This window comes from Plutella xylostella, chromosome 22 (genome assembly GCF_932276165.1).
Source record: "Plutella xylostella chromosome 22, ilPluXylo3.1, whole genome shotgun sequence".
Taxonomy (NCBI): domain Eukaryota; kingdom Metazoa; phylum Arthropoda; class Insecta; order Lepidoptera; family Plutellidae; genus Plutella; species Plutella xylostella.
In genome coordinates this window covers 814,135-886,223 of record NC_064002.1, presented here as the reverse complement: position 1 = coordinate 886,223, position 72,089 = coordinate 814,135, and the positions used below count along the sequence as shown (strand labels likewise).

The following is a 72,089-nucleotide window of genomic DNA, read 5'->3' as shown; positions in this document are numbered from 1 at the left end:
ATCAGAGAAACCCCAAGCATAGCTCTCTCCATAGCACGCTGAGCGACTTTAAATCGGTGGACCAGTCCTACCGCCAGTATCCGTATCCGTATAAAGAAATTAAATAATATCGTTATGAAGGTTTTGATGTTAGAATTTCTTAGTTCAGGCGAGTATACATAATATATAGATTTTCTTCTAGGTTAGGTACGCTCCCCGTAGCTAATAACAATGCTGGATATAGGTACAAACGTAGCCGTCACCGCTTGCTCTATAAAGCCCATAATTAGGTCTTGCGCTAGTGTGGGGTGAAGGTGATATCTCGTTCGTGCCATGTCTTGTCTTACACATCATAACAAGGGCGATGGGTTAAGAAGTCGCCTATTAAGTGCCTATTGCAAACGGGGAATCTACGCACGCTCATAATGAGAGGTTTTCTCAGTTAATTAAAGTAAACTAGGTCTTTTTTGTAGTTCCGTAGGACACGGATGCTAAAACGGGACTATATTTCTGTAGGAATGTATAAGCAGGTTTGAGCTCATCGCAAAACGGTATAATGAATTTCTTTTTACAAATATAGATTTTCCATGAAATGTTTTCAAATAAAGTCCTGGCATTAAAGAGTGCGATTTTGCAAAGACTTTTTATTATTATCAATTATTTACTTACATTTACATACATTAAAAAAAAAACCGTTTGGCAATGGCTTTTAAACGGATTTGTCCTTTAATAAATAAAATACAACCGACGACGAATGGCGTAGTGGTTAGTGACCCTGACTACTGAGCCGATGGTCCCGGGTTCGATTCCCGGCTGGGGCAGATATTTGTTTAAACACAGATATTCGTTCTCGGGTCTTGGATGTGCCCGTAAAATGGCAATAGGCCCGCCCCCTATTACATTGGGACTAACATAAAACTCTGGCGAAAAGTGGGTGCAGCAATGCACCTCTGCCTACCCCGCAAGGGAGTACATTAGTACAAGGCGTGAGTGCGTGTTTTTTTTTTTTTTAAATAAAATACAGCGATTAAGTACGGTCTGTAACAATTAGTTCAGATCCACTTCCGTTTTCAGGACTTTATAGTTTTATTAATTAAGCGCCATCTATTTGTGGTCATGAACTAAAGCGAAATCAAGCTAACATGCAGGCTGGGAAAGGAAAATGGGAAAATGTTATGTAGAGAAGGAACTTATATCGTTGGTTTGTTTATGACGTTATAAGCAGGTGGCGCTTAAAACACAAAAGTGAACGGAAAGTAATATATTTTATGCTAATGCTTGTATCCCATTCCACGAGTAAAGACATCTGATACAAATCAAAACTACCCTTAATCGAATGTTACAAAAGTTCTATCAGATGTCTTTCCCCGTGGAGTGGGATATAGTGCCGGTTTCACAAGATAATTTTCTTTTAGCTAAGTATCGTAGTAGGTATATTTAGTATCCTATTTTCATTATCTTAGTTTCCTGGTAGGATCCAATCATACCACAGAGTGTCCCAAAACCGAGGCTTCCAGCACAAAATTGTCAATTCAAAAACTGATTATCCCCTGAACCAATCAGCGACGACTTTCATATTATGCTAATAAGCCAAGGAGGCCAGCGCAACCTGACCCATACAATGACGATACAGCAACTTAAAGCACTTAGAATAGAGGTTGTATTCCATTGTTGCTGGATATAAGATGGGTCTAGACGTGGCTAGTAGTAGCCGAGATGAATATATGCAGAGATGGTGATATAAAGTGCAGCTAGTTAATTATATCAGAATCACTAGAGCGGATTTCTTGGTACTGAACATTATTAGCTATTTAGTCTTTATGCCTTGTGCGTGCCCGTAATATGATGTTGTCTGAAGTGAAATGGATTTATTTATCCCCTTAGGAAATTGCAAAGAAAACTGTGAACGTGACTGTAGCTCGCGGCATCGAGCGCAATATACGGAGCTGTGGATTATGGGTTCGCTGTTTCAAATAGCAGGTCGATTTTTATAACTTATAAGTACTTACTTGCCTTTCCCGCGAACTTCGCTTCGCCCTAAAAGGATTTCCCGTGGAAATCCCGGGATATGAAGAAGCCTTTATGTTACATCCAGCTTATTAAGTACTAACCAAATCTCGTAAAAGTTGCTCCATCCGTATTCCATTAAAGTGTAACATATCTATGGATGGATCCATAATTATAAGCTTTCATGATTTTATAATGTTACGTTTGGCATAGATGATTCAACATCTAAGTAGGTTTCCTCTTCTTCTTCTAATGCCGTCTCCTAGCGAAGGTTGGCAATCATTGCTGATTTTTGTATTGCAGGTACCACATAAATATATTATTGTATCAAATAAGAAGTCCTCTCTTATACTATCTATCTTATTGTGATGGTGATAAACACAAAAGCTAGACAGAGATTTTGACCGTGGTGGAAGGATCTGTCAGTCAGATTACCATCAGCATCAGTCGCTGACTGCCCAGGAAGCGCCAAGAGTAAATAAGGAACAAAGGTGATTCTTTCTTTCAGTCCTTGCAGAAGTCTTGTTATGATGTTTCAAAATCCCTACAGTACCTACTGCATTTAAAATCCATATCACTAATGATACGGACTTTAGAAGTTTTGCGAACCTATTTACCAAAACTGGGTATCGAGTCTGCCACATTTACTTTATTTATCTCCACTCTAAAGCACAACAAAATGGGCCATACATTTTATAGGTGGAAAACCCCTCTAGCTAGGATAGGCTACCTAAGTATTTAGTTTGAAATACTTTTAGGAAATAGAGGTTTTGGGTTTAAACATAGGGATAACTACAGACGACCAAACGATTTTATCTATCTACAAACGTACACTCGCTTCTATTACAGGTACACTGTTTTGGCGATTTCAGGTAAGTTTAATTATTATTTATAATTTATTCGATTGAATTTTAACGGTACAGTAGGGAACAGTGGGGCAGGGGGCAGTTTAGTCTACTGTTTAAAATAAGAATAATATATTTACATTAGTAGTTAATGAGAACTATAGATAAAACTTTTAAAACTTCAGTAGGCAAGTAATATAATGTAAGTAACAGTACTTAAATTACTGTCTGTTTTGAACATTTGCCGCAACGGAGGTCGGAAGTTATAGTACAAAACTGTAAACATATTATAATGAAAAACACATGCCTCCAATTATCACGTTGACTACATGCATAAAAGTGAATTCATAAAACATTCAAAAACATTAATCAATGCAGTGCTCAACCTATTAGGGAGTATATCGAATCAACACACTACTATACGTTAACTGCAAGTTGAGGGTTGTTGTTTGGTGGCGCTAGTGGGGCACGGTTTCAGGACAAACCTAATGTCTACTCAATCTGACCTCCTACGGTGGATGAAAGGTACCTCCTCGATAGACGTATCAGTTGTACAGACTGGGGTAAGGAAATCTAATCCCTCTAGCTAGCATTCACTCTTGAGAGGGTCAGGTTTCATTGCTCCAGACTGAAGCTTTAATAAGTCCGACCCATCCTGACCAGTCAGTGAGTGATAACTAATCTGACTGGCTAATCCTTCCACCACAGTGACAAACCCTTGTCCAGTTTAAGTGTGTGTCACCTACACGTTAAGAAACAAAAGAATACAGTCAGAATCAGCTAATTTAATGTACTTGGTACCTTATCTTATAATCAAGTGATACATCTTTAATAATAAAAATAGTTCGTGACTTTGACCGCCAGCACCACTTGAAATATTTGAATAAGTTAGTGTTGCCATATTTAAAAGTAGCGTTGATTCTCGTCACGTCGTGGAGGGTCGGCGGTGTTGCCAGCGGCTGCACAAAATTTCCATTTTCCGTACGATTTACCCCAAATTAATGCCTCGATTCCGACGCCTCTACTCTACCAATTTATTCCGGATTTGCATCTAACAAACTTATAGCGTCCTCTAAGATAAGTTTTTTTCGCTACGCTACTTAGTACCCAAGATTGGACTAACTTTTCTTAATGTAATGTAAATATATTTTAAGAGTTCGAAAGTTTGGATAAGTTTGTGTTTTGTGTGCTTAAATGTGTTTTTAATTTTAATCTGAATTAAGTTTATTGTTACGTTTTTGTTGTGGAACAACAGTGTGGTTGTCGAATGAAAATTAATTTGGCAACATATAATAATATGTTTCACAAAAATGAAATTAACGGACTATGAACAAGCTTTATAATTAAGTCAACCTGCATTAAACGATACATAATTATTGCTCCGACATGTTTTCGGGAAATCACAGTCACGTGAATTTGACGTCAAAAATCGACATTTCATTCAGTTTAAAATGTTCACAACACATGGATATTTTTAAACCTTCCCGATGGAAAAGACACAGCTTATAAAAACAAGTAGAGATAAATTAAAATAGCCCGACCTTGGGAAGGACATAATATACGGCTGGTGGTGCATTATAAGGTGCACCTGTTCCGTTGGCCGCTGCATGGTGAGTCAGCTTCTGACGCTAATCTGTCTGGCCAATATTCTCAACAGCAGTGACAAACCAACCCCCTAACACTCGTCTTTGTCACCGATAAGTATGCGTCATGGTCCAAGGTCCATGCATTCTCTAATTTCCATGGGAAATATATTTAAAGCCTTAAGCTTGCGTGCGAGCTAGTTTGCCACAACTAATTTAAGAATATATTTATGTATCTTTAGTTACACGTGCAGACTTACACTGAATATATGAAAGCTCGAGTTCGACAGCTTTTCGCGTCCCACGGTAAGCTCATTTAGAGATTACTGTTTATCTTGCTACCCCGAGTGAATAAGTTACCCGAGTTACCTTAATACCAAACCGTCGCGAGAGGGGCTTAGTGCGCGGCGCAAGTCGGGGGAGGAAGCTGGTTCCAAATAATTACCTATAAGATGCTTAAAACATCCTTAAATACATGTACTTAGTTGTAACAGTGTTGAACAGTTATTCCTTTTTTGTAGAAGGTAAGTGTTTTTTTTAATTGGCAAATGATATGGGCTATATACAAACGTGCAATATGGAAGCTTATTTTGCTTAATTAAGTGAGTTTAAAAAACTCATATTAGCTCAAAACAGTTTCTTAAAACTTGTACCAAACCGCAATCCTTTTGGTGGAATCTCTTAGCTCTTTAAGGTGCAAGTTTGTTCAAATAATTATAGTGAAGTTCTCACGATGAGACCGCGGTAGCTTGCCATGTACAGGGGGGTCACTCTATATGACGAAAAACTAAGTTTCGAAGCGTGAGTCACGACTCTATCTCTTTGTATTTTAACGTACCGATTGCACGACAGCTCTCGTGCGTTCGTTTTTATTCAATATAGAGTAACCCTGCAGTATTGACGACCGAATGGCGTAGTGGTTAGTGACCCTGACTACTGAGCCGAAGGTCCCGGGTTCGATTCCCGGGTGGGGCAGATATTTGTTTAAACACAGATATTTGTTCTCGGGTCTTGGGTGTTGATATTTATATTTAGTATCTATCTATCTATGTATTTATGTAGATATATCAGCTGTCCGACACCCATAACACAGGTTCTGCCTAGCTTGGGGTCGGATGGCCGTGTGTGAGATGTCCCCACATATTTATTTATTTATTTATTTATTTATTGTACAGATATTTATATACTTAGCTATCCACATGACTGCAGGCTCTATCACACAGACGTTTCTGTCTGTACCTCTCTTGCAACATTAACTAAAATTATTATATTTGGGATTACCCAATGTAATGTCTTTTAATGTCTATGGCAGCGTTCCCACTACGCCGGACCGGCAGATCTGCCGAAAACCGGACACCGGACAGAGTGTTCACATTACATCGGATCCCGGAAGAAATTCAGACAGTCCTCAGTTGAATTTGGACCTGCGCGCACAATGGACGACGAAATTGTTGTGTTGTGGTGGTATCTTAATAGAAGGCAAAATAAAAGAAAACATTGGGTACACCCTATTTTACGGGAAAGAATTTCCATTCTTTTCATTTTACATCCAGGGGCGAGGGGAGAACGAGCGGGGCGAGCGGGGGACAGATACCGGCACAAACTCGTTCACATTACTCCGGGCCCGGTCGTTCTACCGGCAATTCCTAGTGACAAAACGTTCGGTAGAAATGCCGGGCTCGGCAAAAATGCCGGACCCGGGATAATGTGAATAGCTTCATATAAATTGTACAGCCACTAGCTCTTCCGGCAGATTTACCGGCGCGGCAGCGTGCCTTAGGCAGCGTTCCCACTACGCCGGACCGGCAGATCTGCCGAAAACCGGACACCGGACAGAGTGTTCACATTACATCGGATCCCGGAAGAAATTCAGACAGTCCTCAGTTGAATTTGGACCTGCGCGCACAATGGACGACGAAATTGTTGTGTTGTGGTGGTATCTTAATAGAAGGCAAAATAAAAGAAAACATTGGGTACACCCTATTTTACGGGAAAGAATTTCCATTCTTTTCATTTTACATCCAGGGGCGAGGGGAGAACGAGCGGGGCGAGCGGGGGACAGATACCGGCACAAACTCGTTCACATTACTCCGGGCCCGGTCGTTCTACCGGCAATTCCTAGTGACAAAACGTTCGGTAGAAATGCCGGGCTCGGCAAAAATGCCGGACCCGGGATAATGTGAATAGCTTCATATAAATTGTACAGCCACTAGCTCTTCCGGCAGATTTACCGGCGCGGCAGCGTGCCTTAGGCAGCGTTCCCACTACGCCGGACCGGCAGATCTGCCGAAAACCGGACACCGGACAGAGTGTTCACATTACATCGGATCCCGGAAGAAATTCAGACAGTCCTCAGTTGAATTTGGACCTGCGCGCACAATGGACGACGAAATTGTTGTGTTGTGGTGGTATCTTAATAGAAGGCAAAATAAAAGAAAACATTGGGTACACCCTATTTTACGGGAAAGATTTTCCATTCTTTTCATTTTACATCCAGGGGCGAGGGGAGCACGAGCGGGGCGAGCGGGGGACAGATACCGGCACAAACTCGTTCACATTACTCCGGGCCCGGCCGTTCTACCGGCAATTCGTAGTGACAAAACGTTCGGTAGAAATGCCGGGCTCGGCAAAAATGCCGGACCCGGGATAATGTGAATAGCTTCATATAAATTGTACAGCCACTAGCTCTTCCGGCAGATTTACCGGCGCGGCAGATCTGCCGGTCCGGCGTAGTGGGAACGCTGCCTATCTCAGATACTAAATAGACAAGTGCAAATGTTAAGTTGTGAAATATTCATACCAGATTTTATTCAACATGACATTTGCACTTGTCAATCCGAGATAAAAGAATAGACTTTAGATATATTTTAGCAGTTAGGCATATCTTTTGTTTGTTATGAAGTAATATTAAACGAAAAAAATTATGTGTTACCTCTAGTATGTTATATATATATATAATCGTTTATTACGGACCAACGATCCAAAAAGTGTTAGTATTACATTTATCTTAACCTAATGTTAGTTATAACTACATAACACACAAAAAAAAAAATTACTCTATACACACATCTATTTTTTATTTGGTAGGAGTGACAACTGCACCCAGTGGTTAAGGAAACAGTTGTCCCACCTATCCACAGCCGTGTTCAGGACGGTGTTAGTGCTGCCGCGGACGCGGTGCAACAATGACGCGGCGCGCGACCTCATGACCGCGTAAAAGTCAGGCGTACGGGCCTCCGCGAACATACCCGATGCACTGCACCACCTCGGCAGCCCCATCAGCATCCTGAACGCGTTGTTGTATTGGACACGCAGGGCGCGACCGGTCTTCTGCATATGATTCACCCAAAGACTGCAGGCGTAAAAAGACAGACAATATGCCTTAAATAGCGTAATCTTGACTGCCTTAGTACACCTACTAAATCTTCGAGCTACCATGTTGCTTCTAACCGATAGCGCCCTGCGCTCCCTATCCATATCCTTATCATCAGTCAGGTCCTCGTTTACATAGTGGCCCAGATATTTAAATTCTGCCACCCTTTTCAAAGGCGACCCGTTCATGACAACTGGAGGTAAAACACTTTGAGCCCTTTTCCTTGCACTAAACAACATGTATACGCTTTTTTTAATATTGTATACAAGTCCGTGCTGTTTAGTGTACTCACCGCATATGTTGAGTAGTTTAGTGATTGCGTTGATCGAGGGACCCAGCAGGACCATATCATCGGCATAGCTTATGTTGTTTACACTAACATTATCAATATAGCAACCATATGGTTGATTGCTGAGTTCCTCGATCAAAGCATTCATATACAGGTTAAACAGTAACGGAGAGGTTAAACCCCCCTGCCTCACGCCACATTCCATACGATACTCATCGGAATATGTACCGCCCCATCGGACCACATTCACTTGATTGCTGTACCAGTAGCGAAAGACAGATACAAGGGCCACCGGGAAACCGGTCTTAATTAATTTTTGCCATAATATATCATACTGTACTAGGTCAAAGGCCTTTGACAGATCTAAGAAGCATCCATATACCGGCGTGCGCCTATCCGTATAATATTTTATCGTACTTTTTAGTACTAGTATGGCACTTTCGGTAGAACAACCCTCTTTAAAGCCGAACTGTCTCTCATTTAACTTTAGGTAGTTATCCAATTGCCGTTCCATTAATCTGTCAAAGACCTTTGCCAATACAGTGGCCAGGGATATTGGCCTATAATTATTTGTAACCGATAAGTCTCCCATTTTGTCTTTTACCACTGGCACAACAACACATCGCATCATGTCGTCAGGCAGGTAGGAATGCACCAAACAACACGAATAAAACATAGCCAAGACGCGTGGCAGGTGAACGCCAGCATGAACCAAGTGCTCAATGCTGAGGCTGTCATGACCGGGGGATTTGCCTCCAGTGATGCTCCTTATCGCCTGTTTCACCTCCTTAGCGGTAAAGCGCACCCCACTACGGTCCGTGCACACATTATTGTCATAAGCAACTTGCCCTAAGGGTGACTTAACAGTAAAGTGTTTTTTAAACATATTAGCTATGTTTCTCGGACAGCTTTCTCCCTCCACGCTAACCGGAAGGCCAGGCTTCAGATTCATGCGTTTCGTTTCCTTCCAAAATTTACCAAATTTTTTATTTAAATGCTGAGATGCTATGATGTCCATTTTTATTTGCTCAGCATTTTTTTGACACCATTTTAATCTGCTCTTATAATAGTTTTTACTCAGGCGCATTTGTTCGAAAATAAAACCTTCTCGAGGTTTCCCGTGTTGACACCAAAATCGATATTTGAGCCTAGCCTCCCGGTGAGCGTCACCTACATGTTTATTCCAGCCCACTATTGGCCTTTTACCTGACCTACCAGGACCCGACTGACTAGTTTCTGTGGAGGACAACTGCAGTACACTAACAATTTTATCATACATATTATTTAAAATTAATTTATGACTTTGATCGGTACACATGTTATTACAGCAAGAAACAAACTCCGCGGGAAAATCAATCTCCCTTAATTCGGCATTACACAACTTATTATATTTATTTACAGAGCAAGGAGGTCTTTGTCCCCATAATATTAAGTTTTTTACGCTATTACTATTTACAAACTTAGACGGGATACATGTAAAATCACAAACAATTACAAGAGGGTAGTGGTCGGACCAATATACGTCATTATAACGGACATAAGCATCAATTACACTTTTACGAGCCGATGACGTCACGACACAATGATCCAACCAACGTCTACAGCCGTGCACTTCACTAATGTACGTGTAGGTATTGGAATTTATACCTAGAATGTCTACATCCGCACAGCTCCACAAATGATCACTGTTAAACGCAAGTAGTTCTCTCCAGAATAGTTCACCTGGGTGAGAGTTAAGATCACCGAGTATTATCGCGCTTTCCACTCCACTGCATTCTATAATAGAGTAAATTTCACTCAGACACACAGTAAACTCAGCTAAGTTATCAAAGCTATCAGTAGGCATATAAACACTTATGAACACAAAATGCCTATCGTCCACCGACGCGCGTATAGCCACAAGCCTGTCACTTTGGCACTTTATCACCGATACTTGGTGGAAACTACCTTTTCGCCACAGGATGGCCACTCCGCCGTGCGGCCGGCCTACCAGCGGGCCGGCGGACAGGTCCACCGCAGACTTGCCGCAGTACTCGAACTGGTCGTGGATTGTCCCCAGGAATGGAATGTCACAAGGAAGCAACCAAGATTCCTGAAGTGCGACGATATCACATTCTTGACATAATCTATTTACATCATTAACGGAACGTTTGACGTTCTTACAATTGAAGCTTATTAATTTACAGTTATTTATGCTCTGATCCATTGGGTTGTTGTTGTGTACTGTTTCGCATTTGTACCTCTTGAGTGGTCCTATGTTTGTTAAACAAAAAATATTTCCTAAACAATATACCTTCAGGCCACAATGTCGAGTCATCAAATAGTGACCATTTATAACATATTTTTTTAAATGATTCTGTGTATTATTTATGTATTTAGTGTAAGCCTTTGTAGCCCTCTACCTTTTTAGCTAATTTTATTATTTACCTTGTTCTGTATGTTTATAGGTTGATTTCCTAACATTCTGAACAATTAAGTCAGTAATTTAATATAATTGAGTATAGTTTATTGTATTCGGAGGCTGGCGAGGGTTGCACATATTGTAATATGAAACGCTTTTCCTAAAACCGTATTAACAAAATAGTGTGTCAAATTAAAAAACCGTTTAAGTTGCCGTTAACGTGGTTCAACATAATGACAACCATTGTACCAACCAATAAATAAAGTCTTAATTTTTCTAACCGAATTCAAAATAAGATATCAGTGGTAGAAATGGTTTGATATTTGTTGAGACGTATAAAAACCGAGATCGTGATAAAAAATAGATAAGAATAAATCAATTTCAGATAGGTACCTACTTGTTGTTTTTGCAAAACTAGATAGGTACCTACTGTAGTTAATAGAGTACCTAAGCTAGCCAAAAGTCTTTCTAGAAAAGTTTAGCGTCTAAATTTGCATTACTAAATGGCTACCACTACACTGTCTACAAACAAACAAACAAACAAGACTCTTCAAGAGACAGGCTTGTCGTGCTTTTATATAATTAACTACTAACACTAAACCTCTATTCAACAATATTCCTTAGTCCGTCGTATTACGGGCTGTGACGGTAGCAAAGGTAGTGTAGCCTCAATGTCTTATTCTAGGCACGTAAAGACGGTGAGACAGGAAGTAATTTAGGGGGTAAGGGGGGGGGGGGGGGTCAGTTGGTGTACCTCGGGGCTTTGTTTCATTTTAACCTCTATCGTTATCAATTTCACAGGTCATATTCATCTATTCATTAATCACCAGCTTAAAACGATGCTCATTTATTAGAAATAATAATAATAAGACAAAAGAATTTTATTAAATAAAACAGATAGCTCTAAAACTAATTAACCTAGTACCTATAAATAAAATAATATTATAAAACTACCTAAATAAGATTATGATAATAAAAAAATAATAATAACGTTTATTTTTGACCAAAAACTTCCTTCCTCATCCAGCCTCTAGTAGCTGTAGTATGAGGTTGCTGTGTTGCAAATGATTTTTGAATTTCCATATATTTTTAATCACTATAATTTCTGTTGCTGTACCTAACGGTAGGTTGCGTATCTAAAGTTGCAGATTCAAATCCGGTTACAAAAAAATAATATATAGGTATATCATTTTCAGGTTTTCATATATTTTGGGAAAACACCCCATCGGTACACAAACGAAGTATAACAGAAACACTAAATCGGATCGGCAATTACCGGATGCCGGACGGGAGTAGTGGAAAGGTTCCCGTGTGTGTTTGAGCGCGTTGTACCTACAGCGGCTTCCGCCGGATAATCCGACTTTACGAATACGATTTCCGTTTTGGTTTCCGGATCAAAGCTATGTGTACATGTAGGGAACTTGGGGGTCACTCTATATTAAGAAATACGAAGTATCGGAGCGCTGCTGCGCGAGCCACGACTCTATCTCGTTTTATTAAAAGTGCCGATTGCACGACAGCTTTCGTTCGTTCGTTTTTCGTCAGTAGAGTAACCCCCCTGTTCCACAGTATACGTATACGTATGTATATGTCGCAGCCGGATCGTATAATCCGCCGTATTACATTACGGCTGGCCGCATTACAATACAGGGCCGCTTTGTAATGCGGCGGATCAACGTTTAGCCGGATTGTCATTTCGATGCGTTCTTCAATACGGCGGCCCACGTTTAGCCGCATCGTACTACTACTGAATTGTAGGGTAACCATGTCCATACAAAGCATGACATTACAGGTGAAGGAATTTTGTAATCATAATAGAGTAAATATATCATATGGACTTCCAAGTATCAAAATACTGTTCATGGGTACTAACTACTCGGATTGTAGGATCTTTGGAATTATTATTCTTCATCATCAACATCACTTCTGGACGTAGGCCTCTCCCAAAGCACGCCACTGGATGCGATCTACAGCTTTCCACATCCAATCATAACCAGCCACCTTTCGCAAGTTGTCACCCCATCTAGCCTGAGAGCGTCCCACACTACGTTTGCCTCGTCGCAGTCTCTTCAAGATCAAATAACCTTTGCCGGCCACATTTATATTTTTTGACCCAGTAGTATTCTCTGGAAATCCGCCAACCAGCAGAATCCATGTTCACTTTAGCTGATTGATGTGCGTTATAATTTTTTTCACTGTACCGCATTGATCGGAATAGAAATTATTTAATTTCACGTGAAAATTGTTCTTGAAGTACTGTTTACTAGCATATTTAACACGATTTCTTCGTTTTAATCATCATCAAATATCTGTATCCAACGCCATTATCGTTGTTATGTCAAGCAGCGCCACGAGTGTTAAAAATCATAACTAAAATCTTTCAAAGCGGCGGCTAATCTGTCGCCGTATTACATAACGGCCAGCCGTATTGAATGACGTATGATGTCGAATACAATCCGGCGCATTTTCATTCAGCCGTATTCAATACGGCTAAACGTTGATCCGCCGCATTACAAAGCGGCCCTGTCTTGTAATGCGGCTAGGCGTCATGTAATACGGCGGGTTATACGATCCGGCTGCGACATATACATTTCCTAATCTTCATTTGATAGTGCTACGAAAAAACTCTATATTTTGAGTAACAAATATGTGTATCGGGCAGTGGCTACGGGGCTTCGAAATCAATGTAAAGACTTGTGTGTGGTTTGTATCGATCGAGTTAAGTAATTTCGCATAATTTTCATTCTTCAAATGCTATGCCTAGGTCAAAACAACTAGCAATACTAGTTGTTTTCACTTTTTTTATGTTGTGTTATATTAAATTACGGGTTGCGCCACCAACATAGCAACAGTCTATAAGTATATTAACCACTATTGTTTGAAGAAAGTATCCACGTTATGACTCTTTCTCTACAGTAAATTTGTCTTTCACAGTCATTTTGGTAATAATTATAAAATGAACTTCAATAATTATTACAGTTAAATTGAGTTATATCTTTGGTTCTAGATACACTACTATCTATCACCAAAGTATACATAACAAAATTAGATAATTTATAAATATATAGGCATTGTATATCAGTGAAAAACGACAGCGAAAATAAACTGTGTTTCCCTTCACCCTCGCATATAAAAAGAAACGCTCTTTTAAGCTATTATGACAATAGTCGTAAAATATTTTTATACGGCGCGTAAAAGGTTTCCTTTATAGCGTAGAAGTACTTAAAAATTCATCCAGTTTGATCGTATAAATAACACCATATGGTGAATTAAATTCCATCTTGAAAGGAGTGTTTTATTTATCAATTTTATTTTCATAAATTGTTTTGGGATGATGATGAGCGATGGCACCTATAAAGTTTTGTTATTTATATGTATATGGGATGACAACCTTTTGAACACTCATATCGTGAGTGTAGAGTGTTCAAAAGGTCCACCCTCTATATAGTGCGATAGCCAAGGTATCCGTTATACTCAGATGCTCATTTTACTATCAATATTATACACTCACGTGCAATGAAAAGGTTCCACTGAGAAAAACACCAAATTACTTAAAACGGCAAATGCTACCTTAACGACGCCTTTTGCAACATTAAAGTACATTTAACAGAGCATCAGGATATTACCAACTAAAATCGGTAATATTTTGTTCAAATTTAAAATTACAAGTTTGAAAAAATAGGGATTGTTAAGTGTCGAAACTTTGTGAGTGGAACTGGTTCATCGCCTGTGAGTGTATTATGGCCATTCCGTCATCGTTATCATTAAACGTCTGATTGTAACAAAATTTAGAATTTTTATACATGAAATTAAAGTTTCAGGCGTTTGAATGTGATGAACTTACGCATGCATACATAATCCAGTAGTAACACTATCTTATGATGTCATAAATCTGATCTGGTCATAAAACTAGGAGGTGACTACAGGAACTCAGTAGTTAAATCACTCATACAAAGTTTCGTAACTACTGCAGTTATAACTAATAAACTTTGTATGGGAGGTTAAACAGATTTTTGCCATGTTGTTTGACAGATCGACCCTGAGTCATACTACATTTTATACAGGATGTTACAAAAGTCGGTCAGAACAGAAGTTGGTCAGGAAGTCAATTTCAGCTTACCATACAATTTTTTAACATTCTGTATTATCTTAATGGTTTCGTTTGTCCCGGAATTCCCACGGAAAACGTTGCAATACGGAGCTCGAAGGCATCAGATAATTTATTAATATATGTCGGTACTTATTTCTACGGCTACCGGTATGTGTCCCGGTTTCCTTATTAAATCTCTCTTTATTGTTATTGCCGCTACGATGCGTTCCATGCAGCTCAGGTACAGTCCGCAAAAGATATATAAGGCCTTGGTCTCCTATTTACGCCGTAGGTCGCGTCCAGCGTCACGCCGTAGGCCGCGTCACGATGCTCACTATAGAAATGTACTGATGCGGTCTCCCTCACACGCCGACGTTGGCGCGTAGACATAGTGAGCATCGTGACGCGGCCTACGGCGGTGACACTTGACGCGACCGACGGAGTAAATAGGAGACCCGGGCCTAAATGTATATGTATGCCACCCCAGCGCAAACAGTTTGATTAGACTTATATGAGGAATTGTGGAAGATAGATTCATCAAATTATATTTCATCAATACTTACATACGAACTTTTTCTAACCTACATGTCTAGCATGTTATATCTAAGCCCGAAAATAAAATCAGAATTTCATAATTCGCGTAAGTCGGTTTAGTATTGAGTTTTTTCATATCACGTATTAATCGTCTGTCCATTTACGCTGGGGTGGCATACATGTGTCTCTTTTGCTGAACGTACAATAGAGCCTTTGTATGCCTTCGCTAAAGAATAGTTCTTGATTCGTGCGACGTAAGGGTAAAATTTCTGTGCAACGGACACAGCTAGGATGCTATTCAATGTATGACCTAGGTCTTAACATAAGTTTTCATACACGCAGAATCATGAAAAAGCTTATTGCGATCTAGTTAATGATCAGTTTCCAATATTTTTTTAATGACAATAAATAAATATAATTAAAAAATATTTTAATGATGTATAATTTATCATAATCATAATATTTCGCGATATCATTTATGAAATGTTAGTGCTTTGACCGATCATGTCGATAGCTGAATGGTCAAATATTTGCAGTTTGGACTCACTTGAGTGCTGTGTTAATAAACCGTTAAATTGTTTTCATTTTGTGAGCATTAATGAAAACCTTTATGGCATTTAGTAATTAAATAAAGCTTTTATATACGAGACGAGTACCTACCTACCGCTGAATGGTTGTGTTCGTAATTTAGACTTGTTCTTAATACAGGGTCTCGTATGTAGATAAAAATGAAAACATTCGCCCTGAAGTAAATTAATGTAGTCATCACTAGCCTATTGTCCGATGCCCTTTTTCTCACTTGAGGAAATCTAAACTCAAACTCAAACTCAAACTCAAATCTTTTATTCGTGTACACAGGTAAATTCAGATCTAATACAATTATCAGTAGGTACATTCCATGTACTGCTTATTCATTAAGCATACGAACATATTGAATTGCTCAATGGCTCATGCTAAATAACAAAAATGCATGCAAATACACAAATCAATTAATTACATATTTTATAAGTACATTGAAATTTAAATTAGTCAGGTAGGTACCTATACAAATACATACAAGATAATATTAATTATGTTAGAAATGTCATTTATTATAGTGTTCTGTCGTCAAAAAAGTCGGTTATTGTGTAATAGCACTTAGCAATTAATAATTCACATAATCTTTTCTTAAATATTTTTATGTCTAGGTCTCTAATACAATTTGGTATTTTATTGTAGATAAGCGGTGACATGCAAAAAACACTTTTATTCATTAAGGCTGTCTTTGAGGTTTGAGTGCATAGCCTGTTCCTATGTAGCGAACGTATCCGACTGCAGTGATGTACTTCTGATGCCTTCAAGAAGAGCTTTGGATTTGATTTTACAAATACACCTACTTCGTAAATATAGAGACATGGCAAAGTTAAAATTTTGAATTTCTTAAAATACGGCTTACAGCTGTCTGTGGTTTTAAGGCCACACATAGATCTAATTATTCTTTTCTGAGCCTTGAATACTGATTCTTTCTGACTACAGTTACCCCAGAAAATGATCCCATAGCGAAGTGTGGATGCCACATATGCATGATAAGCTATCACAAGTGTATCCATGCTAACAATGCCCCTAAGTCTGTAAAGCATATATGAGTGCTTACTGAGCCTTGCGCAAAGATCTATTGTATGATCATTCCACGTAAGTTGGTTGTCAATATTAAGACCTAGAAATTTTGTTACACGTGTTTCAGTTACTGGTTGATTGTTATAATTAACTCTGACTTCAGGAGTGTTTTTCCTCTGATGGAACATCATCAATTTAGTTTTGCTGAGATTAGCTACCAAGCAGTTGTCATCAAGCCAGTTGATTATTTCTGTCAGGTTATTATTAATTGTTTCCTCATATTTGAGCTCATCGGTGCATTTTATTATGACAGTGCTATCATCGGCAAAAAGGATCATTGGATTTGAAACATGTCTCGGCAAATCGTTAATGTATGTCAAAAATAAAAGCGGGCCAAGTACACTGCCTTGTGGAACTCCATGAAGTATTGATCTATTATCTGAAAGATATCTAATTTCCATATTAGTTTTAGGGCACATTTTTGTTATTTGTGTACATTGGTTCCTATTACTTAAGTAAGACTTGATAAGTTCAATAACATTACCTCTGATACCATATGATTTTAATTTACTTATTAATATATTATGATTAACATAGTCGAATGCTTTTGTAAGGTCCATATATATGGCACATACAGGAGTTTTCTCATCGACACATATCATAATTTTTTTTAAAAAGTCAAAAATTGCTAAATTTATTGTCATATTTTTACGGAATCCCTTTTGTTCGTCAATAAGGATATTATGCTTGTCAAAAAATGATGTCAAGGAATTATAAAGAAATTTTTCAAATATCTTGGAGACAATTGATATTAAAGCTATAGGTCTGTAAAACTGCAGTTCTTCTCTGTTTTCTTTTTTGAATATCGGGATTACAATCACTGATTTTAGTTTATCAGGATATACTCCACTACTAACACATATGTTGATTATGTAGGCTATGTGGGGGGCTACAGATTCAGCTACATATTTCAGTACATGAGTAGGTATCTCGTCATATCCAACACTGTTCGTGTTTTTGAGATTTTTGATTATCTTAATTATTTCATCAGGGCTTACAGGATTCACAAAAATAGATTCGGTACTGGATGCCGTGTGTTTATTAAGTGATGCTGTCTTTACTTGAGAATATTCAACTTGGTCTATAAAGTAATTATTAAAGGCATTAGCTATTGCATTAGGGTCAGTTAGTAAGTGGTTACCTATTTTGATTTGTTTAATTTCCTCTTTAGGGAGATTTGAGGTACTGTTTATTACTTTCCATGTCGCTTTTGACTTATTTAATGAGTTTTTTATAAAGTGGTTGTTTTGTGCTTTTTGTGTGAGTTTGATAATTCGTTTAAATCTCTGTGAATATGTTTTTAATTGTAATTTATTATTTTCTGTTGGTTGTGCTCTGTAGTTCCAGAGTAGTTCTCTTTGTCTTCTACTGCACTTCCGTATGCCCTTTGATATCCACCTTTGCTTCTTTTTAGTATGAATTCTAATGATCTTAAATGGAAAGCAGAGATTAAAAATTAATAGAAATGTCTCTAAGAATGAATTGTATACAGCTTCTGGTTCATTTAGACTATACATATCTGCAAATGTTAGGTTTTTTAAGTGTTTATGAAAAAGTTTAAGATTTTCCTCACAAAAATCTCGTTTTTTTACCAACCAGTATTTCATTTTTGTATATTTTTTTACAGGAATCGATAGCAATTGTGCTGTATGGTCCGATAACCCGTAATCAAGTACCTGTGCTGTACAACCTCTACTTATGTTATGTGCATAGTTGTCTAGACATGTTCCGCTAGATAGACGGGTAGGTTCATTGATCTCCAGTTTTAGATTGTATTCTAGTAGTGTGTCATGGAAAAATCTAGACTCACTGTTATTCTTTAATCTGTCAATGTTAAAATCTCCACAGAGGATAATTTTTTTTATTAGATTTTTTACATAATCTACTCAATACGCTGTCTAATCTTTCATAAAAAATCGCTAGATACTTCTTCTTTTGTTTGGATTTAGGTATTCTATAGGCACACACTATAATCATGTTATGATCAGTAAGCTCTACTGCGCAAAACTCAACAACACTTGTCACAGATAATTTGGCTATATCTTTGATTTCTTTGCATTGGTGATCGTTTTTGACTAAAATACAGACGCCTCCTCTTTTCTCATCAGTACGTGAAAAGTTCGCCACTAACTGAAAATTTGGAATGTTTACCATCTTTTCTTGGCCTGATCGTAAGAATGATTCACTAGTACATAAGACATCTACCTCAATTTCCTCGGCCTTAAGATTTCTGAACTGATCTAATATACCTTCATTAACGTGGATATAATACAGGGTGTTGCAAAAAGGGTATATTAAGCCGAAACCTACATGCTGCACATGTAGGTTTCGGCTTTAGTCTTTAAACAAATATCTGCCCCAGCTGGGAATCGAACCCGGGACCTTCGGCATAGCAGTCAGGGCCACTAACCACTACGCCATTCGACCGTCTAATTATAACATTGAAGTTGTAGTTAACTGGACGTTCTCAGTTGTGACGCTAGCAGTAAGGGATTTTGCGATAATCTGTAAATTTAACGACCGGTCCATTAACGTAATCCTTATCCATAGCTTTCACGTGTCCTAATTCACAATTCTCGTAATTACAAAACGTAAACTAAAGATGGTACTAACAAAGAATCGGTTTTAGTCCAGACTTTCTTACAAATCGGTAGTCTAAAGCCAGGTTTAAACCGAAAACATGTTTAGTATACGTTTTATAATAAGGGGCATAAAGTCTTAGAATTAGCCGGCTATAATATCGAATCAAATGGTTTATAATCCTTCCAAATCTAGCTCTGTTTTCACCATCCAGCTCATCTTTGTTCGGGATTTAATATCGAAGTTCACACAGGCAGCATCCAAGCGCTGCAATGAATTATTCAGTTAGGATCAAATAAAATAGCTTTCTGCTTTAGATATCATATCAATGATAACTTGGATATATTACTGTGTTATTTATTCACTTTTGTTTCTATTCTAATGTGTACGAGACGGGCTTCTAATTGGCCATTGAACGGGTGTTGTTATGGTAACTTTATTTATTTAATGGTGTTGGATGCACCATGTTGATATCAAAACTTAATATGCATATGGATTTTTTAAATTTATTTTTTTAGTTAAGTTTAATACAAATAGTCCAGTCAATAAATGACTCAAAATGAGGTGTAGAGTGCGTGAGCAGATAACTAAGCGATTTCTTCAGAACCTTGTTCAGGGGGCTTAGGTTGTTAATATACCAAAAGTCCTGACTCCTAGGTGATGAGCGGGGGGAAGGAGGGGGGGATAAAGGTACGAATTTTTGGTTTTTAGCTTATATCTCGAAAACGGTGCATCGGAGAGAAATATTTTCAACTAATGAAATGAAGTTCTTAAAATTATCTAAAACTTTTATATCATATGTTTTTTTCTAATTCCTAACCGTTTTCGAGCTATTACCCTCGGAAAAAAATGAAATTTGCAAGAAAAATGTATTCATGTCAAAACATTCATAAACATTGCATCATATTGACTAAACCTATTCATAAATGAAAAAAAAATAATAGAAAAGAAGTTGTAGATTTTTTAATTCCCTTTTAGAATACATTATACATATGCTGGTTAATGTCCAACCCACCCAAAGTCACAGCTATTTTACTTACACTTAAGCTTACTAACTCGGTGAGCTATTTCAGTGACTTTAGCAAAATGCAAGTTTAAAATAGCTCTAACTTTAGGCGGGTTGGACATTGATCAGCATATATATATATATTCTAAAAGGGAATAAAAAAATCTACAACTTCTTTCCTTTTCATTTTTTTCGTTTATGAATAGGTTAAGACAATATCATGCAATATTTATGAATTTTTGACATGAATACATTTTTCTTGTAAATTTTAACTTTTTCCGAGGGTAATAGCTCGAAAACGGTTAGGAATTAGAAAAAAAACATATGATATAAAAGTTTTAGATAATTTTAAGAGCTTCATTTCATTAGTCAATAATATTTCTCTCCGATGCAACGTTTTTGAGATATAAGTAAAAAACCAAAACTTCGTACCTTTATCCCCCCCTCCTCCCCCCGCTCATCACCTAGGAGTCAGGACTTTTGGTATGTTAACAACCTAAGCCCCCTGAACAAGTTTCTGAAGGAATCGCTTAGTTACCTGCTCACGCACTCTACACCTCATTCCTTGACTGGACTAAAAGAAACAAACTATTATAATGTTAATCAATCAATAAAGTTATACTGTAGATACAATCCATAGTGGATTTACCATACATTCTCATATTTTATCTAAGTATATAACATTATATAAGACGTTTTTACGTATAAGAAGACCCCTGAGCTTCGAGCTTGTATGTTCCGTTTGTTATTTTTGTCTTTATATCTTATGCAAAACTTAATCTCCAAAACTGACAATAAATTTTCGAAACAAAGTGTGAAGTTAGAGCAAGAAAATGCAATCCCCAGACACAGTTTAAGTCTAACTCCACACTACACCACTTCAGACCCAATCGTAGTTTATAACACATTCAGAAGGTATAGCGTGCGCAAAGTATTTTGGCCAAGTGATATTGAAAGAGATAAAACAGAGAAGTGTTTCCAAATTTTGTTAAGTATGCGTGTCTTGTTGGCTACTGCAGTATACCTGAGACTGATATCTTTCAGTACAGTAAACTAGGTCTATTTACAGGGGCGTGTAGCACTTTTTATTATAATTTATTCGGCAGCCAACTCCACCTTCTTTCAGCGTTTAAACTAATAAAGTATTTTTCGTTTCACTACATGCATAAGTATATCAAACTTGCTCCAGCCGTTTTCCCGTAAAATAGTAACAAACATCCAACCATCCATACTTATAAACTTTGCCGTTGACTATATTAGAAGGATAGGGTAGGGTAGTGCCACTGCACTCCCCGCGTAGTGTAGCTGCAACTGGGATAGTCTCTGCCTGAGCTGATAAGCTATTCATTACTGCACTCCACGCCTGCCTTCACCTATACCTATTATACTTATACCTTTGTGCAACGTGTCACTGAGAAATACGGAAGATATTTATCCCTTGGGCATAATATGCTTCTGATGATATGTGATGAACTGTTTGATTTAAATATTGTTATCAGGTGAAAAATTAGAAAGTTTAGTCAATGTGGTTTTTGAAATTAAGACACATAAATGAAACTTTGTGGGCTTTACATGTAAAGCGTGTAAAAACAAGTGATATAAAAACTTTCCGATGATTTAAAGGAAAGTAAACAAACTTTTTTGGTATTCAATGGTCAGCGCAGTGAATTTTGTGTAGATAACAGGGATATTGTAAAGCAGGCAGCAGGCTCATTTCCAAAACTCCGTTTCATAGACGGCACGACACTGATGTAATAATTTAGTTGCACCATATAAAGGGGGATTTATTGTGACAACGAATTATTTCCGAATACATAGACGCTCAAACTTTAATATATGCACTTTATGATATCGAAAATATGTAAACATTAGCTATGATAGTTGCTAAAATTCTACAATTTAACCAAAATTCATAAATAATTTACTCTCTCTTCATGTAATCCGGTCACAGTGATCCACACACACACACACACAAACAACACACACGTATACACATAAGTGCTCAATGACCACCAAATAGGTATATTATATACTGCTACATCAATATACCCGTAGAGCCTTTGCGAAAGCCTGTAGGCTGTTCCTAGAAGGCTCAGATTCTAAGAACATCTTCCTCTCACTAAACGAACGGCAAATAAAACAATGTGTAGAGAGTAAGAAAATCTTCACTTCCACTTTTCTTTATTAGTTGAAGTTTTATTGCCATCAACCACTATTGCTAACAATCAGATCTCTAGGAAATGCTCCGCAATACTATAATATTCGAAAAGATACCGGATTTTTATGCCATGTGTGTCTCAACCCTTAAACTAACACACGCTTACTTCATCACACTATCACAGTCAAATCTGTGCAAAATTAAACCAAAAAGGCCAGATTAAAGTTTCATAGAGGCGATACGGTTATGAATATTTGTGGAGACTCGTAGGATGGAGCCTAGGAGCCAATGAATATCTGATCAGTCTTTGCCTAGAGCTTGTTTGGGCGGCACGTGTATGTAAAAAAACTTGCTAAAAACAAATTGGGCTCTGTATCTTGTTGTACACGTAAATTAAGTAGTTTTATTTATGGCTAGATTTTTCTACAAACTTCGGTGGGGCTTAAACGGTTTCCCGTGAGAATATAGGGATAAATATAAGTATAACTAAACGTACTGTAAGGTTTCATCCTAATTTTTTCAATTATAGGTAGTATAGTACTTGTAGAATATTCTATATATACTTTTTATTGATAGAGTAGCAATACAGTGATAAACAATAATTTTGAACCTGATAGGTATTTAACATTTTTTATTAAACATTGTTTTCTCTTTTTATTTATTTATAAATAATGCGATAGACGTCTGCCACCTTACTTAAGTCTTATCTTCGCATCCATGCCCACCTGTTCACACAGTATCTGTGCACACAACTCGCTTTGATGACGTCATTAACCCTCTTATAATTTTCAATTCCAACAAAATGAAGCCATTATCGTCTACTCGGGACATTATCATTACAGAGACACCCTTAAAATGGCGCTTCAAACCCACACGCGGACCGTCTAGCGGCTAGACTCTAGCCTCTTAATTATTTCGAATAATGTTTGCGTATTACAACAGCAGAGTGTATTTTTATCAATATACACTCACGTGCAGTGAAAAAGTTTCACTTACAAAATGACGACACCAATGCCCCCAATATTTAAAAATATTAAATAATAAAAAATAGAAGACCGAATGGCGTAGTAGACGACCGAATGGCGTAGTGGTTAGTGACCCTGACTACTGAGCTTATATAGCTTATATTTGTTTAAACACAGATATTTGTTCTCGGGTCTTGGATGTGCCCGTAAAATGGCAATAGGCCGTCCCCTATTACATTGGGACTAACATAACACTGGCGAAAAGTGGGTGCAGCAATGCACCTCTGCCTACCCCGCAAGGGAGTACATTAGAACAAGGTGTAAGTGTTTATTGTTGTGATATCCGAGATGACAAGTTATCCGCCTGATTACAAAAAAGTGCTTGATCAAAAGTTGTTCAGAATCATGAGCTATGTTGGACCTTTTTTACCTTACCGTATCTGTCTACTATTTTTGTAACAGTCAGTACATAAAGGTAAATACCATCGTAATGCCGTCGCGTCATATTACATACAAAAGCTTCAAAATTCTGTAGCTGCATTATTTAAAGTATTTTCATATGACGAAATATCCTCTGAGACTGTGTGGATTATGCTAACATTTCAGCTGCCTTTCAGCCGTAGGTATTCAGCACATTTCAGAATTTACCGGAGCTATGTGTTACATTATCATAGCTAACTTTCATATTGCATTGTACCTAATATTACTTGTTGTTTGTAAGCTTCGAAATGCATTCTGAATAGTACATAGGTGTATGATTAAATTTCCTTTACATTTACGTAGTAATCCATGAAGATGTACCATAGGTGACTTTTTCGCTTTATACATGTCGCAGGCATCTGGTTTAATCACCTGTTTGATTGAACCGCTAGCCCGTTCATTGGATGACGCTACTCAGTTGTATGACTAGGCCGAACGTTGATTGTACAAGCGTCACAAAACCAGTCAGGTGGTGAATAAAACAAATATGGCGTCTAACAGCGAACAGCTGACACAAAAAGCACTTGTATTGTTATTTTTTGCAAATAAATTAGCTTTAAAGTGCGTTATTTATGTTAAAATAGTGTGACAACATGGATTTACCTATTATTACACCGCCGGCGGATAGTTTTAAAGAAAAAAATGTGCTAAATAATAATTATAATGATAATTATGAACAACAACATCAAAGTACGTTTATTGTTATTGTTTAGTTCATTTGTGAGATGAGAGCTTTGTAACATAGTCTTTTTGTAGACTCTTTTCTGGTCATGTTCATCCTAACCAGACATTACAAAGTTGCTATACTATATTCCATTTAACGACTTCGCTGAATAACGTTCAGTCAAGACGTTGGACGTTACAGTCAACCACTTGACGAGTTGTTCTTTAGTCATTCAACTGAGTAGCGTCATCCAATGAACGGGCTAGCGGTTCAATCAAACAGGAGATTAAACCAGATGCCTGCGACATACATACAGTGTAAATAATTATTTTATTTATATTATTTATTGCACAAATCAATAAGCACAATATAAGTGACCAAAAGGTAGGCTTTAAGCTAAAAAAAACTACCAGCCAATCTACATATCTAGTTTAAAGAAAAAACTAATTAATGTTATTATTTTCAGATTTGGTGGAAATTGGGGTAAGTTTTGTCATTAATATAATATTGAACGTATATATTTTTGATGAATTTTGTATTCATACATTGTCGTTAAGCCTTAAAAATACGAGCCATTACTTACCGTCGCACACTTAATTAGGTAAGTACAATATTAACTAATTTACCCATCTGTGACTTGCAAGACGTATCTCGCAGGCACCTCCTAATATTCGTAATTAATATGTTAAATACAGGCGGAGGCGGCATCTGTGCCGGCGCTGAGCACTGCTTATTACAGGAACCTTTGCTCATCAGACATCGTGGAATAACCTGTAGGTAGCTTGATCATAACGCTGAAAGACTGACAAGAGTTTATTGTAATCGGTGAGGTGTAGAATAGTAGAATGCAGACAATATCAATTGTTGTTAACTTCCTATCGCGAGATCTTAGCTGTCTTTTTCCGTAGGAAAACGTTTCAAATGGTAAAAAGTTTAATATTTGGAGTTAAGGCGCTAAATAAGGAATACAGAGCATACTTTCAAACTAGGTAGATCCCGAACTATCAGACGTGCAAAAAATCCAATCACACTTTTCTTTCGCTGTTTGTAAAGCGACTTACGTTTCAAAACATGTACCGGGGAAAAGAACAAAACTAGTTTCTAGACAGAAGTCGCGTCTCCGAATACCTTTGTATAGTGCCACAAACTTATCTGTTCCGGTGAGAGCGAACTAAATTGGTCCATACCTCATTACTTACTGAATGAATTTCATATTGACATAGATTATATGGACCAATTTAGTTCGCTCTCACCGGAACAGATAAGTTTGTGGCACTATACGAGTATTTGAGCTGCACAAAGCAGGCCGCGGTCAGCTGGGAAATGCGACAGCACTTTCTTATTCTGAGCTGTCGCAATGGATTTTCTTCTGTTTAATAATATAACAGCAGCGTTATTCTGCAACTGTTCACGGGTTGTTTACCGAGTCATGGGCTTAGCGAAATGATGAACGCTTGAGTGCAACATTGATATTAAATAATTTACTTTGACATTATTTGTGGTGTGTGCGTTTTGTAAAATAAAAAAAAACATACAGTTGAATTGAGAACCTCCTCCTTTTTTCGAAATCAGTTAAAAATAATACAAGATTATAAAATGTTGTTTTTCTGATGCAATATTGATCTTTCTAGAAACAACAGAATAAGCAGCGTGAGTGTGCACATGCAATGCACGGGTGCGGGGGACAACAAATGGATTATTAAAATGTTCGTCGAATTTTCCGAAAGATGCAAAGTTGAGAAATTGGAAGGGAGTCTTGTAATGTTTTTCTGTATTATTATAAAGAAGTGATTTAGTATAGTAAAGGTAAGGTAGTAGCACAAGCACATGCGTTTAAACGATCCAACGAAAACAATACTAGGTACCTCTCACCGCTCTACATAATATTTTAGGGATTCGTTTTTCATTCCGAAGTTTGCTTCTTCATCGTATTTCTGATTAGGTATATGGACCGTATAAACACCCTTGACCTTGACTGAAGTGTTATGCTAACGGTAAAGGCGATCGATATTCATTTTTACCTCTACAGCCTTTTTTTAGCTTTTACTGGCCTGGAAATAAATCTTTTCTCTACTGTTTATTCTTTAGTTTCTATTCTATTCTATTCTGGTAGTGGGCGAAGTTCCTGTACGTGGCTCTCTCGAGTGGAACCTTTGTACATATCCCCTTGATTTCAGCTCAGCCAGCCTAGCTCCCGAGTAAACTTGAGTAGCAAGCCTGGGTGTTGCAATATTCTGTAAATATCCTGTAGTTTATTTTCATTTATTTTATCCAGGTCATTGGCTACAGTAGGTCTTCGGTTTCAACGAATACCTATCAGGGTGATAGTCGTAATATTTTATCAATTTATCGTAATATTGCGGAGAGAGCACAAAACTGCTGGCAGTCGAATGTTCTACGGACGATTCACGTTAATTAAACTTATTGTTTATCATTGTCAAATTATAATGGAACATGTAATGTAGGGCTTATTATTGACTATAGTAATATCTTTAAAAATATACTTTGTTTAAATAATGAAGTACTATAGATGTGATATATATGTGATACAGTATTGATAAATGAGACTTCTGACTTTTAAGGATTAATAAAAGTATAAAATATACTATTCTAAAAGGAGGCGAATTTACGTAACTTTCTCGACTGGAAACTTTGTAAGTTTCAGCTCAGTCAGCCTAGCCCCCCCGCTATAGTACACATAATATATATCATTCTAATTAAGTACCTGTTGGTTAATTTATGTATATAGCATTGTGTACACGAACACACGAACCTAACCGTGAACCCGCTCCACCGCAAAGCCATCATCCAAAAATCCATTTTGATTTAACATTCCCAATCACGAGAGCCCGTGACAAAATCGCCGGTGCATAAACTTCCCGCATAGTTCCCGGCTGGAATATTTCCCGGAATATTCCGTGAACTTTTCCACCAACTCGTTACCGATCTCATACTGTCGGCTAGTGAAAAAGTTAGCGGTAGTTTATAACTCAGCATATGCAGGCTGCTTGGTGCTAAATTGAGGACTCATGCACGCTTGTTCTGTTCGACGCTTAACTCTCAATCAGTTTAGAAACTCACGCTTTGAACGCTCGCGAGGTTAAAACAGAACTGATAATTGTTTTCTGAACGATATCGGAGTCTTCTTCTATCGGAGCGTATTGTTCTCAACGCTCCGTTTAAAATGGAGTTTAAAAGTAATTTGAATAATAATTGCATTGTTTTTTCTCAATAGTCCATTCTCAATTACGGACACATTAAACCGGCTTTTAAATCACATTGGAAAGGATTTAAAAAAACAAACAGTTTTATCTTCCAGTTTACGCGCACATACACTTGCGTATCTGTTGACCACAGAATATTACGATATAGGTCAGTGGAGCTTTAATGCGGCAGCTTTGAGGCAGTTGATAATAAAAAACTGATACACTTTACAGAGTCCCCACCTAATCCTCCCCCTGTATAATTGGATTGAAGCTAAGCAACTTTCGCACCTATTAAACTCTAAACAATTTCACCCGGTTATACAGCGTGATTGTTTTGTCGGAGACGGGTTCGCCTTAATGAAGTTACCAACATTGACGTCTCAATTCTATTAAATGAAACAAATTTAATTTGGGAGAAGCAAACGCAGTTCCATTCTTTGTTTTCACTTTGTGGGATTAATAGGGTCCGAACTCGAAACAAATGGTTGTATATTTGTTTGAGGGATAGCACGATATTCCCTGAAGCTTTCATGGGCTAACCCGACATTTTAATTAAAGCTCTACAACATGTACACTACTGTGATTAGTCGTATCGTATTATACACTCAAAAGCAATGTAAAAGTTCCACTTACAAAATGTGAAAAGCAAGTGTAACCAATTTATTAAAATATTTCCTCTAAAATTTGGACACAGTATTTTAGTTGGTAATGTTTTAAATGTAGGTACTTAAATATTGCATTCCGCTTCAAGTCTGTTCCGTTTACGAGTAATTTGGTGCAATTATACACTCACGGGCAATGAAAAGGTTCCACTAAGAAAAACACACATTTACTCCTAAACGGATGATAATGTTAAAAACATTGGGCTCGTTTGGTGTCGGTTTTTTGTGAGTGGAACTATTTCATTGCCGTTGAGTGTAACTGGAACTTTTTCTTTCCTCGTGAGTGTATTTTGCGCAGGTATTTACCTATATCTACCTTTTTTCTGATGTGTGTGTTTATAGTGGGGCATGGTAACAGAAGAATATTAAGTTAAACGTAACTATCTCAAATTATCCACGAAATTAAAAGTCATTGGACTGCACATAAAGAGCACTAGTATTTTGATTATCACTGAGTACACATTCCTCAAACGGAGCCGTCTAACTTTTCACATAACACAACAAACTGGGTAGAATTTTATCAGTAAAATACCCATTGCCAAGCCAATGTACCCGACAATATGTATATATGTATATACACTCACGACTGTTATCCCCGAAGGGGTTCGATAGGTTGCGAACCATATCGCCGTTTTTTTGGAATAAATACAATGCACAATAAACTCCTTAATGAATTGAAAACATATTGAAATAATTCATTGGTACAGGACAGGATTTGAACCCACGGCCTCTCGATTGAGAGGACGAGGCCTTATCCATTACGCCACCAGACAACAACTTTGTAATTGCGAAATAAATACTTACTCCACTAAAATATATAGACTTACTCTCTTCCATCCAAAGGTTGTCTGGTAGAGATTGCTATAAGCAATAAGGCCGCCTTTTTGTACTGTTTTATTTTTAAGTTATGTTTTTTGTAATTTTTGTTCTTGGTGCAAATAAAGTGTTTTGTATTGTATTGTATTGTATTGTAAAATGTAAAGATCAGTTGGTATGATGGGTAATTTCACCTACCAACGGTCACAGATAAAATTCCACCCTGTATAATGATGAAAGCGTATTCGAAAATATTTAGCTAAAGTACTAAATAGCTCCCGGGATGCGTATGTACACACCACGCGCTTGCGAATGCATAAATCAAATGGATTTTAAACTTCGGCCGGCTGAAGCCACTGCAATAGCGCGATGTAGAATTGGTGTGCAGTTATGCACCTATTATATGGGCATTAGAAGTTATATTAGGTAATATTATTTTGTAGAGCTATAAAAATAAGAAACTGTTTACACTTGCGAGCAATGAAAAAGTTCTACTCACATTTTTTATGTATATTCGGCCTAGTCAAAGACTGTTCAACGACACATTTAACGGACATAGGCAATTAGTTAAAAAAACTATAAATTACGGGATCGATAATCTCCATGGCTACACAGCGAGGAAATGCAGCTAGCATTAAGAGAACCTTTGAACCAGATACGATAAGCAACTTCTAATTGATTTATTTTTTATAATGACGAGAATTGATAAATTAAATTACATTATTAATGAGTTTAATACTTTCAATAATAAATTACCTGAGTTAAAATAGTATAAATATTTTTGTAGTACCGTGCGGAAACAATCTCTCAAAGTAACCTCCCATTCGACGCAACAAAAGATACCTGCTGTTTACTGTTGTTGAAACCATGTATGTTTTCCGACACCGCCGTCGCCGCCACAATAGCAAGAGTATATTTACTTTGACGATATGAGAGCTGCTCTCATGGTAAATGAACAAAGTATACACGAATAATGGGGATGGTTTATGCTGTGTGTGGAGTGCGAGTTTTTGCACCGATCGAGCATTCAGCCGCCAAGGGTATATGCTCTGGACTACCTCACCACTATAAAAAATGGCGTAAAATTTTCAGGGTTCGAAAAGGTGACAAAAACTCGCACTACGCCCTCTGGACATGATTGTGAGCGCGAAAACGAATTGTTGGGTCCGACATTGATGTATTTATTTGACTCAGTGATTTGTCCAATAAAATGTTTTGTTTTTGTCGTATATCTATTGGAATTATTTTGAGCTTTTTATTTGTTGAGATTGCAAATTTACTATTTTCGGATACAATCCGCACAGCATTAATACATATGTAGGAAAAATACATTATTATACACGCCCAGGCAATGAAAAAGTTCCACTCACAAAATGCAGACACGAAACGACCCCAATTTTTTCAAACATTTAATTTAAAATTTGAAAACAATGTTTTTGATTTTTGTTCGTTATATCCTGATGCTCTGTTAAATGAACTTCAAAGTTGCAGAAGGCATCATTAAGCTAGCGTTTTCCGTTTAGGAGTAATTTGGTGTTTTTCTAGTGGAACCTTTTCATTGTCCGTGAGTGTACCTCTGTATATTTTATTCCGAAACCCTAGTGTCTTACAAGAACAAAACACATGAAATTGCAATAAAGAATGTATTTCATTGTCGGTGTGAGATCGAGTTCCATCAATATCCGCGTCGGTTTTAATATAACCGCTGTGAGAGCCGTTATTGTGAGACGCGGCTTGGAGGGACGGCGGATTTACAAACATCATATTGCTATGAAAACATTGAGTATACATTACACGAGGAATATACTGATGTATATTTTGAAGTGTAGTAGCACCGTGCATCATAATTATTAAGTTAATTCTTGGTGTTTAACTTATAGTTTACACATTACTACTAAGTTACACTAAAAAAGTTTTCGAAACTAATAAATAAACCTATTTTCCTAACTACAAATATTATAAAGTTACTAAAAACATTGAAATCTTATTACGTCTGTTAGGGACTTTCTTTTTACACCCGTAGCACTTGCTACGAGCCGCTACGCCGTAGCGCTACGAGCTGCTACAAAAATACTACGAAAGGCTTACACTCACACACACATAGGCATTTAGCTGTCCGAGCACGCTTCTCATTAGCAGCGAGGCAAAATTACCCTTATTAGCACGGTATAGAGGTGAAATGTGCTAAACAGCAGCGCAATAAGATCCCAGATAAGGCTGTAGCCGCATGGTGATGACGTTTTGGGGGCATTCAATGAAGTCGCCAACTTTGTCTGTTGGGGCCTTTCCACTACTTTTCCTGGCCTTTAACAAATACTTATAGAGTATAAGTAACAGTAATAGTATAAGTAGGACTTAAGTATATTTATTTGACAGCTTTGTTCGTATGGTTACTCTTGATTGTTGAATACTTTTAGTTATATTTCAGTATTAGGTAATATCTATTCAGTAGCGTTACTTCTAAGATTTTTGAAAATGATTTTTTATTTTTTAAAATCATTTCCGGTGAGTGACAGAACAGTTCAATAGCTAAAGCGTCCACTAACTTTTTTATGAATAAGGGGGATTGAATTCAGATACTGGGTGCCATGTCAACCGCACATGACAAACCTCAACATCACATAGCAGAACTGGCCCCAGTTCAGTGAACAATCTCAGTCTTAGAAGCAAGTTCTGTATCTAATTTAGTTGAAGTAACCCGGGAGCACGATGTAACAAGATATTGTTATGACACTGCCTAGGCCAGTTTCTGCAACATTAACATTCGGTTAAACTGTTCCACCTGCGTAGCCCGAGGCTCGGTTGGTAATTAGACGTATGAACCCTGGTGTTAACCCATTGTTGTAGCTAGCCGGTGCACAACCTCACTTTAACAGTTTCCAGAATTTGAGAAGTTAGAAACAATGGTAAGATTCTGAAGGCACAAATTTATAGGTTTGCAAGGTGAAAAATATTTTTTCAACGACAAAATAGTAGGCTGTTTAAATCACATTTAGATTTTTTTTTTAAATACTAGACAGTATGAATCTCTATTATTAGTAATTTCTAAAAGTATCATAGCATCAGCTCTCGAAACACAAGCCTCGAAAAAACAATAAAGGCGATTTATTTACTATCAACACCTAAAATCATGAACGGGCGATAAAACAGCAAATATACAGTATTGTGCAAATTAATGTGAACACGAGTGAATATTTGTAAAAAATACATTTATTAGTTCTAAAATAAAAAAAACAGAGATATATTAATACAATTTAAGTTATTTTAATAGAAAATGTGTCCTCCCTGGCTTTTATAACTTCTTCAACACGTTTTGGCATAGAATCGACATGATTTTAACAGTTTTCTGATATTTACTGGTCTAAAAAACTTGTATGGATTACAGCCTCAATCATTTTAGTTTTTCTCGTGAAATCCGTTTTCCGAAGTCTAACTTTCACGATGGCCCACTTATTTTCAATGGGATTAAGTGCTGGTGAGTTCTCTGCCCATCCAAAGGCATGATATCTTGTTGTCCTTGAAATATTTAAGCATAATCTTGGTAACGTGGAATGGAGCCGAATTTTGTTGAAAAATTTATTGACCGTTATCATCAACTTTTCTTAGTTTGGGACTGTTTTTCTTATATAGGTACCGGATGACTTGTGCCCATCGAAGGGATGATGGACTCGCTAAAATACAGTGAATTGCTAGAACGGAGATTAGAAGTTGAAGTAAGAAAATTTGATGATAACGGTCAATAAGTTTTTCAACAAATTTCGGCTCCATTCCACGTGACCAAGATTATGCTTAAATATTTCAAGAACAACAAGATATCATGCCTTTGGATGGCCAGAGAACTCACCGGCACTTAATTCCATTGAAAATAAGTGGGCCATCGTGAAAGTTAGACTTCGGAAAACGGATTGCACAAGAAAAACTAAAATGATTCGGGCTGTAATCCATACAAGTTTTTTAGACCAGTAAATATCAGAAAACTGTTAAAATCATGTCGATTCTATGCCAAAACGTATTGAATAAGTTATAAAAGCCAGGGAGGACACATTTTCTATTAAAATAACTTAAATTGTATAAATATATCTCTGTTTTTTATATTTTAGAACTAATAAATGTATTTTTTCAAATTTTCACTTGTGTTCACATTAATTTGCACAATACTGTATTCGTACTTTACCGCCCCATTTGCAATTATTACTGCTCTTTTGAAGATTTTCGCTCCATGAGTTTCGCATACACTGCTATTATTGTAAACTGGGAATTTGAACACTTCGACTATAGTATAATACTGGCTATGAAAATATTGAATACAAAGTGTGGATGTAACAGTTATAAACACTACCGACCAATGAAAAAGTTCCAGTGAAAAAACACCAAATTACTCTTATACGGAAAAGGTTAGCTTAATGACGCCATCTGTAATATTAAAGTACATTTAGCCAGCCAGACCAATCCTTTCACCACGATAAAAAACCCTAGATGCCTTCTAGTAGTGCCTCATATTTGTCATCAACATGCTAAGAAGATGTTTTTTTTGGATTCAGCACTGCCATCATCAGAAATATACAAAGATAATTACAGACGAGAAACAATAGGCCTAATATAATTGATAGACCTAAATTCTAAGGCATATTACGAGGGCTACACCGAAAAGATCGGGAATAGAATACTTAGGAATAAATTAGAGTGAAACCTTTTTGGTGTATCAAATGTAGTGTTTTTTCAAACATAATTTTCCATTTTCGAATTTTAAAAAAAGTAAAAAATAAAAGAGTATTGACCATTTGAATTTGACAAGTCGGTGTAAAAAATGGAGCTTACGCGGGAACATTTCCGTGCAATAATTTTTCACAACTTTCGTCGAGGTTTCTCAAGAACAATGTCTCGCCAAGCTTGTTTCTATTTATAAACTTGAAGCACCAAGTAAAACGACTATATATCGTTGGTATTCTGAGTTTCGCCGTGGACGTTCCTCTCTTACCACAGTCCCTTCTACTGGTCGGCCAAAAACAGCGGTAACACAAGATAAAATCGATGCTGTACGCCAGTTAATAAAAGAAGATAGACATGTGACATACGAGCAGATTCGGGCTTCTCTCAGCATTGGTATGACAGCCATTCAAACCATTTTACATGAAGAACTGGGTGTCAAGAAGTTAGTTTCGCGCTGGGTGCCCCACCGTTTGACCGAGGAACAAAAGTCGGCTCGTGTTAATTGGTGTCGATCTGCTCTGCAACGGTTCAATGGAGGCAGTTCAAATGCTGTCTACAATATCGTCTCTGGTGATGAATCGTGGATTTATTCATATGAGCCCGAAAGAAAAGTTTGGGTCTTCGAAGGTGAGGTCAAGCCAACAAAAGTTATTCGCTCACGCAGCGTGTCGAAAAAAATGGTCGCTTCGTTTGTATCGAAAACTGGCCATGTGGCTACGATTCCATTACAAGAACAAAGGACGGTTACTGCTGATTGGTACACAACAGTTTGTTTGCCGGAAGTCGTAAGAGAACTTCGTAAAACTAACCCGAATCGTCGTATAATCCTTCACCACGATAATGCAAGCTCTCATACCGCTCGCAAAACAAGAACGTTTTTAAATATGGAAAACGTGGAGTTGATGGACCATCCTCCGTATAGCCCTGATCTGAGCCCCAATGATTATTTTACATTCCCAAGAATTAAAGATATGCTACGTGGTCAACAGTTTAGCGGCCCAGAAGAGGCGGTCGAAGCTTACAAATCAGCTGTTTTGACAGTATCCACTTCAGACTGGAATTACTGTTTCAATGATTGGTTTAATCGAATGAAAAAGTGCATTGAATGTCACGGAGACTACTTTGAAAAACAATAAAAGTAAATAATATTATGATATCTTTGTACTTTTTTCTATTCCCGATCATTTCGGTATCGCCCTTAGGTATGATGAATGTATGTGAAGGGAAGATTTTTGCATTCCAAGTTTACCAGACAGTTTGTGCCTGAGAGAACTTCAATTCAAATTAGTTTTGTCATGAACTTAATAAACTGTGCTATAGTAGGATGGTAACATCTCAAGAGTTACAAACAACAATAACTTACTAATTGATGAACAGTGAACTCGTAACATATTACATATTTGTAGACACGTTATGTACACGAACTTAGTAAGCAATTTGCTTGGCAAATACCGCCAACGATTGAATAATACATGACTGCTTGTAAACTTAACAAATTAACAATATATTCCTCGCGGACAGTATGGCAATCGTATTGATAAAATTGTACGTTTGCTTTTCATTTGAAGTATAGAAACAGTCAATATTTGCCTCAATATTATGCCTGCAAGCTTTGGTACACATTTTTTTTTCTTTTAACTCAGTAGCAGTGTTTAACATACATAATTATAATGTTTTCTGCAGTTGTCAAAAGGACTCGACCACGTACCTATGCTATATATAGTATAGGTAGTTTATGTTTAGTACTTAATATTGTATTTCCTACACACTCTTAAAGCTTGGAGAATATTGCAAAATCCCTGACTTGGTGTCACGATTGTAACCTTATAAAGGCAAACTTAAAAAGCTGCAACGTTCTTCTGCACATTTTTCATCCGGGTGCATATTATCCTGTTTTCAGTCTCCGCATAATACAACTGTCGTTTCAGCTGCGAGTATTATCCGTGTATAAAGCATTCAGGAATCTGTAAAGTACAAGTTATGAGAAAAAATCGCAGAGTTGCTCAGTAACTGCATTTCTGAGAGCCGCCGCCGCCGCCGCCGCCGCCGCCGCGGTGCAAACTACGGGAGCACACGATTTACCCGCTCAAAAGAAACGGTGCAAGATTATAAGTATAAGTTTGATATGTTTTGTTCGGAGTCCTATAAATGTAAAAAAAAATTTTTCTTTCCTCCATTCTCTTTCTTTATTTCCAGTCAAAGGGTACGAACGGAAAGTAGTTAGTAAAAGATATTTATATCTTTACGATAAATATAAATCTTTGATTATTTAGAACTAATTATGTAATATCATGAAACAGACCAGGACCTGTTTGTATACAGCTGCCTAAGCTATGCTACCTAAGCCTAGAGCCGCTTCAAGCCTGGCTGCTTCTACTACAAACACACTCGCTCGCACGACGAATTTCACACGGTATAGAGTTATTGATTTCCTCGACGGTACAAAAGCAGACTTACCCCCTTATTCATAGAGAAGTTACAAAACGTTTTAACTAATAAACTGTTTTGTCCCTCTCCAACAAAGAACAATTTGTTCTTTGACAGAGAGGGACAAAACAGTTTATTAGTTAAAACGTATTGTAACTTTTCTATGAATAAGGGGGTTAGCAAACAAGTTAAGATTAAAACTTCTTACTTAAAAAATGAAAACTTTAACCGCTTAACCCACAGCCATCCGCCGCAGCTAAGAAGCTGTCTTATATACAGCGTGTTGCAACTTCCAACATTATTATGTTTCATGGTTGTAAAAAAGTTGATAAAGAGATGTTTTAGCTTCTTTCCTCTCTCTTCAGAATCTTTAGAGTTCGGTCGTCGCCCGCAAACTTATGTTTAAAAGGAATGCAGCAATAGATAGAAATGAAAAACATCTAACTTCATATTTTTTGGAAAGTTTTATCAAGCCAAAAAACGTACTTTTCTGTAACATGCACAAATAGCAAATATGCTAGACAAATCTAAGCCCTAGTAACACAAATAAATACCTACATCGAATGTGATCTAGTTGGTGGTAGTTAAGCAAATCATTAATTATTAATGATCGTAGCCATTTCTCAACATAACGGTATCTAATTTCATTACAGGAACTACTGATATACATGTCTTCATACATAAATGTATGTAATAATTATATCATTAACATAATTATTATGTTCAGTTATATTAATCTAAGAAAGTAGAAAATTTATGGCGGGAAGAACTAGAAGTGTGGTTAATTATAAATTACATTGGCAGAATATATATAAAAAAATCAAAACATTTAACTTTTGCAATACTTAGATAAATGTAATGTACCTACTTATACAGGGTGTTGCAAAAAGGGTATACTAAGCCGAAACCTACATGTGCAGCATGGTATATCTAAGCCCGAAACTGAAATCAGAATTTGGAAATTCGCGAAAAAAAATATTATTTTCCATAGTAAAAAGTCACGTGACCAACAAAGTTTTGGCTTAGTATACCAATTTTGCAACACCCTGTATAATTGTTTCATAAATTTTACTAATAAACATTTTGATACTCTATACCTATAGGTACTGAAAAAGCCTCATAAAATATGTAGAAAGGCAAAACAATTAACTTAGAAGCTAGTTATTAATGTAGATTATTCTTTAATTTGATCATCTTTGATAGTGGCTATTCTTATCTTTGGTTCATGATTACTATAATCTAAAACAGACTATATTTTCAGAGATATTTTCATAAATATTTTACGGTACCTACAGAAACTTTATTCACCAAGTCTTTGTATTAACATAAGTTGTGTATGTAGTTTGTCCGTAGTATGCGCGGGCCGTGCCAACTATTGCGATATCTATGCCAGTAGTTTGCTGTTTTAAGCGATGGCCTCCTAAGTTGCCTGCTGGCCTGGTACTAAATAATGCAAAACTTACCTTCCTCGTATGTGTAAACGACAGAAATTGTACAGATTTTATGGAATACTGATTTGTAGGACTCGTTTGTTGCGTGGATATCGCTATACTGACTGTGTTAGGTATTTAAAAAACGTTCATGTTTTTCTTATGAAATAGATTTGAAATAGATAAGTGTTTGTTGTTGGCGTGAAATATGTATTTCAGACTTATACCTGTGCAATGAATAAAGATACCTACAAAAAAATTAATACATTTCAATGGGTTTTTCCTATGTTTGTACAAATATACATTATTAAGTTTTCGCAATCTTTGTCACCTAGTTTAATAGTATAACGCTCCTTTAAAGAAGGGTACATTCTACATAGTTTCATTCTAGCCTATGGCCACACATTTTTTTTATATCTTGAAATTATTAAAAAAAATAGTAAGGGCAATTTAAAGTATAAACGGATAGAAGGCTTCAACACTTATTTTCGTGTTTCCTCCCAACATTACGGAGAATCCGCAAAAAGCCGTAAGTCTTGGTTCGCGAACAGTTTAGCAAGTGAAATTACATAACTTACTCCATTCGCCGATGAGTTACGACTGAAGCGGCTGAAACTGTGCCAGAATACTTACAAATATTTATTAAATAGGTGCCTATAGCTTTTTCCGACCGGCTGGTTTAGTAGTAACGTTGCCTGGCTGTTGTTTTATATATACGCGGCTGCGAATAAGATACGTTTTGTCTTCCGAAGTTTATACAGGGATTTGTTTAAATATGATTTAATGTTATATCAGCATAAAATATAATATATACTGGTTATGTATATACATGGATACATCCTCTTCATAACCCATAATGAAGCACTACTGGACAAGCGCCTTACCCAAGCGCTATACTCTTTCTTTGGTGTTCGCTATCCAGCCACTACCTAAACAGGTATAGTGGCTGATGTTTAGGGTTCCCTATCCAGCAGGCCGGAGGGCCACCAAAGCTACGATGGTCTGAAAATTTATTGTAGTCTCTACTTACGAACTCGTTCAATTAACCGTTCATCGGTTTTTCAGCATATAATTTTATTATGTCCACGCGCTAATATGAATTGTTTATTATTATTGACACCTCTTCTTAATTATTAATACCACAAAGGAAAATCTGATGGAGAATACTATAAAATAGTCGTCTTTGTCTTAATAATCTATTCGAAATCGCTCTCTGTACAGTACGTGTACTCGTTCCCGTATGGTAATACAGTTTTACTTTATTTCAGGTTCTCGATAGCTATTAAATAAAGCGTTCAAGTTAAATTGAAATATAACAAAGCATTTAAAGACCTAATACGATAATATTTTTAATAAATTTCTTATTAATAAAATTGAGGAAAGAATTTAATCCACCTAAGATGTTTAATCTTTTAAGCGAAAATTCTACCTCTATAGTTGAGCATCTAAGCCCGATTGGAAACTAATATTGACTCTTTCAGTTGCCACTTCAAGGCATAATCGAGGCGGGCCCGTGTGCCATCGGGCAAGAGTTGGGCAAAATGAAATGAACCCGTTTTGCCCGGGCGGGCGGCCGGGGCGGGCGACCGGGGTGGGCCGGGTTACTCGCTCGATCGGATACAATTTTTCAAGAATTTCAGGCCTTTCGTGATGGGAAAACGATTTGGTCCGGCGCGCTAGTCACATATTTTTTTTGGTGTATGAGTTATAGCGTAGTTTTTGTTTGGCCATCGTATCGGTGGTACGGCTTTGTAATTACTTTATTTATTTATTTATTAATTCTGAGGAAAACTTACAGCTAAACATTATACATAAGAAATTACGATTAATAATACATAGCCAATTAAAAGTTTTCACACATATTACAAAAGTAAATGACGACAAAAGGTACTAACGATGATTTATGTATTTTTTATGTTATTGTAAAGTCTCTGACCATACAGGTCAGTGACCATCAATATCATAACGAAATTAACTTCCGAGTTCGTGCAGAAAAAACTCACATACTAATTATACCATTTGTTAAGAAACAAGCCTGACCTAACCTTAACTAGCTTTATTTACGAAACGAAGCTATAAATTCACAAACCACCGTATTAAGGAAGATAGAAAATTAATTAAACAGCTTCCCTTCTTGTGCTCTAATGAACGGAATAAAAGGTAATTGTCGGGTGTTCCACAATCTCGGGTGCTAATGGCCAATGAAGGTGGACCGCCGCGGTAGTAGCCTGCTCCCTGGTGCAGGTACATGGGAGTGTGAGGGGCGCGGGGGGCGGGAGGTCACGGTGTTTGGTCGGCCCGAAGGTTACTCTATACTGACGAAAAACGAACGAAAAAGAGCTGTCGTGGCACGTTTAATGAAACGAGATAGAGTCGTGGCCCGCGCAGCATCGCTCCAAATGTTTGTTTTTGGTAATATGGAGTGACCCCCTGCTACGTCGGTGTGAGCTCATTTCGGACAGATTAAGAATTAATTCCTTGAAAATGGAAGAGAATAGATTTGCTATTAATTTCTCCTGGGACGGTGCCGGCGACTGGTCGGGGTTCGAACCCGGATTAGTTATCCTGTACGCTTCAATTAAAATTCGAGCGGATTTTTGATTGGATGATCTTTGCCGGGTTTGTCTTGGGTTTTGTCGAGATTGTAGCGGTTTAACGGGACAGTACACTGTATAGATGTACAGTATAGTGAGAAAACCCACTGTATTCGAGTCTCGAATGAAAATTAGAGGTCCCCAAAAAACAAAATATACTTACAATTTCAGGGACCGATCGTAATCCAATGTGTGCATAAATAATTTACTAAGAAGATCTTTTAGTGTCCTCGTGTCATCACCATCGGTGAAATCTGTTTTTTTTTCACAGTTTAACCCTAATTCTGACTGACCCCTAAACCAGCAACAACCCGCACACCATCCTATATTTCCACTCAAACGGGCTAGCCATTTGAAACAATACCAGTTTCACTTTCCAAATATACCTGTCAAAGTTACCGCGTACATAGATTCTGGGGGGATCACTCTATATGACGAAAAAACTAAGTTTCGGAGCGCTGCCGCTGCTGCGAGAGCCACGACTCTATCTCGTTGTATTAAACGTGCCGATTGCACGAGCTATTGATCGTTAGTTTTTCGTCAGTATAGAGTGACCCTTCTGTTTCCCCGGGGCTCTATTCTGACAGACAAATGACCAAAAACTTGTATGAAGCGATGGGATTGGTCGTCGGCGACAATCGAACGTGACGTGTCGGTGTAGCCGCACGCTAATTGGTTTATCGATTTAGTTTTGTTTAACGGTTTTAGCTGTTTGAAAGAACGCGTTAGATTCTGTTGCTATTCATGTTGTATAAAAAAAATGTAACTTATGTGTAAAAAAATCTTGAAAACGTCTTCTCGAAAATAATTACAAACCATACTAAATAAATGAAAATATGCGTTTAATAACATTATAATTCGGTTAAACAAGAACGCTATCGCTACACCATAAGTAGGTCTGATCTAAGAAGTAGTAGATAAATTTTACCTTTAAAAATACATTCCAATCCAATGTCGTACATATAGGTTCTACGAAATCATAATTAATATTACCTACGTCTATGTCTTGTAACTATCAGATCTGTCTGTCGAAATCTTTTGTCTATATAAAGATTAAATACAAATAAAACATTAGTACAATACAATAAAATAACGGCCTGATAATAAATAGAAGATCAAATACAGACTTAGTTAAGTCTATAAGCGTTTCTCGTCAATAATTGATAACGTCTCGTCTACTTCGATAGTAATTGTTTGTTTGTAGCCAGACAAGAGATAGATTAGTACACAATAATGACAATATCATGAAAAGGACGCTCGGGGACGATTCAGAGTGGAAAAAAGAGTGCTATAAGTTTAACTTATTTTGATGCAGCATATCCAGTTGCATCAACATGGGTTTGCATCGAATCGAATGTTGGAGTATAAGTTTTAAGTGGCAATGTATAACATAAATTGAACATAGTAATTTCAACGGTTAAACACATGGTGAAAGTAATTTTGTTTTATCATAGACTTCTTAATATTACATCTGCATCAAATAAAATCACAGTGTTTTTTTTAAGAATAAAAAATCTTATGCGTTTCTATGATATGACAAGTTTAGTCGGACAAAAAAAACCTGAATGCATTTCGAACCTTCAGCAAATCCACAATGACATGTTGTGTGTGAAGATATCCATTAAACCTCACTCTTCGTCCTGAATGAAGGTATAGGTACTTACAGATAAATAGGTACTTTAATATAAGGTAGCAAGCCGCAATATGCCTCGTCACTCCATCAGGCTATTCAGCGTCGCCGACGGAGCCTCCTTTGTGGCAGGGGGGTTACTCTATATTGAAGAGAAACGAACAAACGAGAGCTGTCGTGCAATCGGCACGTTTAATACAACGAGATAGAGTCGAGGCTCGCTCCGAAACTTCGTTTTTCGGGGTATAGAGTGACCCCCAGAATCTCGAGCCCGCAGCGTTATTAGATACCTTCAGAGTACACAATGATCTCGGTTTGAACGATAAATAATCCTTTCGGGTGCTTCTATTGGATCATAATGTAATTAACTCGGCTTTTTGCATATTTGAACGTTTTTACGCCGTTTTTGGGAATAGATTTTTATTGTTAACTCGAGGAAGAAAGGTTGAAAATTAGGAATTGTGTAAATCCCGGTGACAACCATTAATTTTTGCCCTATTAATTTCATGGCACTTGTGATAATAAGTAAATGAAATTTTGTATAGCTGTGACTTTACCAGCTATTTAGAAATTAATAACGATTCCTTTAGTTTGAACAATACCTTATACTTACCTACTAATGCATTAAAACTCCAGTAGAACCGTGAGCCAATCAGACGAATAAACACAGTGTACATACAATGTACAGTAAAAACAGGTAAAATAACTGTTTTAATGTTCTTACAAATTTTGTAGATTTTTCCCCCGACATTTTAATGTTCGCAATTTGCCCGGGTTACATAAATATACCCGGTTTATTTAAATACGGCGATACGGGGAAAATATGCCTACAATGTTGGGCAGAAATATAGAGGCACCTGGAAAACAGTTCTACTCTTGGAAGTCATCATCAGCCTATAGCAGTCCACTGCTGGACGTAGGCCTCTCCCAAAGCACGCCACTGGATGCGATCTTTAGCTTTCCGCATCCAATCATAACCAGCCACCACTCTTGGAAGTTGATACCAAAAATAGCATATTTATATTAAAATGACTCTTCATCATTTCAAATAAATGCCTAATATCATTCAATCCATTATATTATTCTTCTACAAAACGAGCTTTCAGGGGAAGCGCCAAAAACTAGAGTACAACTTTTAGAGTTTTTCACAAAAATAATTCCTGTAGATTTTAAGAAGGGAACGGAGATAACAGAGTCCTGATTCTCATTTATGTACAACTAGCTGTTCCCGTGAGCTCCGCCTCGCCTTAAAAAGTTTTCCCGTGGGAATTCCGGGATAAAAAGTAGCCTATGTTCTTTCTCAGGGTCTAGACCATATGTATACCAAATTTCATTCAAATCCGTTCAGTAGTTTTGGCGTGAAAGAGTAACAGACAGACAGACAGACAGACAGACAGACAGACAGACAGACACAGTTACTTTCGCATTTATAATATTAAGTTAGGATTAGGATTGACGAAACCAATTTAAAATTGATACAGACTCGGTCTCACCATAATCTCAAAAAATTACATGATATTCACGTACATACACTGACATACATAAACAACCCCACTGTGAATCATGAATGTCATTTTTGGAGATTATGGTGAGACTGCGACTACATTTTTGTATCAATTTTGTACGTATGAGAATCAGGGTTCAGTTTTTTTACAACTTATCGAGTTGAATATAATTTGCACGCAAGTGCAGTAGATTGGGCGAGAATTTTCAACATATTTTGGAACAATGTCAACGCATTATAGTCGATAAACGCATGCAAGAGTTGATATCATATTTCCGTACACAGTTATAAAGTCTGAACATTTTATAATTACTACATTAAAATGATATGTGGCTGTGGCTATGTGTGCCACGCGAAATATGTTTTAAAGCGGTGACTTTTTGTTTATTTCATGGAGAGTATACTGTGTTGTTTCCAACAAAATAAAATATTTTAGGCAGTGAAGTTTCTACAGAATTACCTACTTAACCCTTAATCAAGCAATGGTAGAATAAGTGCCACCTCAACATGGCAACATTTTTTTCCAAAAAAATATATGCTACTTGAACGCACCCGGTAGTTTTTTTTTTATTTGACACTTATGGAAATATTTTATTGTTAGGTTGGTAATTCTTTGAAAACAAAAGTGACATTTAGCTGTTTTGGCGGAAACAAAAAAATTGGCGCCATATTTGTAAGTTTTCAACACAGTTTCGCTGCAATATTTCGGATATATCGATATTGTGACTTGAAAAATTTCGGTAAGTACATTATGATGCTTTATTTACAATCTTTATAATGTGTTTATTGATAGAAAACTTGTGAATGACTATTTCCAATAATCTATCGAATATAAAAATTGTTACAAAGTTGGTGGCTAATATACGACCATTGTCCGATTGTTGCCAAACCTGGTCGAAATATCACTACTATTTTATCTGTTTCTTGCCCCAATTTATTGATATTATTTTATGTAATTTTACAGATTGAGAAGAGATGGCGTCAAGCAAACCCTTGTCTGATACAGCGCTGCAAAGGATATTGGAAAATTGGTCAGACATTGACTCGGACGACGAAATCGACAGTAATATATTTGTACCTTCTCCACAAAACTCATTTTTTGAACCAACTGATGACATAGTGGAACGTGGATTAGAACGTATTTTTATGAATTCTGAGGAGGTTGAAAGTCCTCCTACTCCCCCAGTGCCAGGTGAAATAGAAATACATACAACAAACAGGTTAAATTTGACCATATCTAAACCAGTCAGGAGCTATGAAGATTGGAAGATGAAAAAAAATACACATAAAATTCCTAAATTTACAACCAAGTTTGGATCAAAAATTGCATATTCACATAAAAGTCAACCAATTGAATTTTTCGACAATATGTTTCCAGAGCAGCTCATAAATACTATCGTGACTGAGACCAATCGTTACGCCACTCAAGAAAAGCACATTTTCGATCCAACTAATCCAGCTGAAATCAGAGCATTTCTCGGCGTAATGATTATGATGGGCTTACATCCACTGCCGGATTATGAGCTGTACTGGTCAACAGACCGATTTTATAATAACCCCGATATTTCAGCGGCATTCAGTTTGAAAAGATTCAAGAAAATACTTGAAAATTTGCACCTGAACAACAACAGTACTGAAGCTCCCCGTGATTCCGTGAATTTTGATAGGTTGCACAAGCTAAGGCCACTAATAGATATACTGAATAGAATATTTATAGAACAGGCGGAAGAATCAACAGTTTATTCAGTGGACGAGTGCATGGTGAAGTTCAAAGGGCGGTCTACAATGAAGCAGTACATGCCCATGAAGCCAATAAAACGTGGATATAAGGTATGGGCTCGGTGTGATGCAAAGACTGGCTATTTATACGCCTTCGAAATTTATACAGGAAAACAGGAAACTCTGGATGAAGCTGGTCTTGGTTTTACGGTAGTGACGAATTTATGCCAGAATGTGCCGCGAAACTCTTTAGTCACCTTCGATAATTTTTTTACGAGTTGCAAGTTGGTTGATGTTCTGTATGAAAATGGAATTTTTTCGATTGGGACTGTCAGGAAGACTAGAAAAGGATTACCAGAGTTCATGAAAGAGAAACCTACAAACAAGAGAGAAAAACTTGCGAAAAATGAGTTCGCGGCCTTGACTAGTGAGCCTATAGTAGCTGTTAAGTGGCTAGATACAAAGGAAGTTACTGTTCTTTCGTCTGCGCATAAGTCATCGGAAGTAACCACTGTAAAGCGAACACAAAAGGACGGCACGAAAAAGGAAGTATTTTGCCCAAAGGCGATAGCAGACTACACATTATATATGGGGGGCGTTGATCATTTTGATCACTTTCGTTCGTCCTATCCCACAGGAAGAAAGTCTCGGAAATTCTGGATGCGATTATTCTTCTTCATGCTGGATGCTGCAATCATAAACTCTTACATAATATACCTAACAAAACACCCACAACGGGTTTCAAGTCATCGCGATTTCAGATTGCGACTAGCGAGAGCACTGATTGGAGATTTTACATGTAAAAAACAGAGGCAAATTATTTTTAAAAATAAGAGAGGCGGCAATTTTGGAGTGCCTGATGAAATTCGACTACAAAGTGTTGGAATCCATTTTCCGGAGGCGCAGGATACTTACAAGCGGTGCAAGTTTTGCTCAACCAAAAAAGAAACAAAAAGGTCGAATATAAAATGTTCGTGCTGTGGTGTATCTCTATGTACAAAAGGATGCTTCAAAAAATTTCACATGGCACTTAACCCAGAATCCTTATAGATACCATATATGTATTACTTACTGTCTAAATAAAGTCTTCTTTTTATTTTAATTATTTGATGCATTTGTTTTATTTTATTTTTTGTTTTCCTTAAATGGACAATGGTAACATAGTAGCCACTTTCTATAGTCGTAACCAGGCAATGGCAATATAATGACCACCCGTTTTTTTTTTCCTGAAATGCGGTTATAATAAAAAAAACATATGTACAATCCTTATTAGTCGTCTTTTTAATCAGTAGAAATCGAAAACTCATTATTTCCTAACCTATTAGCTCGTACCCGATTAAGGGTTAATGTAGGTAAGTTTTATCATTATGTCTTGGGATACCTGCACCTGAAAGTAACTATAAGTAAATCAGTGCTAGCTTGTCGGGTTTTCTTTCGCTAGTTACTTATAAGTATATCTGTTACGAGAATAATAAGGCAGCACCATATGATAAAAAAAAATTTAACCTGTAATATATATATTCAAATACAATAAAAATAAATAAATTAAAATATTTAGGTATTATAATATTATCATATTACCTAGTTATAGTAAGTAGCATCTCTTTATGCAAAGCAAAAACACCCATAACCCGGGGCGGGGGTGGATTTCTTCAGCAACGAGCGATATTCGCGTAAAACGTTATTTAACCATGCCGCATGTGATGTTAGAATTGACCCCTGTAATTACAATGTTTCAGCACCTCATGGACGATCGCTAAGAGGCTTGAATAATATAGGTACATATGGAACTTCCTTCTATAAATTTATTTTGAAAAAATATGTATTATACCGGCTTGCTAGCTATTAATAGACTCTTGAACATTTTCTGACTTGAGATTCCGTAAGCAGCGCTGTGATTAATAAGTTGATGCTTAGTTAGATTCACTCAAGTGAGTAACTGGGCATAACCGGATAGCTTTTTCGAGGCAGTTTAAAACACTTCGACTTTCTAGATACTTGACTTGAATTCGGTCAAACAAGTCAAGAATTTTAGGAGAATGACTTCAAGTCAATGTTTATAAAATATCAATAAATTTTCCGATACTACATTATGTGTACCAACGGGAACAAACCTGACGTTATATGAAATCGAATTTACTTCATCCAAACATCGTTGCGCCTCTGCCATTGAATTTTAGGCCAATTTTCAAAAGATTGTTTTTATGATAGAAAGAAAATGATCAACAATATCTAAAGAAACCCAAACAACGGGTGGTTTTTTGTTTAACCTCTTCACAGAAATTCTCATTAACAATAAAAATGTACTTACCTATAGATAGAGATGAAATTTTCAATACTCCACTACCAAAATATACATATTATTAGGTATTTAAAATGAAAGAATATTTCATAAATTAAATTACTTTTTTATATTCATTGAAAGAACATAATTTTTATTTTATTTATACTTATTTCTATATTTGGCTTATTTCTTCCATATAAAATATTGAAGTAGAATTTAAAGAAAACTATTTCTTAGATGGGTTAAATACATTGAATTTTATTTTGTATTCTTCAACAACCGTCAACGAATAACGAAGTAAAATTAATTCACAATAACATCGACGTATATATACCTACTTCAATCAACCACATTGCAGAAACCGGATGTAATAATTTAAAACATAGGTGTATGATTTAATGAATCAAGTTACAATGTAAACACTTATCATTATAAATTCTGTTTACCACAGAAAGCAATTTTAATTAAACCATCAAATGAAATAACCTCATATGTCTGTGTTTGTTTAATAAATAAGTTGTTCCCCGCATTATTTACGAACGTATCGGAATTGTACCTAATTAAACTTGAAACCAAATAACATTAAAGTGTACAATATTAAGTATATGTTAAAATGCAAACTCTACATATAATTCTCTGCACTGTAGAACGCAAATATTTACGTTCTATAAAAAAAAAACTGAACAGAAAAATTGCTTGAAACAGATAAGACTTCTACAAAATGTACAGGGGTGCTGTGCTATTATCAATATCATGCATAGAGTATAACAGTTTAAAGTAAACAATATTTTTAGTAGTTTAACCAGTGTTTAGCCAGTGTACCAAATCTTTTTGTACCTACTAGTATTTTTGACGTGTAGAAAATGGTAGTTGTAGTAATTTAACTTTAAATGAGTTACTACTTTTACCTACTTAGGCTACAAACCACACACAATATCCTGTTCGTAGTAACTATGCAACAACAAAAAAAAATGGTTATTATTATTACTCCCCGATAGCTCTCCATCGGCCAATTTTTCCGTAGCTTCCATTATATTTCACATAAGTATATTTCTGCGTAAATGAAAATAGTGCAAAGTTGCATATTCTGCAACCGCAATCTCGCTCACAACAAATCATAAACATGCAAAACGAGCAGAGAGAAATGCGCGCAGCCGGCCGCGTATATCAGCGCGGAAAAAATCTGCTCCAAACAAAAGTGTTTAAAAATCTTGACCACGAGCGCTCATATATCCAGCCGAGAAATACTCTCCACACCACGACAATTAACCTTTAGCTCGGTCCAGCTTCTAATTTCCACTACCAGTTCCTCTCTACGTCCTATGCAACCTTCTTTCTAAAGGTATAAGGGTCAAAACTGCACGGCTGCAGCGAAACTGCAGTGGGCTTCACCGGGCCAGTGGCTCCCTCTAGGGAATTCCTAACGACACGGACAAATTAGGGAACAATGGACAATTACGCTCGTTCTACACTACTCCCGGGCTATTCTAATGGACGCATTAGAGTTATTGTTCCCAGTTTCCCCCTGGTTGGTTTGATAGAAGGAAATGGGGGGTGATTAAAAGTGATGGCTCAAAGTCTAGCAGATGAGACACAGTGTCGATGAAAGATATATCCGTAATGCATGGTTTTCCTTTGTAAACATTTCATTGGATACAAATCTGAGACAGAAATGTTACAGTCAGATGGAAATTACAGTCATTAGTAAAAATGGCAATGTTTATGCAGTCGCGCAATGTGCACGACCCTCTAGTGGCGTTGCTCAAAGTAAACTGATCGTGATTGGTGCTCTCACAGACCCCGGAGGCCCCCCGACTGCTCGTCATGACGCACGACGTAATTGACGAGTTGAGGACCAAAAGCTGAGTGTCATTTTGTGTCTTAATCAACTTTTTATTGATTGATGTGAGCTGTCTCGGCTTCGCTTGCGCTTTTTACCCGACTGGAAGGCAATGTTATTTTTTATATTTTGAATTGATTGATTGTTACGTTGCATTATAAGATGTTTGCAAAATCTTCAGTTGAAGAGGAAAAATATATTATTATATGAAACAAAATTAGATTCTATTTATGTTACGGTGTTTTTTAATTTTAGAAAGTTCAGTAAATGTATTTGGCCCAGACTGTGCGACTTTCTAGAGGTACCTTCATAAGTTTTGATACAACAAAATAAATGCACAATTCAAAGGCGATGCTTGCCGTCGTTTGATGACAAAAGGAAATAGATTAGATTGTTGCAGCACGAAAGTTTTTCAAAGAGACCCCGAAACTTTGGAGAAAGTTCGATTTCAAACTTTATCTGCAACATCGCCTTCTTAGGGACATACTTCGGATGCACTTTTTGGCAAGTTTTGTCTGTTCAGCTGTCCTGTTGCTGTTGCATTATTCTGCAGTGTGTCATTCTTGAACTATTGGAAATCACTTGAACTCCTTCTTATCATATTGTAATAACAATAGTGCTAATGCAAGTGCTTCTTGCCCTTTGTAATTTTTTTGTGAGCTTCTATCACGAATAAAAACCTAGAAACAACATGACTTGCCTTGAGCGATCTGGAAGAACTTAAACTGACTTGAAGTCAGTAGCAGTAAAGACGATATGGTCAAGTAGGTATTCTCGGGGGCACAAAATGAGACTTGTGTGCAGCTTCAAAATACCTAAATAATCCACCTTACACCGTACCCCGACTGTCCTCATATTTCTTACTTTCCAATATAGTTTATAATAACAAGAGTCAGCTCTTCACGCCTTACTATAGCACTTTTGCAACAGCCTGATGTTTAAATACACTTGCGAGCAATGAAAAAGTTCCAGTAAGAAAAATACCAAATTACCTTCTCCTAAACAGGAAAGGCTAGCTGATGCCATCTGCAATATTGAAGTAAGTACATTAAAAGCGCGTCAGAAATAAGCATCTAAAAACGTAAATATTGTGTTCAAGTGATAATGAATTTTATGAGAACTCTATGGGGAGTGATGACGAATAACACATAACTCAGGGTATACACAATGAAACTTATATTGTCAGGTTCTACAGACACGGTATAAGTGAGGTAGTTTTAGAGCAATTATCTATTAACATTAATGACCGCGAAGGCGCAAGCGAGCGTGGTCTTGCCTTGAGAACGGATACGCCGCGACTGAATGCGCGGGCTCCGCTGGCCGGTGGCGCGAGCGGGCGTGCGCGGGGGTGAAGAGACGATACGCGGGGCGAGGTATGCGCAGAAAAGCTGCGCGAGAATCGGTGTGGGACGCTAAAGTTTTGCCGCGCAATCTGACTAGGCGGGAAAACGGTTATACTTTAGATAGGGATGTTATATCCTCCCCCTCTAGTCCGAACTAGGCGCCCCCGCGTTCGGAGTAGTGACCTTTTTGGGTCTCCCTCTCTTACGTTTCGGCTGTAGTGGCAGTTGTACGCAACCTACAAACGGAGTGAGCTGTGAGACATGGTACCTGCCCACGGTCTCGTTACTATCTGCGTGACCAAGTACATACGTAGTCGGGCTGACGATGGACGAAATGCGGTACGGTCCATCACGTCGGGGTATGAACTTTGGAGTTTGGTCCTTACCAGCGTCGTTAGCCCCTTGTGTGTTCAGCAATACCAGGTCACCAACCTCGTAGTCTGGCGCTGGTCTCCTGTGCTTGTCAGCATATTCTTTCAACCCCAAAGTGTCCAGCGGTGGGCGCGTCGTGGTACTCTGCCATGACGGAATCACGTTCGTGCGCTGGTACAACTAGGCATGCTGTCTCCTCGTCAGATTCTGGGTTATATCGGTATAAAACACCATCAGACATTGTAAAACCTTTGTCTGCCCAATTCCTCCCCCTAAACAGATCGTCGTCCTCGAGATCTTGTATTATTTTACTTACTTCGGGGTCTTTCAACTGGTTCTCCCGAATATCAGCTGGGCCTCGGGTGGGGAGATCAACCTGGGCGTAGCAAAGCTCGCAATTTCTATTATCGTCACAGGGCGGACGGGATAGCGTGTCGGCTATTGCATTGCATCGCCCTGGGGTATATTCCACGCGAAGATTAAATTCCTGTAGGGTGAGAGCCCACCTGGCTAGACGGCCGCTCGGGGACTTTAAGGTCATTAGCCATCGTAATGGTTCATGATCTGACTTGACGATTACCTCAGATCCTTCTGCATAACCCCGGAATTTATTTACAGCCCACACGACGGCAAGAGCTTCTCGCTCAGTCGTTGTGTAATTTTTCTCGGCTGAGTTTAGCAGCCGGCTGGCGTACTCTACTGGTCGCTCGTCGTGACCCTCCCCCTGCATTAGAACAGCCCCCAGGCAGTAACCGCTGCTGTCTGTCCTAAGGGTAAAAGGTAAGTTGGCGTCAGCTTGACGGAGTATGGGAGCAGAGGTGAGCTTACCTTTTATTTCCGCAAATGCCTCCTGCTGAGTCGGTGTCCAAACCCATTGGCTGTCTTTTTTCAACAGGTTGGTGAGTGGCCTGGCAACATCAGCGTAGTTCGGTATAAACCGCCTAAACCAGCTGGAAGTTTGCAGGAACGTCTTCAGGTGTTTGATGTTTTTAGGTGCCGGCATGTCTGAGATGGCCTCGATTTTCCGCGGATCGACCTGTATACCACCTGGAACTATGATGTGGCCAAGAAATTTGATTGAATCTCTGGCAAAAGCACTCTTTTCCCTATTTATGCGCAAGTTGAACATGCCCAACCTGTTGAACACAGCTGTTAGGTCCTGTAGGTGAGACTCAAAAGAACCCGATAGGACTGCCAAGTCATCCAAATATGCCAGAATCGTCACGCCAGGGAGGTTAGATTTGAAGCGATCTATTAACCTTTGAAATGTAGCGCTGGAATTGCGCAGACCCATCGGCATTCTCTTAAACCTGTAAGTTCCTAGCGGTGTTACGAAGGCAGTTTTGTCTTGGTCTTCATTTCTCATAGCCACCTGGAAATAGCCAGATCTTAAATCGCATGAGCTCATGTAGTTCGTAGTTTTCGCAGCATGCAGGACGTCTTCCATACGTGGCAGTGGATAGCGGTCTGGCTCCGTAACGGCGTTGAGTTTGCGGTAGTCCACGCATAATCGCCATGACCCGTCTTTCTTGGGAACCAACACCACATTAGCAGCCCACGGTGATTCGCACTCCTCGATAATGTCGGCTGCTATTAACTTCTCCAGTTCTTGCTCTAGCGCAACTTTGCGGTGGGCAGATAGCCGGTACGGTGCGGATGCTATCGGCTCCTGTTTGGCACTTACCTTAATATGATGCGTTGCGAATTCGGTCGGTGGGCCATTCTCTGCAAACCTGTCAGCATACTTTGACAGTAATGAGTTCATCTGGAATTTCTGCTCCGTTGTCAGGTTTGTCCCTTCATCGACTCGAAGAGTTATGCCGGCCGCGTCCGCGCTCAGTAGCTCGGGGTTGACAGCGGTAGTTAATCGGATTGATTTTTCAAAGCTATACTTACGCTCAGGTGAATCAGCAAACGTCCATGTGCCCTGCGCCAGGTTTAGAACTATGCCAGCTTTGATGATTGTATCCCGCCCTAGCAGTGTGCGGGAGTCTGATTCTGGGAACACTATAAATGTGACTTCAAAACATCTGCCTTCTAGACTCACCTGTGTTGTGCCCACCAGAGTTCTCTTCAGCTGTTTTGAGCCATCGGCCAGGCACACAGTATGAAACGTCTCTTCAAAGTCCACACCTTTTTTGCACATAATATCATAGAGCATATTGCTGGCGATGCTGTGCGTGGCCCCTGTGTCGAGTACGGCTGCGCCAAGCGCCCCGACAACTTTAATGTTTACTATTGGACGCGTGTCGTACTTACCTCGAATTTCAGCTGAGAAAAATTCGTGCTCGGTTCCTTGATCATTTTCTATATGATCCGTACTATTATTTCCAGCTCTCTCTCCTACAAGACTGTGCAGGTTTGTTGTTGGTCCACTAGCTTCTTGATTGTGTTTGTTACAATTTTGACACCTTGACCTAACTACTCCTAACTGCCCGCAGCCATAGCACCGTAAGGGAGGGTTACCCGGGGTCGAATCCGCAATTTTACGCTCTCTTGAACGACATTCCTCGGACTTATGACCAACTCTCCTGCAATGCGCACAACGTTGCTTTGCTCTGGTAGCACCGTTCGGGCCAGAGGAGGAGAATGTAGACGAAAAATTTATTTCGTTTTCTGTTGTCGGTAAAGTCGGTTTGTCAGGAAAAAAATTCAGTTTATTTTGATCTACGTTGGTGTTAGTAAAATTTTGTGGGTTAAAATGGTTACGGGTTGCAGTCGAAGGGTTAAAACTTTTTCGTGTGACATTTGAGGGGTTAAACTTATTACTGAAATCGCTCACCTCACGATTCGCCTCTTCAACCGCCCTACATTTTATAACAAGGTCATCGACGCTTCCAGCGCCTTCGCGGGGAATGCGTTTCCTTATCTGTCTATTTAACAATCCATAAATAATATCCACTTTAGTAATTTCTAACAGCTCGTAGGGGAGCTTCGCAATAAGTGCCCGCACTCGCGATATAAAGACATCGGCACGCACTTCATTCTGCTCATTGTTAAATATTGCACGGAAAACCTGGTAGGCTGGGAGCGGGGTGCCGTACATGGCGCGCAGGCGCTCCACGGCCGCGCCCCAGCTGGAAACGGAGGCGCGCACGCCGCGCCACCACACGGCGGCGTCGCCCTCCAGCAGCATGGGCAGCCCGCGCAGCGCGTGCTCGTCCGACACGTTGGCACACTCCTTGAATACCTGCACCGCGTCGATGAAGGCGTCCAGCTGGTCCGCGCTGCGGCCGGCTCCGTCGAACCTCGCCGTGCACTTGGCGAACGTCCCCGGCGGTTGCATCTGGAACTCCGACGCGGTCGCGCGCGCGGGGGTACTTGTGGCGCCGGGCCCATGCAGGGCGGGCGGCGTGTAGGGCCGGGGGTCGCACGACATCCTCTCCATGAGGACACGGTTGGTCTCGGCGGCCTTGGCAATCGTATCCGTGGGATGCGCCGGGCGAGGCGGGGCGGCCGCGCGCCGTGTGCTCTTGGAATGCACCGGGCGGGCCGGCCGGGCCTGGTGAGGCAGGGCGGCCGCGCGCCGCGTGCTGGTAGTACGCACCGGGCGGGCCGGCCGGGCCTGGTGAGGCGGGGCGGCCGCGCGCCGCGTGCTGGTAGTACGCACCGGGCGGGCCGGCCGGGCCTGGTGAGGCGGGGCGGCCGCGCGCCGCGTGCTGGTAGTACGCACCGGGCGGGCCGGCCGGGCCTGGTGAGGCGGGGCGGCCGCGCACCGCGTGCTGGTAGTACGCACCGGGCGGGCCGGCCGGGCCTGGTGAGGCGGGGCGGCCGCGCGCCGCGTGCTGGTAGTACGCACCGGGCGGGCCGGCCGGGCCTGGTGAGGCGGGGCGGCCGCGCACCGCGTGCTGGTAGTACGCACCGGGCGGGCCGGCCGGGCCTGGTGAGGCGGGGCGGCCGCGCGCCGCGTGCTGGTAGTACGCACCGGGCGGGCCGGCCGGGCCTGGTGAGGCGGGGCGGCCGCGCGCCGCGTGCTGGTAGTACGCACCGGGCGGGCCGGCCGGGCCTGGTGAGGCGGGGCGGCCGCGCGCCGCGTGCTGGTAGTACGCACCGGGCGGGCCGGCCGGGCCTGGTGAGGCGGGGCGGCCGCGCGCCGCGTGCTGGTAGTACGCACCGGGCGGGCCGGCCGGGCCTGGTGAGGCGGGGCGGCCGCGCACCGCGTGCTGGTAGTACGCACCGGGCGGGCCGGCCGGGCCTGGTGAGGCGGGGCGGCCGCGCGCCGCGTGCTGGTAGTACGCACCGGGCGGGCCGGCCGGGCCTGGTGAGGCGGGGCGGCCGCGCGCCGCGTGCTGGTAGTAAGCACCGGGCGGGCCGGCCGGGCCTGGTGAGGCGGGGCGGCCGCGCGCCGCGTGCTCGTCGGACGCGCCGGGCTGGCCGGGCGAGGCGGGAGGGTCGCGCACCGCAGGGGCCCCGTGCGCCGCGCGCTCCTCGTGCACATAGGGCGTGCCGGGCGAGGCGGGGGGGGGCACGCACTGCTGCGGGGGCGCCGCGCGCCGCCGGCTCGTCGTGCTCGTAGGGCGCGCCGGGCGCGGCAGGGAGGTCGCTCGCCGCGGGAGGGCCACGCGCCACGTGCTCGGCGGGCGCGCCGCCGCCGCCTGGGCGGGGCACCACGGTGGTCTCGCCGGCGGTGCCGCTGCTGTCATCTTCGTCGACGTTACGACGCTTCGCTCTGCCTTTTTTCGGTGGCATGTTTTCTCCTCGCACTAAAAGTTCACACACACTTAGTTTCGCGTCTCCGCTAGTTGGGCGCCACTATGAGAACTCTATGGGGAGTGATGACGAATAACACATAACTCAGGGTATACACAATGAAACTTATATTGTCAGGTTCTACAGACACGGTATAAGTGAGGTAGTTTTAGAGCAATTATCTATTAACATTAATGACCGCGAAGGCGCAAGCGAGCGTGGTCTTGCCTTGAGAACGGATACGCCGCGACTGAATGCGCGGGCTCCGCTGGCCGGTGGCGCGAGCGGGCGTGCGCGGGGGTGAAGAGACGATACGCGGGGCGAGGTATGCGCAGAAAAGCTGCGCGAGAATCGGTGTGGGACGCTAAAGTTTTGCCGCGCAATCTGACTAGGCGGGAAAACGGTTATACTTTAGATAGGGATGTTATAATTTTTAAATTCTTTCCTCCTCCATACTTTTTTTTTTTTCTTTTTGCACACCTTTGTACTAGTTTTCCTGTACCTCCTGTAGGTTGGCTGGTAGAAAATGATCTTAGCATTAAGCCCTCCTTTTGTACATTTATTTTTATATTTTTGTGCAATATATAATAAAATAAATAAATAAATGTCTTTACAACATTTGTGGTCGGAATTTCGTAATTGGAACTTTTTCATTGCTCGAGAGTGTAGTATTCATTTATCCGTTTCAGGAGTGTACAGAGTGCGTGTCCCAAGTTCGGGACGCACCTAGTCACCGCCGTGAAACTTTCAGAATAATTACAGCAGCTCATTTAAATACTTTTTGGGACTTCCCAAGTTGTTAGACGGGCCACATTATGTGGGTGCCGTGGGATTCTCTACCTGAAAATGTTAAATACTCTTAGTGAATGTTTTGTTAGAAAACTCGGGAGTTTAAGGTGAAAATTATTGTTGGTAATGCCGTTATCTCTGCGGTAGTGGAGCCGAGTGCAGCCTGGAGGTAGATATGACTTAAAATACTCGAAAAACAAGCGAATCGGATTTTCATATACTACTTTAGTATTTTTTAATACCTACATACATGTACATACTATACTCACAAAATTTGTAAAAAGAGTGTGTACATTTTTTCTTATTCAATTAATATTTTCCAACGTAATGCTAACCTTACTTTGCGAGTGTAGTCTAAGAGGTCAAGATCCTCTGTACACTATGTATCTATATACTTTGTATCTATACATGTTACAAAAAGGAATCTTAAAAAATTTCAAAAGTCGTACATTAAAAATTGTTCAGACTGACCCTCTGAGTCACCCCCTTTCATCTCGCTATATAAATTTAGCAACACCCTGTATATGGCTGTTTATTTATCTGACGGTCTTGCAAGGCCTTCATTTCTGTGAAGGCGTATAACTTGCCAACTCTGTGGTGGCTCGCGTCGTCTGCAGGGCGCTACATTCTCGCTACGAAACATCAGACTTGCTCAGGAAGTCTTGGGTACCTATATTACCTAAGCTTAGTTGTATTTGGCTTGTAAAGGGTGAGGTACAAAGCTACAGGTATAAAGTAAATCTAGTTCCTATTTATCATAGTATTTAAAAATGCAGTGTCGAAATTTATGTTCGTACTTTTTAATGCAAAAATGTTGAGGTTATTAAATACCCGAAAACATGGATATATTTATTGTTGCCCAAACCCCCTGTTAGAGATAGTATTTTAAATTTCATAAAAATCATTGAGATTCCAGATGTACTTCCCACTAACTACTGATTTAAAAAAAAATGCTTATTTAAAGTTATACTTAACAAAGTTGTATATTGAAGGTATTTACAACTTATTTTTAGTTTGTAAAACCAGTTTATATCTGTCGTTGTTCCGCAAACTCATATTTTCCATTTATAATCCACCTTCAGCCGAGGAAAACCGCACTTCAGTCAGTTTAAACTAAAGCTTAAGTCGAGCTCCGTTCCGATCCCGTATAAATGAACACCTTTCTCGAACAACTTAAACTCTGCCAAGTTAAATTAAAAAGCCGATTAAAGACTTAATTCTCAAGTTGTTTTTGTTTTGACCGTTCTCACTGTTACCCTGTTTAAATTGAAAGATTTAACTTTTTTAATGTTCCAAAAAGTTTGCGACAATGATAACAAACGTTTCAGTTGAAGCTAATTAACTGGAACAGGCAGTTCGTAAGCGAAATAGGGCTGAAAAAAATAATTTTCAATAAGGATGTATAAATTTTTCGGCCCGAAAGAAGCCTCGTTAAGTGACTTATAACCTGTTTCTGATACACGTCCGTCGAACCCTGGGCAGTCAGTGACAGCGACTGGTGCCAATCTAAAGCCCGTCACAGACCTAGCTATAATATATATTAATTACCGTACAATTGGTGACTTCACAGAAATATATATTATAGCTGAGTGTGCGGTCACTGCGGAAATGGAATATATAGTAATATGCCTAGCTATAAAAATTTTAATATATATTATAGCTAAGTCTGTGACGGGCTTAATTGGCCGATCCCTTCACCACGGTGACAAACTATAGCCAATAGCCATGCTCTTGTTATTCACCGACGCGATAAGAAGAATAAGGATGCTAAATATACAGGTGTTGTGAAATTGCTATAGTAATCCTTTCGGCAACAAGGATTTCATTTCCTGAAAGAAAAAATTAACTCTCCATAATAAAAAGTCTAACCCCCATATTTATAGAAAAGTTATATAGGACGTTTTAGCTATTAAACTGTTTTGTCCTTCTCTGTCAAAGAATAATTTATTAGCTAAAACGTCCTATAACTTTTCTACGAATAAGGGGGTAAGTTTCTATGAAGACTCTACATTAATTCCGTAACGCACCCCTTTTAGGCTTAGTTACCCTTTTTAACACCCTGTACAATAATATGCAGTTGAATTCCTTCAGAAATTCAAGTCCAGCATAATGTATAATAAAACTAAACGGGGTACATAATGGGTTATATAATAAAGTTGCAGCTCCATTTGTAATGTACCTCTACGTGTCGCGACGTCCTGAGACACAGCTCGAGGCAGATGCACCATTCAAACCTAATTTATATTTTACTATACAAAATTGTTAACATTTAACGGTTTTTAATCCAATTTTGAATATTTATTTAATGCTCTTTTAGGGCTGAGTTTTCAATAGCTAGATAAAAGTTATCTGAGGAATAATTCTGATATTGTCACGTCTGAATGTTTGTATTATTAGGCAATGACAGCTACAATTTGATTCATCAGATAATATTTATCTGACAATTGAAAAATCAGCCCTTAATGGTATAAAATATAACTCTTTCGTTTTTTGCACAAATATTATAATATAATATGCGGGTGGACTTAATGCTGAAAGCATTATTTACCAGTCAACCCAAATTACGTAGGTTTATCAGGTTAACTGATAATTTTTAAAATAAAAAAACCTATATAATGGCAATGGTACAAGGAGTTGTTAAAGTAGACTATCTGTCGTTCTCTTGTAATACTGTGTCGAGTAACTTAGCACTTCTTTGTAATTAATGATGCCATTATTTAACTCATTAACAAGAAATGAGACTTTATGAACGCTGCCATTAACATTAACCGATACGACTTGAAATATTGCCGCTTGCTTTTAGTAATCTTTAAAACCAAATTTTAATAAGTTATCTATTTATGGTAGAACCTCATCGTAGTAGGAAATAAGTAATTAACAGATATTTATTTATACTAACATGATAATTAATGCCTAAATATAAATGAAATAATACCTAGTAAGCAACTCATATTTATGCATGGAAGACAATACAATACGAATTTTAGTCAAAAGGTCAGATAGGAGTAGGAAGGTCACTACTTACTAGTTAACAGTTTTGACAAATTGACGGATACTATAATTTTTCAATATGAAGGTTTCCTTTAGTTATTCCTCGCTTATTCAATATAATAAACCATAAGCGTCATCATGAAGATGAAAATTGGTGGCAAACGACTTGGAGTTTTTACAGACGACGACGCGACGTGTCGCAACGTCGGTACTGGGGGTCACTCTCTAAATCGACGAACAAACGAACAAGAATTGTCACGCAATCAGCACGCTTAATACAACGAGATAGAGTCGTGGTTAGGGCTGTACATTTGTTTTTCCTAAGTTTTAAAACGTTAGTTTCTATGTATTTATATAGCCAGCGAAATTTTGCTCGATGGCATCCTAAAATACATAGAAATCTCATGTCACCCGCCCATTTGTGTTTGTACCTTAACAATGTTTGTAAGACAAGTAAGAACAATCGTTTGCGTAATTCGGTAGTAATTCAATTAACCTTAGAAATTAACTAAACAATACATTATTTAAATAGACAACAACACAGTAAATTGTTTTATTTATTTATGATTATATACTTTTGTACCAATACTGAGACGATGCGAGATTTGAAAGAGTTTTAACCGTTTATTATAATGTTTAAATAATACTTAATACTTACCTACGCAGTAAAAGTAACTAAAACCTTCGTTTAAGACCATATCACGAACGTGAATAATGTCCACTAGAAACAAAATTTCCTGCCCTAACACCACTAATCTCCCACAAAATAAATACTGAACCCCATCTACTTTTATTTATCACAATCACCTTCTAATGTTCAGCACCAAACTTTGCTTGCAGCATGCACTAGCCCTTATGATGGTCAGATTGTAAAAGAAACCGTAAATTATCCGTAATTTATATTATCAGTCCAAATATTTTAAAAACTCTTCCTATATTCCTCGTCACTGAGCTGCACACACTTCACTGACTCCTTCCAAACAGCTGATGCCAGTTCATCATCATACGCCGACGACACACCGCGAGTTTGTCTACAATTCTTGAAATACTCCCCGCTCACCGACCCGGCTGCTTCATCGACAGACGCATAAATTGCCGTCTGAGCACCTTCCACTACCGTTTTGAAAATGCAGTGGGAGCCAACCCTAGCTATGATACCAAGCAGTGGTACGCGTATGCTGTCGAATATCCGAGTTCCAACAGCCCCAGGGTCCACGCAGTTGACAACTACACCGGTGCCTTTGAGCCTTTTCGTCAGCTCACGCGAAAATGGTATCAAACAATACTTGCTGTTCCCATAAACCCGGACCAGGTATTGTCCGGTGCAGTTCCATCTATGCTTGTCAAAGGTTCCGATGTAGTGCAGGACAGACGCTGTGTTTATCACTCTGCTCTGACCAGTTTTCTTCAAAAGCGGCAGTAGTAGTATGGTCAAGAGAAAGTGTCCGAAGTAGTTGATTTGCATGATGAGATGCAACCCGTCGTCTGTCAGTATATCGGCTGGTATTCCGACGCCGGCGTTGTTCATTAAAATGTCGAGTCTTTCTTCAGTTTTGAGTATGTTATTGGCAAATTTCCGAACTGATTTCAACGAGCCTAAATCCAAGTGTTGGAAGACAATGTCTTCATTTTTGGTTTCTCTTACAATTTCTTCTCTAGCGTTCTCGCCTTCATGTTCAAACGGACAGACGATGATGACACGGGCACCTCTTCTGGCGAAATCTTTGGCTATTTCGAGTCCCATTCCCGCCGTCCCGCCGGTTACTATTGCAGTCTTGCCTTTCAAAGACACTTTAGACTTGCAGTAAGCATTGGTTAGCTTCTGATAGACACTCACAACTATGAGTATAATAACGATACAACTTAATACTATGAAGAAGGACATGGTTGCTTCTGAACCAAACCGAGCGTGAACACAAACTGAATCGGTTTCTTTAATTTACGCTACTAATAAATAATGCTAATTCTATTCGACGTGTGTCTACATAAGGTTAATATTGAGAAACTGGTGGGTTTCATAACTATATTATCGATTTTAACGTTGTAAATGATCGGAAGGTCAAAGTATATTGACCTTATCGCTATGCCTATGAATAAGTATTTTTTTCTCTTCCTTGCTTGTCTGGTAAACGTATATTGTAACTTTGTAACCGAAAAGACGCACAACTAGTAATATTTTGAGATATTATTATTATTATTATTTGACGTGTGTTTGAATATTTATTATATTGAGACAAGCGTTACTTTTGACAATAACCATTCTTTAAACACAAGATCATTGTGAGACATACCATACTAAACAACAAATTATATCCTCTTATTCTGAGCACACCCTGTATAGCGGAGGTTGTATTCGGCGCAGAACCCACAAATAAGGAGCAAGCTGCAGCCTGCGACGGGACAATTTTAGCCCTCACTTTATTAAGTTATAGCGACGAAATAATTCGCCCGCCCGCCTCGCTAATTGTTTTTGAACGACTTACGGCGACCATTTTGTAAATACGTAGGTATATACTGAACTGTAAAATGTGTACGGGTGTTTTAAAAATATATCGGTGTTGATGCACTGTAGAGATAATTAACAGTCAGTTATTAGATTTGTTTGGTTTATCCTATTATAATATGCTATTGGGATTCAGTTCGCCTGTGAAAACTTTAATTTGATGTGCACTAAATATTTTTGTAGATATTGTTAAAAGAAATGAATCAGTATAGGATAAATTTAAGAAACTAATTAATTAAAATATATAGTTATAATTAAGTAGGTATGATTGCTGTCAGTGTCAAATAAAGTTTTATCTTTCTATCTTTCTTAAAATATATAAACATAAAAATTTGTAACGTGATATGAATCGGCTTTTAACTTAGACCTAGTTTAGAACTGAATAATCTGTATATTAGTCACGAACGGACGGACAACATCTTGTTATGAAACATTCGAAGATATAACGAGTTTATTGTCAACGGCGCAGGGCGGGAGGCGCCTTCCGCCTAAAATGGAAATGTGATAAATTGTTGACAAGAGACATTGCAACGTACGTATAAATAGTCCATATTTATAAAAAAAGGGTTTATAATTTCTTGCGCCTAGAACATTTGCCATGGCTATTCCCACGCGCGGGCGCTCTATGGCAATGACTATTGATATCTTAAATTATCAATTTACGAACAAGATGGAGTGTCAGTGTAAAAGAAACGTCTGGAAAAATAACACCCCACTTTTACAACTAGGCTAGAGCGGTGGTAGCTCAGTCGGGTAAGCGCCCGCTTCTCACGCCAGAGATGCGGGTTCGAATCCCGGCGCTGACGTGTACCAATGAGTTCTTTTCTGAATTTAAGTACAATGTATACCATCGCTCTTACGGTGAAGGAAAACATCGTGAGGAAACCTGCATATCTAGATTTAGCACATCTACATATGTGAACCCACCAACCCGCAGTGGACCAGCGTGGTGGGAAAATGGTCCAAGCTTAGGAAGGCAGTTTAGACCTTGGGGATATGCACAAAGGTTCCATTCGAGAGAGCCAGGTGCAGGTACTGTTACCCCCACAGAGAATAGAATAGAATACCACTAGGCTCTTATTTTGAACTACTTCGGTTAGATGATTTGTGACTTATTTAATTAGTGTAGAACATAAAACGGTTTGACAGTAAACAAAATTCAGATATTTTTTTTGCTTTGTTTTCGTATGTGACTTCATCTTGTTTGTATAGGTATATTTAATCTAAGTGGTACTGCATTGTGGGCATTGTGGCCGGTAGCTTGCGATCGCAGGCAAAAGACTGTCGAGGATGTCACTATGAAAGGATTTAATATCACCGACCCCCAGTTTGTTTATCTACGAAGATAATACAGCTGGGTTTGACGCAAATCGCGATATAGTGACGTTTATCTAAAGGTTGATTTTAACAAACGATCACAGATTTAGGACAATAGCCGCCTACATTGAGCGAGCGAGTATCCTTAAATATCCCATCTGGGTCCCTTGGATGACCCCTCTGGGAGATAGGCGTGAGCAATTGAGCATATTATTTATTTATACTGTATGTGTTCGTATCTTTTTGGTCTAACAGTCGATGATGATGTCCTGCCTCCGCGGTTACAAAATGCCGAAGGTGGGCGGTGGAGGCACCACAATGCCACAGAGTACATTTTTGGCAGAACGTGTACCTATGAGGCGTTTGTTAAAAAAAAAAACCGGCCAAGTGCGAGTCGGGCTCGCGCACAAAGGGTTCCGTAGCAAATTACAGTTAAATCAACCTATCTCAAAAACTATAAGAGATACTTTGATCAAACCAAAAATCGTTGAAAGAGTTAATTAGCATGCATCACCTCTATTTTTTTTAGAATTTTATACCCCGTAGTTATAAAAATAAAGGGGGGGGACATACTTTTTACGACTTTGAGAGCTGATATCTCAAAAACCGTTCACTTTAAGAAAAATGTTTTTTAAAAAACTTTATATCATTTTAAAAGACCTTTCCATTGATACCCCACACGGGTATGTACATCGAAAAAAAAAATTCATCCCTCAGTTACATGTATGGGGGGCCCCACCCCCAATTCTTTTTTTTACTATTTAGTGTCATATTTTTGTAGCGGTTCATACAACACATATTCCCATCAAATTTCATCACTGTAGTACTTATAGTTTCCGAGTAAATCGGCTGTGACAGACGGACAGACGGACAGACGGACAGACGGACATGACGAAACTATAAGGATTCGTATCTTTTTGGTCTAACAGTCGATGATGATGTCCTGCCTCCGCGGTTACAAAATGCCGAAGGTGGGCGGTGGAGGCACCACAATGCCACAGAGTACATTTTTGGCAGAACGTGTACCTATGAGGCGTTTGTTAAAAAAAAAAACCGGCCAAGTGCGAGTCGGGCTCGCGCACAAAGGGTTCCGTAGCAAATTACAGTTAAATCAACCTATCTCAAAAACTATAAGAGATACTTTGATCAAACCAAAAATCGTTGAAAGAGTTAATTAGCATGCATCACCTCTATTTTTTTTAGAATTTTATACCCCGTAGTTATAAAAATAAAGGGGGGGGACATACTTTTTACGACTTTGAGAGCTGATATCTCAAAAACCGTTCACTTTAAGAAAAATGTTTTTTAAAAAACTTTATATCATTTTAAAAGACCTTTCCATTGATACCCCACACGGGTATGTACATCGAAAAAAAAAATTCATCCCTCAGTTACATGTATGGGGGGCCCCACCCCCAATTCTTTTTTTTACTATTTAGTGTCATATTTTTGTAGCGGTTCATACAACACATATTCCCATCAAATTTCATCACTGTAGTACTTATAGTTTCCGAGTAAATCGGCTGTGACAGACGGACAGACGGACAGACGGACAGACGGACATGACGAAACTATAAGGATTCCGTTTTTGCCATTTTGGCTACGGAACCCTAAAAAGTTCCTTTTTGGAGAAATAGATGGCGTTGTCTGGGGTTGTACCAACTTTCAAACCCTCAGAACACACTCAGATCACAATATGTTATTCTGTGAGGCTAACGAAATGTGAAAGTGACGTAGGTAGGTAGAATTGTAGTATTATTTTCTCTATGATGTCGAAGTCACTGTTGCTTCAGCGTTCAGTGCGATTGTGCGTACAGCCGTTCTTTTCAAGTTTTCTCAGTTTCCTTGTGTTTCTCCTGTATTAATTGAGTTGTAGTTGAGCTATCTGCTCCTCCTCCCTTGATACTGTAGAGTTAGTGCACTTGAGATAGTGACTCTTTTGAGATAGTGACTCTTGTGAGATAGTGACTCTTGTGATAGTGACTGCTATACTGTAATAATGCCTAAGGACTATGGATCATGGTCCCTTGCCAATCTGAAGATAGAGTTACGAAAACGGAATGCCAAACTAACTGGACGGAAAGCCGTCTTGGTTCTTATGATGTCCTTTATTTTTACAAGTTGCGACGGCACACATTCTCATCTTGTCTTGTAAGTATTTCTTTGAGATCTTATTTAGGATCATACAATAAATAAAAATAGAAAATCAGTTCTCGCACGCAGCACCCGTTCAAACGGCGCGCATAGAGAAAAGAACACTACGTGACGGCGCGGGTAGAACTATTCACAGAATACTTAGCACTATCCCAAGCCACATGCAGTCTAAGCCTCGGAAGGATGGCTCGCGCTACCACCCGACATTTAATCACAACTAGTGAGTTCTTATTCTGAGTTTAGTACTCTTTGCTCTCTATATAATTTTTGACAGTTGGTACACTGCGTTTTCACGCCATCTATCGGCTTACCCAAAAGCTCAACTGACAGCTGTCAAGGAAAACGGCTCATTGTATCTATAAAAAATATTAGGTGTTTTACGTTACCGTCTGCTCAATTGCTCATGGAGATAATATATCCTACCTATATCTAGCGATTATCGATTATTTTATAATTTATATACCTACATACCTAATCAAAAAAATATTTATTTGCACATATAGACATAGCTGATAATTAGAAGTGATTTATAATTTATCCCAAAAGTTACCAAGTCCCTCAGTTTCCAAGTTTCCTATAACTCGTTTGTTTAGGTTATAATTACGTGACATCATCCCTCTGGGACGTTGCTGTAGCGTGCATTTAACTGTTAGATAAGTTATTTATTTTCAAACGGGATACGTGACTATTTGAAGAAATTGGTTTCTGAATAATGAAGTGGGTCTGTACAAAAGAAAAAGGTTGCATTGAAACGTGAGCATGGTGATTATCGAGAAATAAAAGCAGCATAAGTTTTTTCAGCTTAAAAACGATATTGGATTTTGCTTGACAGTCTTAAATTTGGATAAACTAAGAGAAAAGCTAGTTTTTCATTCCTACCAGGCAATGGAAATTTTAATAGCATCCGTATAATATTTTCTTAGGTACCGGTTGTGTTGTGGGGTTCCAGCGGTGCTATTCTGTTATGTTCACCTATTTTATAAATAATATTTTGAAATAAACATCAAAATTCATTAAACACTTTTACAGTTATAAGAGTACGAGCTTGCTTTAAATGTTTTAAAGTAATTAAATTAAAAATACCTTGCGATGTTTCTCGTTGCTGGAAAACGCCTCCTTAATATCACATCCTGTGTTTCTTCCGGTCCGTGCGGCAAAAATAAGTTAAAAAGTTCCTCCCTCAAGTTTGTCTTGGTCCAACTCGACGACTACGTAACGCAGCAGTTATAATATACAGCGTTGAAAGTATCACTCATTGGTATACTTTAAATAATTCGCACTATAATTATTATAACAAATTATAGTTCTATACAACTATTGTGGTTTCGGTGCATAATAAGTTTTCCTATGCCATAGAGTTGACGTTGACGTTGACGTTGGCGTTAACGGTGCTGATAAGTTCACCTAATCAGGAACATCTGGACTAATTATGTATCCTATAAATAACATTGTCCTGTGTACTAATTGTCTTCACTTTCTTTCTTCTTTCCTATAGTTACAAGTTAAAAGTAACATTTGCTTCAATTTTAATAACTATTTTCAACAAAAACCGTTTCGGAAAGCCGTTTCCTAAAGCCGTTTTGTTGTTTGTAGAATAGCGCGCCTGCATCTGTATGCATTGGACGCGTCCGCCCACGTTTGTGCGGCTCTCCTCAAACGCACCCACATGTTATGAGACGTCCTGATATATATACGATCTGGCAATCTAATAAATATCGATATTAGATATTTATATAAGCATCTATTTATGTACATAGTTCATAATATGTACCTACGAACTATCTAATCTATAGTTATCATATCTTGGCATTGGAACTGTGATTTTTTGACCTGCATTTTACGGTACCCACGCCATGTTTTTTTTGTGTTCTATACCATACCATAGAATTAAACACAAAGTTATGTGTCTTTTAAAACTTATTTAAAATACAATTTAAAAAAATGGCACTTTGTGCACCCGGAAATTGTGGTAACCACAGTGATATAATGAGGATGGTCCTCAATTAATATCATTAACAATTAATTTACCCAAAATGTTAGATTAATTTACTAAAATAACACAATTTGCTGCATGGTTTTATGATTTGTTGGACAAATCCGCAAGTGACAGCGAATCAAACATGGCTGATATTAAATTAATTGAAACGTTAATCATTAATAGCCGTTGAATTGTTCAGTGGGCTTATCTGATTTTATCTGCGGGCTACGTACGTACGTAACAGCTATACATACATACAGCAAAATTATTCCATTGTGTTATTTCTATTGTCTATTATTAGCTGTTGCCTGCGAGCTTTTTCAAGAATCTAAATGTTTTTTTTTTGCGACAACTTTTCACCTTTTAAATTGTAACGAAATCTGAGCACCAGTGTGGCAACCCCCGTTATTTCGGTTGCGGGTCGAAAGTTAATCCTCTAGACTAATCGCAACCTCTGCCCAAAAGCCTTATAAAATCTAATTTAGCACAAAGTATATTTCAAACACCGAAATTGGCGATTAAATTGTAAATTTATTCACCCTTTTGCGCCAAAGCACCTTTGAACCGGCGGGGTGACCGCGGGAAAAAATTCCAATAACCTTTGAAAATGCATTCATCGAATAAAGGAAAATTAAAATGGCCTCTGTTCCGTCGGAGGCCCTGCAATTAAACTCTGCGCTGAATTATTCATTGTAAACTGCGGCCGCGACGTGTGGCGCCGGCTGTTTTCCGAAATTACTGAACTTTGAATTTTTTGTGTCTTGATTCTTGACTTGGACGAAATTGAATTGTTCGAGTTGACGGAGTGATGTTCGATTTTTCTTTGGAATTATTTTGTTACTGTTACGTGAAAACACGCATGTATTTTTTATATGCTATACTTAATACAAAAATACTTTTCAGATATCACATTCGTGTAATTTAATGCTTGCGGTAGAGAGGTGTTAGCAGTTTTACGTACAATTAGATAGATACCACAATACTAGATGTACTATATGAAGTAAACAAAAATGGTACGTGACAGGTGCTAATAATGCTTTAATCTTATGACAGAAACACCGATATTTTTATCATACACATATAAAATAAATAATTCTGCCAAAAATAAAAACGTCCTACAGTGGCGCCTGCACCGCAGCATGCAGGTTGCGTCTGAAGGTAATATCGGTATGAGAGTTCCAGCTGGCTGATCGACTCATCATACTTTTATGAAAATTGTGATTGGTAAATGGAAAATTGTAATCAATATTATGGCCCTCGATAAACGCAGATATGCAGGAACGCAAACAGCAGACGTGCCATTGTGTGTTTTTATGTGATTGAAAAGGAAATAAAAATATATTATTATGGTATTATTTGCAATTACAAAATGGATTTCTGCTGGGTACTTAATTATTTTATATTGCATCTACATAGGTATATCATAGCTATTAAATTTTCAATATAAATGGGCTTTTAAAATACCAGATTTGGTATTTTTGTATTTTGGGGTTAATGTTAATATCGACCATGTTTGGTACCCCGACTAGCAAGCCCGAAATGACCCGAAGTACGTATCACCTGTTCTTTATATGTGTATACTTTTGGCGCACCCTGGGCTGTCAGATAATGACACTATTCTGACTGAGACCAGCTCTAGTCTATATCACTGACATGCTAAGAATAACCAGTAGCAAACGACGAAACGATCTAACGAATGGTATCGCGACAGCTGCTGTAAATCAGATTTTATTGCCATCGCGGCGCGGGGCCTACTGCGCGCTAAGATATCTATTCAAAGGGGTCACTCTATCTGACGAAAAACTAAGATTCACTAAGGCCACGACTCTATCTCGTTGTAATAAACGCCCCGATTGCACGACAGCTCTCGTTCGTTGGTTTTTCGTCAGTATAGAGCAACCCTCCTAGAGCGATGCAAGCCACGTGCCAGGCATGGCAAGCCGCGAAACCTCCAGATAATAGTGTTGTTGATCGATACTTCACGATTGGTAGACTATCGACAGTCTATGAGTAAACTTTAGGTATATCGTTGAAAATACTACATAGGACAAACTGAGTATAACGGAAAAGATATCGAATAAATCGAAATAGATTCATACTAACAATATAAATAAGTTGATATTCTTATAGTATTCATAAATAACACTATCGATATTATCGGCAGTAGGCAACACTACCGCCAACCAAACTACGATGCAATGTCGGGGGAGGTACTTACAATTGCAGTAATACCTACCATTATTTCTGGTATTAATATTTTAAACTTAGAAATGTGAAATGCATGAGTATTTGAATACGAAGTTATGGCGACAGCACATTTTTACAGTAAATCCTACTAATATTAAAAATGCGAAAGTTTGTGAGTTATTATTATTATTTTTATGTGTCTGTGTGTATGTTTGTCACTTCTTCACGTCAAAACGGCTGAACCGATTTAATTGACATTTGGTATGGGTTTAGCTGACACCCTGGATTAACACATATGATTTGGCTTTTTATCGCAGAATTGCCACGGGAAAACTTTTTAAGGTGAAGCGAAGTTCGCGGGAACGGCTAGTAAAATAGTAATTTCCTTTTCCCCCTTCAATCACGGATGATGTATGCCACAGGCCGCGGCCATGCAGTAACTATCCGTCAAATCGTAAAATAAAGTGGGGATGAACTCCGATGGTGTTTATATGACCGCCGTAAAAAGTTGCCTCTTTCGTAGACCTTATAATGTCTTCTATAGGAGGAAATCCGGGACGATTGCTTTACTGTTTTATTATTTTATTAAAAAAAATCTTTTCTTAGTTTAGTCTTTATTGGATAGCGTTCATTAAAGACAGAATTAAATTTTCTTTCTCCTGAATAAAATAAAAGGAATCAGAAATGTTATGAAAGAATGAACAGATAAACACTCTTATAATTCAAAAAGTGCAAGCAGTCTGTAAATTCCATTCAAATTGGCGCAGTAGTGAGATCTCGAACTGCATCAAAGGGAACCTTAACAAAAGTTATACAAAGGCTCTTTGAGGCACAAAGCAAGAAAAAGCCAACGTCCAGTTCATTGCAAGTAAAAAAAAACTTAGTACTTAAGTGAGAGTTCTCTGAATCACGGCAAGCTCGATGTCATGCACCGTTTCTTCTGTTCCCGACCGAACGCTTGGCATTGTTAAGATCTTGATCCTGTAAACTGCCATCAGTCAGTTTTCATATTAAAGTAAACCTAGTCGAGATATGTGAGATTTTCCATCAACAACGAGAAATCATTAATAAAACGATAGTAGGATAGTACGGTCTATAAGAAATACCGCAATCTACATTTCTCAGTGGTAAAATCTATATAAACTGACTGCTAATACTTTCACCATGGTTAAAAACCCCAGTCCAGCTTTAGTGTTCGCCAAGTTAGTGGCCGAATAGTTTAATCAACATTGGGTTGGAAATCAACTGAAATGACACTGTATTGTTCAAGCCCTATCTGAAGCTAGCAACACACCATGTGTCATAACATCTCACATCTCAAGAGATTGTGGCCTATAACCAATAGCTATTCTCCGTAGCCACATGTCTAAATCTTGAACACCGTTACAGTCGTCATAACAATCACTTATCAAGCACACAACATATAACTCACACCACGGCACAATTCACACCAGCCTCAGGGTATAACTCACACCCGGTCCGAGGGGTCACTCTACATGATGACAAACGAAGTTTCGGATCGCTGTAGCGCGAGCCACGACTCTAGCTCATTGTATTAACCGTGCCGTTTGCACGACAACTCTCGTTCTTTAGTTTTTCGTCAGTATAGAGTGACCCTCCGGCTACGGAACCTCATGGCGGGACGTATTGTCTCGACGGAACAAATAGTCCGGACACACTCCTGCATACAGATAGTGTCTCAGCCGGCGAGAAGCTTAACTTAGTGTAAAGGACGGCTGTGTCGATATGTCTGCGCTGCCCTTTATGAAATGGCAGTGAAGCATTGTGTAAGAGCGACATTGTATAAAATTTGTTACAAATATGTATAAATATATAAAATAAAATATAAACACTCACTTTTCGCCAGTGTTATATTAGTCCCAATGTAATAGAGGGCGGGCCTATTGCCATTTTACGGGCACATCCAAGACCCGAAAACAAATATCTGTGTTTTAACAAATATCTGCCCCAGCCGGGAATCGAACCCGGGTCCTTCGGCTCAGTAGTCAGGGTCACTAACCACTACGCCACCCGGTTGTCTCAAATTTGGTTACAAGTATTTAACGATTAGGTACTTATTTAGGAAAACAAAAACTATTTCAATTATTATGGAATTAACTTTATAATAGTCATTCAAACATTGACGGCTTATGTTGTGAGTTTGACAAGGTACAAAAGTGTATTGCTGACCGTACATAGCAGGCAACGTCAGGATAAATAATTGGTTTTGTTCACATACCGTTACATAGAGTTATGTATTGTAAACAAGCCCGACGCAAAGCGAAGGCTAATAACGAACGACCTGCATTCCGTGTTCAGTAGTTTCATCGCTTT

The 72,089-nt window shown here is 38.7% G+C and overlaps 2 protein-coding genes across 2 annotated transcripts; one reads left to right on the top strand and one right to left on the bottom strand.

Moving 5' to 3' along the window:
* The first annotated feature begins 44,564 nt into the window (after positions 1-44,564).
* LOC125490276 (piggyBac transposable element-derived protein 4-like) lies at positions 44,565-46,008 on the top strand. The gene is made up of 2 exons (XM_048629064.1): positions 44,565-45,857; positions 45,946-46,008. Exons 1-2 carry the CDS (start codon positions 44,565-44,567, stop codon positions 46,006-46,008), a joined length of 1,356 nt encoding a protein of 451 aa, XP_048485021.1.
* A 14,152-nt stretch (positions 46,009-60,160) lies between these two features.
* LOC105381830 (retinol dehydrogenase 12) lies at positions 60,161-61,613 on the bottom strand. Its single transcript, XM_011551631.3, has one exon. The coding sequence runs from the start codon at positions 61,499-61,501 to the stop codon at positions 60,536-60,538; it is 966 nt and encodes a 321-aa protein (XP_011549933.3). The 5' UTR covers positions 61,502-61,613; the 3' UTR covers positions 60,161-60,535.
* Positions 61,614-72,089: the final 10,476 nt, after the last annotated feature.

Bases quoted from the DNA above. Each gene is read 5' to 3' on its own strand.
- LOC125490276 (XM_048629064.1), top strand. From the start codon at position 44,565: ATGGCGTCAAGCAAACCCTTGTCTGATACAGCGCTGCAAAGGATATTG. The intron at 45,858-45,945 runs GTATTTTGCCCA...CCTATCCCACAG, and splicing joins AGGACGGCACGAAAAAGGAA to GAAGAAAGTCTCGGAAATTC.
- LOC105381830 (XM_011551631.3), bottom strand. From the start codon at position 61,501: ATGTCCTTCTTCATAGTATTAAGTTGTATCGTTATTATACTCATAGTT.